Genomic DNA, 72,089 nt, shown 5'->3' with positions numbered 1-72,089 from the left:
TAAGCTGATAAACAAAATAGACCCAGAGACATAGAAAGGAGTACAGTTTAGACAGACAAACCTCAGAGGAGGGGAGCTGGGGGCAGGGGAGATGAGAAAACCAAAGAACTTAATGCATATATGCAACAATCCTTGGGGGGGGGGGTAGATTGTGAGGAGGGTGTCTTGGCGGGGGAAAGAAACATGTGTAACCAAAACAATTAAAAAAAAAAAAAAAAAAAAAGTCCTGGCCGGTTTGGCTCAGTGGTTAGAGCGTCGGCCTGCGGTCCGGAGAGACCCGGGTTCGGTTCCCGCTAAGGGCATGTACCTCGGTTGCAGTTTGTCCCCGGCTCTGGTCAGTTGTGAGGGTGGCAGCCACTCGATGTGTCCCTTCATGTAGATGTTTCTCTCTCTCTCTGTTCCTCTCTCCCCCTCCTACTCTACCTGAACAAAAAATGGAAAAATGTCCTCGGGTGAGGTTTAAAAAAAAAAAAAAAAGAGCCCTGTCCAGCTTGGCTTAGTGGTTAGAGCGTTGGCCCAAGGACCAAAGAGTTGCGGGTTCAATTCAGGTCAAGGGCATATATCTTGGTTGCGGTTCAGTCTCTGGCCCTGGTCAGGGTCATGCGGGAGGCAACAAATCAATGTGCCTTTCTCACATCAATATGTCTCTCACCAATGCCCCCAATCTACCTGAAGATAAATGGAAAAATATATATATCCTCAGGTAAGGATTAAAAAAAAAAAAGTTAAAGAAAATACAGAAAGGCAATTGAACCAAATCAGAAAAACAATAAATTTTAAAAATAAACAATTTTTAAAAATAATTTTAAAAGTCTAAAACAGAAATTCTGAAGCTGAAGAATTCAAGGAATGAAATACAAAAATGCAATAGAGAGCATCAGTAGCACATTCGAACAAGTAGATAAAAGAGTCTATGAGTTAGAAGACAAGAACTTTGATATTATTCAGTCAGAGGAGAATAAAAAAAGATAATAATAAAAAAAAAAGGAGTAAAGAAAGCCTATATGATCTATGGGATACCACACATAGAAACAATTTGCAAATTATTTAAGTTCCAGGAGAAGGGGGTAGAAAACTTATTTTAATAAAGAATTGCTAAGAATTTTCAAAATCTTGGGAGAGATTTTGGTATCCTAGTTCATGAAGCTGAGAGGAACCCCAACTCAAAAAGATTGTCTCTCAGATGCATTATAACTGTCAAATATCAAAGTCAAAGTCAGAATCTTAAAAGCAGAAAGAGAAAAGATTATAACTCCAGTGGAATCCCAATAAAGCCATCAGCAGATTTCTCAGCAGAAACTTACATGCCAAGAGAAAATAAAGTTATGTAGTCAAAGTGCTAAAAGGAAAAAAGTGCCAACCAAGATTCCTCCACCTGGCAAAATTGTCCTTCAAAAATGAAAGAGAAATAGACTTTTCCAGACAAACAAAAGGTGATGGAGTTCATCACCAATAGACCCGTCTTACAAGAAATGCTGAATGAGTTTTTTTTTTTTTTATCCTCACCCGAGGATATTTTTCCATTTTTTTACAGATAGAATGGGAGGGAGAGAGAGGAAGGGAGAGAGAGTGAGAAACATCGACATGAAGGGACACATCGAGTGGCTGCCACCCGCACGACCGACCAGGGCCGGGGACAAACTGCAACCGAAGTACGTGCCCTTAGCGGGAACCGAACCCGGGTCTCTCCGGACCGCAGGCCGACGCTCTAACCGCTGAGCCAAACTGGCCAGGGCTGAATGAGTTCTTCAAGAGGAAACAATATTATGTCAAGTAGTAATATGAAAATATATAATATACTGGTGAAGGTAAATAAATAGTTAAATTCAGAATACCCAATACTCTAATATGTATGGTGTGTGTTAATCACTTAAATCCAGTATAAAGGATAAAGGGCAAGATTATTAAAAATAATTGCAGCTATTATTTGTTAACAAATACACAATATAAAAAGAGGTAAACAGGCCCTGTCAGGTTTGGTTCAGTGGTTACAGTGTCAGTCTGACGACCATTGAGTCGTGGGTTTAATTCTCATCAAGGGCACGTACCTTGGTTGTGGTTTGCCCCTGGCCTGGTTGGGGTCATGCGGGAGGCCCAGTTGATGTATCCCTCTCACGTTGATGTCTCTCTCTCTCTCTCTCTCCTTTCCTCCCACTCTATTTGAAGATAAATGAAAGAATATTCTCGAGTGAGGATTAAAAAAAAAAAAGAGATGAACTATAATATAAAAACCATGAAAGGCATGCCCTTGCCGGTTTGGCTCAGCGGTTAGAGTGTTGGCCCGTGGACCAAAGAGTCCCAGGTTCAGTTCCCACTAAGGGCACGTTGTACCTTGGTTGCAGTTTGTCCCTGGCCTCGGTTGGGGTCGTGTGGGTGGCAACCACTCAGTGTGTCTCTCTTACATTGATTGTTTCTCTCTCTCTTCCCTACTCTCTCCCTCCTGCTCTATCTGATGATAAATGTAAAAATGCTCTCTGGTGAGGATTAAAAAAAAACATAAAACATGAAAGGCAGGGGAATAAAAAGGTACAGTTCTTGTATGCAATCAAAGTTAAGTTATTAACATAAAATAGAGTTTTATATCTATTAGGTGTTTCATATAAGCCTCATGGTAACCACAAGCAAAAATTTATAATACATTCACAAAAGATAAAATAAGGGAATCAAAGCATATCATTATGCAAAATCATCAATTCACCAAGGAAGGCAGCAAGAAAGATAGGAACAAGAGAACTACAAACCAGCCAGAAATACTTAATAAGATGACATTAATAAGTCCCTACCTATCAATAATTACTCTAAATATAAATGGATTGCATTATCCAATTAAAAGACATTGAGTGGCTACATGGATTTAAAATAAAAAAAGACCTTACTATATGCTACCTTCAAGAGACTCACTTCAGCTTTAAGGATATATATAGGTTCAAAGTGAACGGGTCAAAAAAGATATTCCATGCAAGTGGAAACCAAAAGTGAGCAGGGGAAGTTAGCTACACTTATATCAGATAGAATAGACTTTAAGTCAAAAACTGTAACAAGAGACAAAGAAGGTCTCTTGTTATATATATCATTTTATAATGATAAATGGGTCAATACATCAAAAATATATAACAATCTTAAATATATACGCACCCAACATTGGAGCATCCAAATATATTAAGCAAATACTAACAGATCTGAAGGGAGAAATAGACAGTACAATGATTGCGGGAAGAGGACTTAAAGTACCACTTTCAACATCATACAGAGATCTTACAGACAGAAAATCCATAAGGAAATATTGAGTTTGAACTATACTTTATGACTAACAGACTTAACAGACATATACAAAACACCACACAGCACAAGAATATACTGTCTTCTTAAAAGCACTCAGAACATTGTCCAGGATATACTCTCCCCCTCATATATCATATGATGGATCACTAAACAAGTCTTAGCAGTTTTCAGAAGACTGAAATCTTACCAAGTATCTTTTCAAACCACAATAGTCTGAAACTAGAAATCAGTAACAGGAAGAAAGCTAGAAAATTCACAAATATTTATAAATAAAAATCACACTCCTGAAAAGTCAGAGGTCAAAAGACAACAAAAGTGAAATTTTAAAATATCTTGAAGTTAACAAAAATGCAAACAGTTCTAAGAGGGGATTTTATAGCGAAAAACATGTATATTAAGACAACAGAAAGACTTCAAATAAACAACCTAAATTTACACCTCAAGGAACTACAAAAAGAGGAACAATCTAAGCCAAAGTTAGTAGAAGGAAGGAAATAACAAAGAATAGACCAGAAAGAAAATACAGATCAGAAAAAAAAAAAAAAAAAATATATATATATATATATATATATATATATATATATATTTTTTTTTATCCTCACCCAAGGACATTTTTCCATTTTTTGTTCAGGTAGAGTGGGAGGGAGAGAGAAGAACAGAGAGAGAGAGAAACATCGACGTGAAAGGAACACATCGAGTGGCTGCCACCCGCACAACCGACCAGGGCCGGGGACAAACTGCAACCAAGGTACGCGCCCTTAGCGGGAACCGAACCCGGGTATCTCAGGACCGCAGGCCGACGCTCTAACCGCTGAGCCAAACCGGCCAGGGCAGAAAAAAAAAAAAATTTTTAATCAACAAAACTAAGATCTGATTTTTTAAGATATTTAAAACTGACAAACTTTTAGCTAGATTAAGAAAAAAAAAACCTCAAAATCAGATATGGAAAAGGAGATGTAATTGAAACTATAGAAATACAAAGGATAACAAGAGACTTCTATGAACAATTATTCACCAACAAATTAGATAACCTAGAAGAAATGAAAAATTCTAGAAACACGGAGCCTGAAGAAATAGAAAATTAGAACTAACCAATAATAAGATTGAATCAGTAATCAAAATTCCCCCACCAAAGAAAAGCTCAGGACCAAATGGGTTCCTTGGTGAGTTCTACCAAACATTTAAAGAAGAATTAATAGCAATCCTTCTCAAACTTCCAAAAAAATCGAAGAACAGGGAACATTTTATGAGACCAATATTACCCTGATATCAAAGTTAAATAAGGAAACTGGAAAAAAAAACTAGAGGACAATATTCCTGATGAATATAAATGCAAAAATCCTGAATAAAGTATTAGCAAACTGAATTCAACAGCACATTAAAAGGAACATACACCATGATCATGTGGGATTCATTCCTGGGCTGCAGGACTGGTTCAAATACTCAAATCAGTAATTATGATAAGCCACATGAATAGAATGAAAGTGATCATCTCAACTAAATAAAAAAAAAAAAATTTGAAAAAATACAACATTCTTTCAGGATAAAACCTATCAGCAAATTACATATAGAAGGAACATACCTTAACATAATAAAGGTCATATATGAAAAGCTCTCAGCTAACATCTTACTCAACAGTGAAAAGTTTAAAGCTTTTCTTCTAAGAACAGGAACCAAGAAATTGCTCTTCAACACAGTAATCCTAGCCAGGTCAACTAGACAAGAAAAAGAAATAAAAGGAAAAAAAAAAACAAAAAACACAAAACACGAAAGGAAGACACAAAATTGTCTTTGCAGATAATATGATCTTTTTATTTATTTTTTCTTTATTAATTTTTAGAAAGAGAGGAAGGGAGAGGGAGAGAGAAACATAGATGAGAGAAAACATCAATCGGCCACCTCCTGCATGCCCCCCACAGGAGACTGGGCCCACAACCTGGGCATGTGCCCTTTGACTGGGAATCGAACTGGCAACCTCTTGGTGCATGGGTCAACAACTCTCAACCACTGAGCCACAACCGACTGGGCTGCAGATGATATGATCTTATATACAGAAAACCCTAAGGACTCTACCAAAATACCAGGAGACTAATTAACAAATTCAGTAAAGTTGCAGAATACAAAATCAACACAGAGAAATCAGTTGCATTTCTACACATTAACAAAATATCTGAAAAAGAAATAAAACAATTCCACCACGATAGCATCAAAAATAATACTAAAATACTTAGGAATAAATTTAGCCAAGGTAGTGGAATGTCTGTAAGCTAAAAACTATAAGACTTTGAAGAAATAAATGAAGAATACAGAAATAAATGTAAAGATATCTTGTGTTCATGGATCAGAACTAATTTTGTTAAAATGTTCATACTACTCATAGCCACCTGTACACTCTAAGCAATCCCAATTAAAATTCAAAGTCATTTTTCACAGAAATAGAAAAAAATAAAATTCCTAGGGAACCACAAAAGACCTTGAAGAATCAAAGCAATCCTGAAAAAGAACAAAGCTGGAGGTATCACACTAATTGATTTGAAATTATACTATAAAGCGATAGTATTCAAAAGAGTGTGGTACTGGCATAACAATAGACACATAGATGAACAGAACAGAATCAAGAGCCCATAAATGAACCTTTGCATATATGATCAACTAAAATTTTACAAGGAAGTCAAGAGTACCCAGCGGGGACAGTTTCTTCAATAAATGGTACTAGGAAAACTGAATAATCATATACAGAGGAATAAAATTGGACCCCTATCTTATACCACTCACAATAATCAATTCAAAATGGACTAGACTAAAACCCACTCTGGCTGGTATGGTTCAGATAGTTGGAGCATTTTCCTGTACACTGAAAGGTTGAAGGTTCGATTCCTGGTCAGGGCACATACCCAGGTTGCAGGTTTGATCTCTGGTTGGGGCATGTTCGGGTGGCAGGTGATCAGTGTTCCTTTCTCACATGGATGTTTTGCTCTTTTTCTCTCTCCCTTCTCTCCAAAATCAATAAAAGCATAGCCTTAAGTGATTTTTTTAAAAAAAGATCTGAATGCAAGACTTGAAACTGTAAAATTCCTAGAGAAACAGAGAAAAACCTTGACATTACTGGTCAAAGAGTATAAACTTCCAGTTATAAGATGAGTAAGTTCTGGGGATCTAATTATAACACAATGAACATAGCGAACAATAATGTATTATATATTTTACGTTGCTAAGAGAGTAGATCTTAAATGTTTTCACCACAAAAATGAAATGGCAATTATGTGAGGTAATGGCAGTGTTAACTAACACTACAGTGGTAATCATTTCACAATATATGTGTATCAAATTAACACATTGTATACCTTTAATGACACAATGTTATATGTCGCTTGCACCTCAATAGAGTGTTATGGCAGCACCAATGAGGACTACTTATTTCTTCAACAGATAAGAAGAAACATGAAATTAGATATTTAAAAGATTGGAGAAGAGGGAATTTTAGGCAGACTGAACAGTTTGACCAAAGTCTGAGAATGCAAAACACTGCTCCCTATACTGGAAGTGGAAGAGGCTGGGAGCCAATGGGAACTGCAGGAAGTTTGGTGAGGGGCAGGAAGTGGAAGATGAGTCTGGAAATACAGTCCAGGTCAGATCACTAGAGCTGTAAATAATTAATACTTGGTTCTGCTGGTTGATGATTTCAACTGAGAACCCACAAGACCCTGATATATAAATCAAAGTAAGCTTCACTGTCTGAAGTAGAAGTGTAGATCCAAGGCATTTAGCATCTCTCTTCTTTCATTCCTAGACCCCTCTGCAAAACTGCTGAGGCTATAGAGAGCCATTAAAAAAAAAAAATTAAAGATGATAACCCACAAGTCAGATTTGAGTTAGATGGAATACTTGGACATTTCCATGGATGATGAATTTGGAGGCAGCCTGATGATAGAGAAAAAGATAAAAAGTTATAGTAGAAGTGCATTCAAACAGTGAAGAAGTAAGGATTTTGGTTTTCAGATAGGTGGCCCTACTGAGAATCAGAGCTGGAATAAATTTCAAGACTATAATGGAAAAGGTATGAGATTGCTTCAGAAGCCATGAGACTCTGAGGTAAGCTCTGAGTACTTAGTTATTTTTCTCTCAGAGTACAGGCTAGAGGCTGAGCGTTTTGACTTACCACAGGCAGTAGGCCATTGCCGGGGGACAGAAAAACTAATAGAGCTTTCTGTGGTTACACAGTACTGGGGTGGCAAAAGTGGAGGCCTTCAACATATAACTAGTTTTCTCCTCAAGATATGTGCCAGTCTTAAGCTATGCTGGTCAGGAAACTAAAGAACTCAACTTTGGGAACACAGTGTAATTTCCCAATGTCTCATAGTGTTGGGAAGACAAAGGCCTGTCAGAGGAAAAGGACCCAAAGAACACACTAGGTGTTAAAAGACTAAAGTGGGGAACTGACATTGATGATCTACAGTTCTTCTTTTCCTTTAGGCAATTATTGATTTGGATGTGGCGAAAGGCTGAGAACTCAAGGATTGATCTCTGATAGATGGTGACTGTGCATAACACAAAAACCAGTAGTATTATTGGTGGTTGCACAGATCCAAAGTGACAAAAGGCAGTTCTGAAAAGCTTCAAATATAAGGTTAGTTCCCCTGAAGATGTCTGCCAAATTTCGTAGCTCCAAGAAGCGAGAGACTAAAACTGTAAATCAAAAATATTGAAAAGCAAAGTCTCTCTGTACTGAGGAAACAAAAACAGTCCTAGAGGGCTGTGTGCTATGAACATGAATAAACCAGACATAGATAGACTGATAAAACTGTAAACCAGCCTCAACTAAGCAGTCCTTGAATGTCTTAAGGTGATGACCTTTGCATGCTATTTATTTGGCCGAGGAGCAGGTGAGCCCTCTCTGGTGGAAGATAAGATCACCTAGAGACTGTACAGTTGTTTTTCTTTTAATTTTTTTTCTTTATTGATTTTTAGAGAGAGAAAGGGAGAGGGAGAGGGAGAGAGAGATAAAAACATCGATAAGAAAGAACATCGATTGGCTGCCTCCTCCATGCCCCGCACTGGTGATCAGGCCCACAACCTGGGCATGTGCCCTGACCAGGAATCGAACTGATGACGACCTCTCAGTGCATGGGGTCGACGCTCAACCACTGAGTCACACCGGCCGGGCGAGATTGTACAGTTTTTATACACAATGTCTGGCTTTCAATAAGAGCATACCCACATATTATTTAGTTAACTGATTCAGAAAAGACTTTAAAATAACCTTGATTAAGGACATTAATAAAAAAAAGAAAAAACATGGAGAAATTAAACAATTTAGGAACTAATAGAAAAATGAAATATGTAAAAAATAGAAATGAAAAATACATCTGAAATTAATAACTACAATATCAGAAATTGAGTGGATGGGTTTAACAGCACATTGGACATGCAGAATATAAGATTACTGAACTGGAAAAAAGATCAATACAAAATTTCCAAATTGAAGCACAAAGGAACAAAAGAAAAACACAAAAACTACATTAGAAAACATATGGGATACAGTCAAAATGTCTAATATATTTTATACTGAAGTCCTAAAGGGAAGAAATAAAATGAAATAGAAGCAATATTTGATGAAACGGGATGATTTTCCAACACTAATGAAAATGTATCAACCTACAAGATTTAAGATGCTCTGTGAACCTCAAGCAACATAAAGATAAAGAAACCTTGTAACGGCATAGTAAAACTGCTAATAAATAAAAAAGAAAAGGACAATTTAAAAAGCAGCCCTGGCCGGTTTGGCTCAGCGGTTAGAGCGGCAGCCTGCGGTCCTGAGAGACCCGGGTTCGGTTCCCGCTAGGGGCATGTACCTCGGTTGCAGTTTGTCCCCGGCCCTGGTTGGTTGTGCGGGTGGCAGCCACTCGATGTATTCCTTTCACATCGATGTTTCTCTCTCTCTCTCTGTTCCTCTCTCTCCCTCCCACTCTACCTGAACAAAAAATGGAAAAATGTCCTCGGGTGAGGATAAAAAAAATAATAAAATAAAATAAAATAAAAAAAGCAGTGAGAGAGCCCTGGATGGTTGCTCAGTGGTTAGAGCATCAGCCCACAGACCAATGAGTTGCAGGTTCGATTCCGATCAAGGGCATGTACCTCAGTGCAGTTCGTCCCTGGCCCTGGTCAGGGTTATGAGGGAGGTGACCAATCAGTGTGTCCCTCTCATGTCAATGTTTCTCTCTACCACTCTCTCCCTCCCTCCCTCCCTCCCACTCTATCTGAAGATAAATGCAAAAATATCCTCGGGTGAGGATTAAGGAAAAAAAAAAAAAAAGAAAAAGAAAGAAAAAGCAGTCAGAGAAAATAGACATTATTTTTAAAGCAGCAACAATAAAAATTAACAGCTAATTTCTTAACAGAATTATGGAATCCAAAGACAATGGAATGATTTTAAATTTCTGAAAGAAAATAGTAAGTAGAATTCTATTCCCAGTGAAAATATCCTATAAAATAACAGCAAACTAAAAACATTTCGGGGTGGGGGGGGGGGAGTACATATTTGTCACCAACAGATTTTCACTAAAAGAAATACTAAAAGGAGTTCTCTAGTCAAAAGGCAAATGAGCTCAGATGGAAACATGAAAATGCAAGAAGCAATGAAGAGCAGTTAAAAAACTAAATATACAGGTAAATATACTGGCAATGTCATACTAAATAAGAATATTAATAAATGTCTTGTGGAATTTAACATATAGAATTAAAATACATGGCAATAATAACACAAAATGCAGGAAAGGGATAACAGAGTTCAAGTAGTATAAGGCTCTTACATTACTGGGAAAATGGTGAAAGTAACAAGTTATATTAAATTGTAATAAGACAAAGATGGACCTTTTAATTCAAGGTAATCACACACATAAATGAATAAAATAATATCAACCTAATAAGTTATCAGAAGGAAAAATAAAGCTATTATAAAAATTTATTAATTCAAAAGAAGGCAAGAAAGAAAAAATAAACCATGATTTAGAAAGAAACCAGGAATATAGTAGGTAGAAACCAATTCCAATTATGTCAGGAATTGCATTAAATGCAAAGGACTAAATCCAATTATGAGACTAAAATTGTCATATTGGATAAACAAGAAATCAGATAAAACTCAACTATATAACAAATACAGGGGACACATATTTTTAAAAAGACACAAAAGTCCAGAGTTAAAAAACAGGAAATACATGTACACAGTAAATATTAGCCAAAAGTATTATTAGAGATAAAGAGAAACATTTCTTAATGGGAAAGAGATAACTGTGCCAGTAAGACATCATAATTTTATGTGAGTATACTGTGTGTATGTATCAAATCATTTGATCTCAAAATCTTTAAAGCAAAAATAAACTAATAAATAGACCACTTCACAATCATAAAGGAAAAATTTAAACATATCCTTTAATGGCTGTAAGAACAAACAAGTATTGTGAACACAATAAACTAGATCTAACCGGCACACATATACACACTACATTTAATAATAACAGATTTATATTCTGTTCAAACACAAGTGAAGCATTTATCAAAAATTACCATATGCTTAGTCATAAAGCAAGCTTCAACAAATTTCAGACAATTGAAATAAGTCAAATTATCTTTTCTGCCCATAGAGAAATTAAGCTAAAAATCAATAGCAAAAAATATAACTAAAAAATTCAATTGCCTGGAATTAAACAATATATTTTTATAACTCAAGGGTAAATAGAAAAATCAAAGCAGGATTTAGAAAATATACTTAACTGAATGACAATAAAGATATATTTCAAAATGTGTAGGATAGAGCTAAAGTGGTACTTAGAGGGAAATATATAGTCTTAAATGTGTTATATTTGAAAAGAAGGCTAAAAGTATCTGTTTAATCCCAAGATGCTAAAAAATAAATTAAATCAAAACTAAAGGAAATAAAAGAAAATTTCATATAGAAGTCTAATTTGGAAAACAAATGTACAATAGAAAAATCTAAAGATCAAATGTTGATTCTTTGAAAGATTAATAACATTTATATTTCCCTAACAATAAACAAAGAAAAAATATATAACATATGACTATATAAGATATAGTCTTATATATGACTATATAAGATATGACTGTATATCATTAACAACTCATTACCAACTAGATTGACAATATAAAAATGTAAATTCCTTGAAAAACACATCAAAATTGAGAGTAACAAATAAAAAATGTGTCTAGCTTTATATATATTAAAGAGAGAGAATTTGTTATTAAAATCTTCCAAAGAAAACTCTAGGCATGGATGGCTTCAGAATAGTTTTCAAAAAATTAGGAAGCAAACAAATCTTCCACAAATTCTTCAAGATGATAAAGAGGGAATATTGCCCAGTCTTTTAAGAGGCCAGCATACTTTGAGGCATGAAATGTGACAAAAATCATTCAAGAAAGGAAATTATCGACCAACTTATCTCATGAACAAAGATGCAAAAATCCTCAACAAAATATTAGCAAATAGAATCCAGAGATTTTTAAAGAAGATAATACATATCAAAGTGGGCTTTAGCCCAAAAAATATAAGGATAATTTAACATGTGAACATCAGTTAATGTAATGTATACTACACTTAATAGTAAAAAAGGATGAAAATCACAATAATCTTGATATCTGTAGAAAAAGCATTTGATAACATTCAACATGCAACTCAAAAGCAATAGAAATGCTCAATAAACTAAAAATAGAAGGGAACTTAGTACTATGAAGCAAACACCATACTTAATATTGAAATAATGAAAGTTTTCCCTCAGAAATCAAGAAAGGATGCCTGCTATCACTATTTTTATTCAACATGATACAGGAGGTCATAGCTAATGCAATAATAAAAGGAAATAGGCATAGAGATGAAAAATGAAGATACTGTCACCATTTTGCAGGCAACATAATTATAACTGCAGAACACTTTAAAATTCTACTAACTTTTAAAAACTGAATTTAGCAAGATTCCAGGACACAAGGCAAATATTATAAATTGTTTTTCAGTACAGTAAGAACACACAACTAGAAAATGAGGTGAAAATAACTTTTATAATAGGTTTAAAAATTAGATACCTAGGAATAAATCCAATGCAAAATGTGCAAGACCTCTCAACACAGCAAACTACAAAACAATCAGAAACTAAAGACAACTTAAATACATTGACTGGGATGTATAATCATTCATGGAATAGAAGACTCAGTTAAGAAGTGATGGTGACCCCAAATTCTTTTTCATGAAAAAGTGGATCTATGTCCCCTTCCCTAGAATTTAGAGGACTGTGACTGCTCCAACCAATAAATGATACAGAAGTGACAATATGTTACCTCAAAGGCTAGATCATAAAAGGTCATGCAGCTCCCTCCTTATTCTCTTGGAATACTTGCTCACCAGATGCTCCCTCTTGGAGCTGCCATGTTGTGAGAAACTCGGGCCACATAGAAAGGCTTTCACTAAGTGCTCTATTAGATAATACTGTCTAGCCTTCAGATGATTTCAGCTGCCAGCCATTTAAGTCACCCCCAGCAGCGGCCATCCATACTGTGCCCTATCCCAATTTCTGACCCAAAAGAATCCGTGCACATAAGAAAATGGTTGTTCTTTTACGCCACTTAGTTTGGGGTGGTTTGTCATTCAGCAACAGATAACCAGAACAAAAGATGTCAATTGTACCAAAATTGCTCTATAGATTTAATACAGTCCCAATAGACATGAATAGTCAAAACAATACCATAAAAGAACCAAGTTGGAAGATCCACACTTTCCGATTTCAGAACTTACCACAAAGCTACAGTAATCAGTATCGTTTGGTACTGGCATAAGGTGTAGAGATCAAAAGAACATTGAGAGTGCAGAAATAAACCTCCATGGTTAGTTGGTTTTGAAAGGAGTACTAAGACCATTCAAGGGGAAAGATTAGTCTTTTCAACAAGTGGTGCAGACCTGATCTTTAGAAGGGTTTACTGGCCAGGTTGGCCCTCAGCCGGTATCTAGGAACTTGGCTTTTGCAACTTTCCCTGTGTGATATTGTTGTGCCTGCTGTGCTGACTAGACTCTTTAAATAATGTGTTTTTCTGAAAGACTAGAATTTTAAAGGGCAAAGGGTATCTGCATGATTTAGCTCCCAATAAAAACCCTGGACTTTACATTTCAAACAGAATTTCCTGGACTGAAACACTGTGCCCATGTTACTCCATTTCAGAGTCACTCTGTGTGGCCTGTTCAGAGAACACAGGCAGCCTGCACAGAGTCCTCCAGATTCTGCCGCATCTCCATTCCCATTGCTGATCCATCCAGCTGTGCATCTTTGCTGTGTCACTATAATAATTCTTAACTGTGAGTAAAACCATATGCTTATTAGTCTTGTGAATTCTTCTATGGACATACTGAATGCATGGATGGTCGTGAGACTGCCAAAACAAGTGTATCAGAAGTGATAACACAACTGGTGTTATCTGTTCCTATATATATATATATATATATATATATATATATATATATATATATATATAATATATATATATATCAAGATACCAGTAAAATATTTGATATACAACTCACAGTGATCTCTTACACTAGAGATCTTAACACAATCAAGTAAATTATATGGGGAGAGCATAGCTCAGATCTTGTGGCAGTAGAATAAAAACAACTTCTTTCTGAGGTAAGAAAGGTACATCCCTCCCTCTAGAACAGTAGAAGCTAAGAGAGTGTTAAAATAAACTTTTAAAGAAGTGTATCTAAATGTACCTTATTGCACAAAAATACCCCCAAATGTTAGTATGTTAGTACTTTGGGGTGAATATTTCCTCTTCCTATTAGTCCAGTTCATGTATAATTTTATTTTATTTTTTAATCCTCAACCAAGGACATTTTTCCATTTTTTGTTCAGATAGAGCGGGAGGGAGAGAGAGGAAGAGAGAGAGAGAGAAAGATTGATGTGAAGGGACACATTGAGTGGCTGCCACCCGCACGACCAACCAGGGCCGGGGACAAACTGCAACCGAGGTACGTGCCCTTAGCGGGAACCGAACCCGGGTCTCTCTGTACCGCAGGCCGACACGCCAACCGCTGAGCCAAACTGGCCAGGGCAAGTTCATGTATAATTTAAAACCGCATTCTTGGTATAACAGGACCATGGGAGCAGAAATTTCAATGTCCCATAAAACCCAAAACCGGTTAGGTTGTCACCAAGACTAATGCATTACAACTTATTTCTACAACCAAAAACGTCAGCTGTCCACAAATGTTCAGGTACCACCACTACCAAAAACAAAAACAAAAACAAACAAACAAACAAACAAACAAAAAACTCCTGGTGAAAGTGCATGGATCACAGTTTGAGAAGAGTTTGTAGCTATCGCTCAGTACCAAGAAAAAGTAGAAATGACTATGCATAGGATTTTATTACAAGTGAAATTAGATGAATCTCTACCTGCTGCCTTAAATTTGTAACATACAACTGTCAAAACAGTAAAAGAGAAGCACCATAACAAATGAGAACTTTCACAAATAACCTGCTTTACATTTTAGGGCTTTTAAATTGCAATTAAACTTCTGCTTAAAGAAAAAAATGTTGAAAGTTCTAGTTTACAGTTAATAGAATGATAGAAGTAAACGCTAAAAAATTCAGATTTGTTACTGTTTTAATAATAATCACCTAAAAGCTATAAATAAACTTTTTTTTAAAAAGCAGTACTTTGTTATTTATTAACAGACCAAGGTCCACAATTTGAGTACAATGAAGCTCTGTTTATATGGCCATGACTAAAGCATTAATCACATTTTCCATGGCTGATCCTAATAAGAATGAGACAGGACTGATGATTCTACTACAGAATTCAAATTTTTAAATCATTCACTGGACTGGATTTTGAGTCCATTTCAAGTTGACTACTAATAAATAAACATGACATAAATAGCTTCATGACCAGGAATTTCTTTGAATCTGAGAGAAAAATGAATTTGCCCAATGTTTCTATTTTAAAATGGTGTCAGATAGGTACTATATTTATTTGGGTGACCACTTTGTAAGTTATATAAATGTCTAATCACTGGGTTGTATACCTGAAACTAATATAATATTGCATGTGAACTGTAATTAAAAAATAAAAAATTATTTTAAAAACATAAAAAATAAAGAACTATGAGAGGGCAGGGTCCTGTGAAATATCAATGATTGAATCATGTACAAAGATAAACAGATCATTGTAACAAATAAGAGTATGGAAAATTATATGTGGTATTGTTTCTAGCATTAAGTTTTTAAAAAGTCACTCTTTTAAATATTAACTCTTAGAGTTGCCCTTGTGTGCTGTGTTTATGTGTTTCTCTTCTCATTTAATACCTTTTGATCCTTTGAAATGGATAAGTCGGTGATTTACAAAGAAAATTTTTAATTTTTCCTAACAAAGTTCATGGAAGGTTGGGCAGGTCGGGAAGGGGGGGTAACTGAAAGCAAAAATCAGTACTATATGGCTTGCATAGGCATGTGTAAACCTGTATTTCAGGAATCCTACACATTTGACAGCTGGGGGATGAGAATGAGGTTGCCCTTACAACTTGTATTGCTAATTATACATGGCAATTACAATTTGAATATAGTTTTCAGCTACATCTCAAAGGATCCAGGACTTTAAGGAAGATCCTAAATTACAATTAAACTTCTGCTTTAAAGAAAAAAATGTTAAAAGTTCTAGTTTACAGTTAATAAAATGATAAATCTCCAAAAGTCTGCCCATTTCCTTCACTCCAAGGAGGTCCTTAAATTAACGGTTAATTAGAGGAAGGCCCTTGGCTTGGGCTTTACAGTTATAAAAGTTATGATGTACTCTTTGTTAGAATTAAGCAAAAACAACATACCAAATGGTGATTTCAATGATCATTAAGCCACTGATGAACTCTGAAGATTTTAGTTATGAACTTGTGCTCACTCCTCAGGAGTCTGGCTGTATAACTCAGATGTAAGCAAAGGCAAACAAGAGTTAGGCAAGTTTCAAAAACTTTAATAAAGAAAAAATGACACTTCCAAAAATAAATGCCACACAAATCAAAGTTTATAAAAAAGTGAAAGATATTCATGAAACAAAACCCTTCACTATCAAAATATACTGAATACTAAAATCTAATGATATTGAGTGTTCAAATTCTGGGAGAATGTAGTTCATAATAATATAGTTAGTAAAGTAGTGTTCTTCATGATATGGCTGTTTCAAGACATCACTTAATATAATTACTTTTTAAATCTATATTTTCTTAAACATCCATTTCACAATTCATTTAATTATTTTACATTCATTTATAAAAGCGAATATTCTAACAACGGGTTATTCTGTGCTTTAATAATAATGAACCATGGTAAAATACTTCAGTGATTTAAATGCTTTGCTAATGACTACACCCACCACAGATTCTTACACACTTATACAGCTACTCCAATAATCAGAAGAGCTACAACTCTTCTTAAAAATGACACTCACTCAAGTTTGGTAAGCATGCTATTAATTAGAGATGTATTTTCCCAATTTAAAACATTAGAACTTTGGAGCTTTCTTTAAAATTGGCAAAGATAACCTGCTTATTTAACTACTTTCAACTGGCATCATTTTAGAATTTTCTATATCGTAAAAAAATTAATGTTCTTTTTCAAACTGTGATGGCACTAAAATTCTATTTTAGAAATTCTAAATTTTAAAATATGAAGAAATACAATATCAGTTACATCTAGAGAGTAGCATTTTAATGAATTAACTTAATTATTCTTCAGGTCTATAAAGATTTTTCTTCATTGTGTGCGACACTACTTAATACACACACATCTTAGTACTTCAGTATATAATCCATTTTAGATATGATCCAAGACAAACCCTAACTTATTCTAAATTCTCTTCTATAACAAGGGACCAATCTATATTATCCTTTGGACTGACAATTTAGCAAACACATACAAACCTAAACCAATAAAATTTATATAATTAATGGTGGTTAATTAGCCAAATCAACAGACCTCAGTCTCATAATTTGGAATTAATTTTCATGCAAAATTTTACATAGAGTTTTGATCCTTACTTATAAAGTATTATTTTATCTTTTTAAGTAATCAAGACAAATAGTAGAAAAAGCATTTTATTTATATGGAAAAAGCTACATTAAGATCTGTAAAAGGTGTCATTATAATATTGCCTATACAGAAAAAAATTCAAATGTGAATAGCAACAAATAAAAGTTACACATCTTCCTACTTAGCAGTGCAATTAATTCACATTGCAATAAAGTTAAGTCAAGTATAACAAAATCAAAACAAGTGTTTCTCCATAATCAGTATACTGAGAATTACAGTGTAAAGTTCATTCAGGTTTAAGAAATCTGCAATCGATCTACAGAATACCCTAAGACAAGGCAGACAGACAGTTAATTCATTTAATTATCAGCTGTTCGGTTTTTTTCAATACTGTTCACAGGAAAAAAGTAATGAGTTGACATACATGTAAATAGAATATATTTAGTCTATACAGTAAAAAAATACAAATTATAAAGTGAGCTAACAAAGAATGAAATCTGAATACAGATTTATAAAACTGACGACGTAGACAACACATACAGTATTTCTCATGTAAAAACATCTAGTTTCAGCAAAAAATAATTTGGTTGCTTTTCAGATGCATTGTAGATCTTGTAAGCTGAAGATGCAGATGTCCAAGTATCTTAAAAACCATAATAAATGTCTTTCTCAATGCATACAAAATGATAAATGCTCTCATCACAGTCTTAAGGGTATTTTTGGAAGTCTGTTTGTCTTGCTTCAGAAATACATTTAAAATGGATAAAAATCAAAGGATTTCATGGTACAATGAGACAGTAAACAGTGCTCAATTTACTGCTAATATTGAAAAAAACCTAGATTTTACAGTACTCTGGTATATATGAAAATTTTTTTGATTTTACATTGCATATTTCTGAGTCCATTCTCTTGCATGTCTGTTGTATCTGTAGGCATACAAAAGGGATATAGTAAAAACATACAAATTGAATCTTTTAGAAGATCTTTATAAAACAGTACTCTATTTCCTATGCTTCATTGCAATAATCGTACATATACCAACTACTGGGTCAATATGACTTAGCCTTATGCATAAATAAAACAGAAAACATGGATTTCTCTACAACCTAAAAACATACCTAAATTATAAACGACAAAATGAAAAAAAATGTTTTCTAATAAAAATCTATAAAGGCAATGAGCATTATTTGTAAAAGGCAAATGAATCGACGATACCTGGAAGATGAAGCAGCTTGAAAACTAGATCAGTTTAGGGGGTTAGGGATAACTTCTCTTCATGGAGAAGATAAGGAATGTAATATCCAATACTTCCTGATTATCAAAATCTTTCATTTTAAATTTACTCTCTAGAATTATAGATAGTTCTTTCCTACCAAAAACACAACATACTGTGCAAATGCAGAACTTGTACTATTAAAAAATAATTAATCAGTATGTGAAAAGGAACAAGATTTAAAAAACAAAACAAAACAGTAATAAGAGTTTTTAAAAAAAGGTTTACTCCACAAGAAAGAAAAATAAACTTAATGTAAGTATGATAAGCATAACTAAATGTACTTATAAATATAGTGGTAATACTTATATTTTGGTAGACTACAAAGAAACATACCCAAACAGAAATAAACATAAGTAAACACTTACTTTTCTTTGTCTGATTTATAGATTTGTGCAATATCTGGTACTAAGGGGTCATCTGGATTAGGATCGCAAAGTAGAGAACATATGGACAATAAAACTAGATCAAAAAGAGAACATCATATTAGATAATGATCTTTCTTCTTTATACAATTACATAAAAAATTTCAATTAATATAGACAATGAACTTATAAAGAAAACACAATATTAAATTACATTTTAGACTATAGCTGGTAGCAAGTATTTTTAATTTTTTAAATTTTAAAACCACCATACAATGTATATAATACAAAATTATTGTAACTTTTAAATTCTACTTGAATTTCTATTTATTTTACAAATGTGAACCTTTAAGTAGGTATTACAACCTTGAAACTCAAGTGTTCTTGGGACTTCCGGTCAAGATGGCTGCGTAGGTAAACATGGTATCACGTCCTCCCACAACCACATCAAAGTTACAACTAAACTACAGAACAACCATCATTCAAAACCGCCTGAAATCGAGCTGAATGGAAGTCGTACAACTACAGAATTAAAGCAGCAGCCACATCCAGACTGGTAGGAGGGGTGGAGGCACGAGGGGCTGGTCCCACACCCACGTGTGGCGGATAAAAATCAGGAGGATACCTCGGCTGGGAAGGTCCTTCCTGAGGACTGAGGGATCCCTGTCCCATACCAGGTGCCCCGCTCAGGGTTCCAGTGCCAGGAAGAGAGTCCCTATAACTTCTGGCTGGAAAAACCAGCAGGAACCTCAGGGAAGCTGAGGCGGCTGGAACCCCAGGCAGCTCCTCTTTTTTTTTTTTTTTTTTTTAATATTTATTTTATTTTATTTTATTATTATTTTTTTTTATCCTCACCCGAGGACATTTTTGCAATTTTTGTACAGATAGAGTGGGAGGGAGAGAGAGAGAGAGAGAGAAACATCGACGTGAAAGGGACACATCGAGTGGCTGCCACCCACACGACCGACCAGGGCCGGGGACAAACTGCAACCGAAGTACGTGCCCTTAGCGGGAACCGAACCCGGGTCTCTCCAGACCGCAGGCCAACGCTCTAACCGCTGAGCCAAACCGGCCAGGGCCCAGGCAGCTCCTCTTAAAGGGCCCGCGCACGGACTTATCAGACTCACTCCCTCTAAGCTTGGAGGGGAGGCAGCTCGAGGGGCACCAGAGACGTACAGGGAAGAACTGAGCTGTTTGGCACTGGAGCAAGGGCTGGAGAGGGGGCTTTCTCCAGGACAAACGTGCTGTCAGAGGCCTTTGTTCCCTTGGTGAGCCCTTCCCGGGGGTGGCAGACAGCCACCATACCTGGGACTCCAGCAACCTGGCTCACATTGGTAGCCCCGCCCAGGTGACTCCCTGAGGCCCCGTCCCACCCAACTTTCAAGCCCACCCAAGCTGTTGCCACTTGCTTAACCATAGGATTGGCCTGTCTTGGATCCTGCTTCAGGCTTTTCCTAAATTCTTTCAAACGAGCAGAATGAGGTATGGTCTCAGCTAGCCCCATACCTCTCGTTAAGTAATACACTGAAACAAACACAGGGAGGCAGCCAAAATGAGGAGACAAAGAAACAGGTCCCAAATGAAAGAACAGAACAAAACACCCAAAAAAGAACTAAGCGAAATGGAGATAAGCAACCTAACAGATGCTGAGTTCAAAATACTATTTATAAGGATGCTCAATGAACTTAGTGAGGGCCTCAAGAGCATAAAAAAGGACCAGTCAGAAATGATGGATGCACAGTCAGAATTGAAGGAGGCATTAACTGAAATAAAGTATAATTTACACAGATTCAATAGTAGCATACGTAAATCCAAGAAGCAAACCATCGATTTAGAATATAAGGAAGCAAAAAACGCCCAATCAGAACAGCAAAAAAAAAAAAGAATCCAAAAAAATGAGGCTAGTGTAAGGAGCCTCTGGGACAACTTCAAGTGTGCCAACATTCGCATCTTGGGGGTGCCAGAAGAAGAAGAGAGAGAACAAGAAATCAAAAACCTGTTTGAAACAATAATGGCAGAAAACTTTCCTAACTTGATGAAGGAAACAGACACACAAGTCCAGGAAGCACAGAGAGTCCCAAACAAGATGAACCCCAAGAGGCCCGCACTAAGACACATGATCATCAAAATGTAAAAGGTTCAAGACAAAGAGAGAATCTTTTTTTTTTTTTTTCTCCATATACTTCTGCAAAGAGAGAATCTTAAAAGCAGCAAGAGAAAGGCAGCTAGTTACCTACAAGGGAGTTCCCATAAGGCTGTCAGTTGATTTCTCAAAAGAAACTGCAGGCCAGAAGGGAATGGCAATAAATATTCAGAGAGATGAAAAGCATGAACCTACAACCAAGATTACTCTCTCCTGCAAAGCTGTCATTTAGAATCGATGGCCATATAAAGACTTTCTCAGACAAGAAAAAGTTAAAGGAGTTCACCACCAAACCATTATTATATGAAATGATGAAGGGTCTTTTTGAAGAAAAAGATAAAATATATGAACAAACAAAATGGCAATGAATACATATCTATCAACAATGGAATCTACAAACAAAATGAACAGGTAGAACAGAAACATTTTCACAGATACAGAGAACATTTTGTTGGTTGCCAGATGGGAGGGGGTTTGGGGGAATGAGTGAAAAAGGTGAAGAGATTAAGAAGTACAAATTGGTTGCTAGATTGACAAACCTCAAAGGGAAAGGGGTTGGGGGGGTGGGAAGAAACAAACCAAAGAACTTATATGCATAACCAATGGACACAGACAATAGTGTGGGAAAAGGCGGGAGGGTGGTGGGAGTGGGGAGGAGGGGGTCAATGGGGGGAAAATATGGAACATCTGTAATACATTTTACATTCAACAATAAAAATTTAAAAAAATAAAAGAAAAGAAAAAAAAATTAAAAAAAAGAAACTCAAGTGTTCTCTACAAAAATATTTTTGGTAACACACACTCCCTCAAATGGTACATACTCAAAAAATTTTTATAATAGCATCCTAACGTGAGATGTCTCTTAGAGATAGTTTTTTACTTTAATGAGAAAACTGTCCATTTTTTATTCTATTTTAATGCAAAAAACAGAATTATTATCTAACATGATATTCTGTTTTGAATCAATTCTAAGTAAAGCAATCTGATGACAGTTAGCCGTCCAAACCATTTGGACACTGTGCTCATGTACTTTTTTACTTTGGCTTAGTGCTATAGACTGTCTACAAAGAAGGAAGATTTGTAAGATTTTCTTAATGACTCTTTTTTTTTTTTTAATCCTCTGAGGTTATTTTTCCATTGATTTTCCTATAGAGTGGGAGGGTCGGAGTGGGAGGAGAGAAACATTGATGTGAGAGAAACACATCCATTGGCTGCCTTCTGCAAGACCCCAACCAGGGCCAGAAATAGAACTACAACTGAGGTAAGTGCCCTTGACCAGAATCGAACCCGTAATATTTTGGTCTGTGGGCCAATGCTCTAACCACTGAGCAAAACCAACCAGGGCAATGACTCTTTTATTCCATGTACATTATAAGTATCACATGCATGTAAAAATAATGTGAATAGTTATGATATAACTTGTATATTTTAAAATGTAGATGAAAATTTTAAAAGTAGTTGTTTCTTGCCACATTACATCAAATACTAATGCAGATAGCTACACACACACAAAAAATCTAAGTATCTGAAAAAAGAGGGAACAAGGACTCTGGTTCCTCATTTGTCTGCTTCAGTTGCATGCCACTACTTCTGAGGGGGGTCTGTGGAATCTTTGAAACAACCTTCCATCTTCAGCCTCCTCCTCTTCTACTATGTTCCTTTATCTTTTCCTATTCTTCAAAATCCACGGGTGAATTTATAAAGTAAAGTTGATTCTTAAATGACACAAAGAGGGGGTACTAAGGGCACTAATATTAAAACTAATATTTGCCCAGACAGTGATGCTCAGTGGTTGAGCATTGACCCATGCACCAAGAGGTCACCAGTTTGATTCCCAGTCAGGACACATGCCCAGTTGTGGGCCAAATCCTGGGGGGGGGGGCATGCAGGAGGTGGCCAATTGATGTTTTCTCTCATCCATGTTTCTTTCTCTCTCTCTCTCTACCTCCCTCCCTCTCCCTTCCTCTCTCTCTTTAAAATCAATAAAGAAAAAAATGTAAAAAACAAAAAACTAATATTTAATTCATCTTCCTTATCTTTCATTGTACATTAAACTGCAATTATCTGTGCTCATGTCTCCAGGAAGTTTCCAGACTAGACTCATGAGAAAAATCAAAATAAGACATTTAAAATAAAATACCTGTATTTTATAAGCTACCTTACAAAATAAGCAAAAGGCAAGTTCCTTATCTCCCTAGTCCTACTATCCAGAGCCATGAGTCCCGATTTCATTATTATGCACAAAAATCAAATGTTTTCAGATAAGGTAAAAGAAATGTTGACATTCATTTGGGTGCTTACTATGTGCTAGATGCAGTGACACTATGTGGTAATACTCTTACAAACCCCATTTTATATAGGAGGAAACTGAGGCTATTTGAAACTGTTCTTAAAGGACAGATATCAGAAGGTAACAATGCTGGTTATTCTTTATAAACAGCTACCAATGTCAGAAGATAATGCTCAACATGTGCAGTCTGCCACTTCTTTTACATGTGTAAGTATTTAGCTGCTTATGCCAAATGAATTATATTTTGTGATACCATTCCAGGGAGTAATGAATAACCATTTGACACAGAATCTTTCCTACATCTAGTGCATAACAGTTACACTATGTGAAATATTTTTAAAAAGACACTAGAATCTACATGAACATTTAATGCAAACATTTTAGGTCAGAAAAACTGCTATTCACAAATAACCAACTGACCTAAAGGGCTATTAATTATCTAATACTTGAAATAATTATGGCTGTAGACTTTGTTTCCTATACACCTCATTACTTTTATTTTATCTTATTTTTTTAATATGTTTTTATTGATTTTTTTTTAGACAGAGAGGAAGGGAGAGAGAGATGGAAACATTGATGAGAGAGAGAAACATTGATCGGTTGCCTCCTGGGCACGTGACCTGACAGGGAATCAAACTGAGACCTCTCAGTCCATGGGACAATGCTCAATTCACTAAGTGACACCGGCTGGGCAAAAAAAGTCATGCCCTGGCTGGTATGGCTCAGTGGTTGGAGCATCGACTCATGCATCAAAGGGTTCGATTCCAGGTCAAGGACATATACCTGGGTTGCAGGTCTGGTCCCTGGCCCTGGTCAGGATGTGTGCAGGAGGTAACCAGTAGATGTGTCTCTCTGAGATTGATGTTTGTTTTTTCTCTCTCTCTTCCTCTCCCTCCCTTCCACTCTCTCTAAAAATCAATGGAAAAATATCCTCAGGTGAGGATTTAAATAATAAAATGTCATATATTAAGGTAGCATTAATTTAAAAAAAATTTTTTTTTATGGATCCTTCTCTGAATCCTTTAAAAGGAACAATTTCCTTAGATTTTATAAAAAGGAAAAACTACCAAGTTACTTTAGGATCAGATGCTTCTAACTCAAAACAATATTTTCCAACCGCCAGGTTCTCTTCTGTTAGAGAAACAAGACATGAATTAAGAGGGCTGGCAGAGCAAATGGAATTGCCTACAGAAACAAAAAGGGCCTCAGATGTACACATCTGATCATGTAGCAAAGAACAATGTTACAGATTATTGGAAGAGTCCATATGGAGTATGTACCGGTCATTGTGACAACACTATCGATAACTCAAAATTTAGAGCAGTGATTTTCAACCAGTGTGCTGCAAGAATTTTGAAAACATGCAATACTTGACTATTTAGCCAGGGGCACTGAGCTCTTTTCCCTTAGACTGTCAAATAAAAAAAATGACAACAGCCAACACAACAACAGCTATCTGGTGTGAATGAATCAAAATTATACCTGGTTTATTTTGTCAGATTGGCAAGAAATATAATGTTTTTTGGTGTGCCACAGATTTTTAGTTTATTTGTGCCATGAAATGAAAAAGGTTGAAAATCGCTGGTTTAGAGTAATATGTTGTTGTCTTGCATTATTCTAAAGTGTGAAATTCAATTTAAATCATTTATTTATCAGTCTAATCTAATATTTCTTCTTACATGAAGTAAAACAGATGTAAAGTTTCAATCATTATGTCAATAATTCCATTTAATAAACTGGACAACTGGCTCAAAAATCATATATTTAGTTCTGCTCTCTCTCTTTTTAAAGATAAAATCAAACCTAAAGGGTAAAATGGCAAGAGACTTTATCCCCGAATTTCTAGCTCTTAACATTTTAAATTTCTCTCATTTCATCACTTAGATTTGCCCACCAAAACCACCCCCACCAAGCTAACTGCTAAAACCTCAAGAGAATACATATAAGAGCTATGAGAGCAAAGCAAAATCAAAGCAGGAGAAGACACAGTAGTTTGGTTGTCTAAAACTTTGGTCCTTGGATACTTCTGCTGTATTTTTCTTGTCTCAGTATTATCAACTGTCATATATCCGATAAATGAAATTACCTTTTGATACAGTCAGAGCTGGTGACCACTGTGACCTCAGGATATCAAGACAAATACTTCCATTACTGTTTATGTTTGGATGGTAAATTTTTGTTGTGAAAGCGATCTAAATATAAAACAAAATAAAAATATGACAATCTAAGAACAATGAACATAAAAGAACCAATGTGCTCTAGGGCAAAATGTCTTCAGTTTTAAGTGACCACAGTAGAAAAATGTATTCAACCCACATGGAATGAAGATCTACTTTGTGCGCACAAAGTTTTTGCTACTGGGAATGTGAAAGCAGATAAAGTCAGTTTTCCCACTCCCCCTCGAACCCCCACCTCCAGCAAGAAACAGAAATATTTTGGGGAGTGCAATAAATAAGTGTATAATAGCTGATATGACTGGCTGAGCGGCACTGAAGTAATTAACCATGGCTCTGATGATCCCTCAAAGTAATAATCCTTTTCTTAATTTGATGGTCAGTGATACCTGCAAGAGGCGCTAGGATCTAAAAATAGAGTGCTGCCTCTGTTCTAGGGGAAAGTTGAGGGGCCTCAGTTTGTAACTTGTCCTAAGAAATCCACCAAGAATCCTAATCTTCCACAAGAGTTTTTGTTATATCATTTCATACATATGTAATGTTATTCAGGTGTTTTTAAAAATCTAAAATAATTAGTTCCTGTATGCTCTCCCTCTCCGGAGCACACCTGTACCTTCCCCTCCCCCCAGGCAAGTTAAGTTCCCCCTTCTCTCTCCTAAGCTCCAAGGACTCTTCTTTTGCTTCTTACTTGCTTCCTGAGCCGTTGCAGCCCAGCTGCCTCACTTCTACTACCTCTTTAACTTCCTAAATAAACCTTCTCTTATAATTTGAAAAAAAATTGTTTTAATTATTTCCTGAATGACAGAATGTGTTAATGATTTTCTCCCCATTACTTGTTTCCCGGTGTAATCTAAATTAAACTAAGAACATGTTTTTACCCTTCCTACCACACTAAATGAAGGGATTGTCACTTTTACTTTTGTATTGCCCAATGTAACAGAACATGGTAGGCGTTCAATAAATGCTTGCTGAAAGCTTAAAACTGAGAGAAAAGAATCAACTTTGGGAAGATAATCCCTTAAATGGAAAAGTCTGATTCTTGACCATAAAACACAAACTACAGAGATCTAATGAAAAGGAAAAGAAAGTAAGGAGCCTAATTACAGCATAACAAATACTGCCTTTTGTTTTACAAACAAAATACAATTATTTGAGTAGAAAGCATATTTTAGAGTCAGTAGTTTTACAGAACAGTTGAACAAGCTAACCTGTCCCAGACATAATGCTAACCTGTCTCAGACATAATAAAAGTATCCCGGACATAGGAGTCACATTAATCATAAAAATAAAAATACCTTTGGTGGTTTAAAAGGATAGTCTGTCGGAAAATGTACAGTGAGAAAGAAGACTCCACCTTGATATGCGCTATCAGGCTGAAATGACAAAGGATCTGCATCAGTGTTTGATTACCACATTTATTTGATAACCTAAAATGGTCCTCCACCCCCAACCCCCAATATGTCAGTTTGAAAAATGTGCCATCATTTTGTCGTAAGTTCAAATCATTTACCTTAAAAACAGGTTTTTCTTTGCAGGTATAAAGGAGGATTTTCCAAACATCATGTCGACATCATAGAGTTTAAAACAAAACAACAACAAAAATAGGACACACACAGTGGTGTGACTTGCCCAAACATATCTGTTTACAGGCACAGATTTGTAAACATCAGTCCACACAGAAAACTGCTATGAGAGAAGAAATATTTCCTGCAGCAGTAATCAGTATTAATAAAGGGCTGGGGCTAGCATTTATCTTCTAATTTATGTAACTGCAGTTCTGATGGTCCTCTATGGGGCAAGAATGGAGATGAACTGAAGAGGACAAGTTACGAAAAGGAAAGGCGAAGGGCTAGTATTACACAAGTCAGACCTCGAATCTTCAAGCAGTGATAGTTTATAAAATAATGTGAAAATGTAAAAGAAAAGCTCCCAACAAAACTAATACATTCAATATTCATGGAATTATAAAATTAGGAATCAACAAGAGAAATTTAACATGTGTCTTTATGGCAATTAGAAAATATGTTACAAGCAAGGAGAAAAAGATAATTTTTTAAAAGGTAGCAATAATACCTAATATTATATTTTAATTCTTTTATATTTCATTAAATGTATCATGTTATATTAACATTTGGGTTATGACAGCAAGACTATCATTACTTCTTTCTTAAGTTTCTGCATGTATATTAGAGGACTGCACTGTATAATTATTCTTACTATATGTAATGTTTAATTCTAGTTCGTCAAAAATTATAAGGAATGTAGAAAACATAAGTAAATTACAACTGACAGTCATGGTCTGTTTTGATATACAAATGATACTATACAGTGACATGTTTACGCTACTAAAATAAAGGGATTATGAGTAACATAATTATAACCATTTACTACATGTAATTCACCTAAGAAATATTTTTGAAGGGCTATAATTCAAGTGGTAAGGACGGGACTTTAAATGATAGTATTTTGAAAGTTCTTAGTTAGCAATGAAAAACAAACAAATAACCAGATTCTTCTTAAACATTGTTATTTAAATAAATATGTTGCATTTCACCCTTTAAAAGGCTAACTTAACAATTTAGTAATTGAGACACTTGTCCAGAATTCCTTCTCTCAGTAATTGTTTTGTTGTTGTTTTTTAAGTGAAACACAAGGCGATATGATTAAAAACTCTATCGCTTCCTCGATAAAGCTCTTCTGGGGGAGCGAGGAGAGAATGATGTTCACGGAAACATGTTTCTGTTTCCCAGAAAGCAGATTTGAGCTGTCAGTGCCCATTCTCGTGCAATCAAATTTCTGCTCACAGAAAGGAGAACCTCTTTCTAGTCTTAACTGCCTCTCGGGTGTCGAAAGAAATAATCTTAAAGATATTAAGTGTTAAGAGAAGCCACTCGTAAAATAGCAGGTAATTGTGACTTCAGGATAATCCAACAAAACTAAAAACAGCAAACTCAGGTGGCCAAGGCAGACTGTTCTCTCTCACAAACAGGAAGTGATAAAACTTATTGCCAACTGGTAACTTGTTACTTGTAGGAATTCCATTATTGGGTTAATTAGACCTATTTCTGACCTACTAAAACTGTCGATATGAGAATAATTATGCTTCGTTCTGAACAACTGGCTTTTTGTGTCTAAGAAAAAGAAAAAAAGATAAACAGCCTAGCTGCAAATTGTGGGTGATCCATTACTATGTGTAATGATCAAAGATTTGGCAAACGAAAACACATCACAGTGATTCTAGCAAGTATTTGCCATCAGTGCTGTAGAAAATTATCATAAACCTTTTAAATCACATTTTGCTTCCTGAGTGATTCAGATACAAGAAAATTCAACCTTAGCCACAAACATCTGATCAAAGGTGAAATGGCAAGAATGAAGTATGGCTGAGGGGGTTAATTTCATATATATGAATCATACTTACAGGCCCCATAATAGTTGCTTGCCAGTGGAACACTGAAACAAACAAAGGAGTTTTGGAGTCATTAACAAATGGTCAAACCTATGTCATTAATGGTAGCAAAATGCTAGCAATAAAGCAAAGCTTACAGTCGTCTCCCACAGGGCCAGCTGAACAGTGAGCAGGTGGGTCACGTTGTAAATCACTTAATTCCTGAAACAATACAAAATACGTTACGTTAATTCTTTTTTTCCAGTGAAACAGCACAATAAAACCATTTTAGGCAGTTCAACTCAAAATATGAAAACAAAAATGTGGCCTGAGGCCGGCGGGGGTGCCATCATCACTCAGCCTTCTACTCAGTTTTTCCTCTCTGGCACCCTGGGCTCTCGGGTAGGGGGTCTGTGCAGCAGCCTGGAGCTCAGATTCTTAAAAGCCACAGGGAAATGGAAAATTCACCGTCACCATTGCCAGAAAGAGCGATTTATGGCTTCATTCTTTTCTTAAACTCCCAATTTGGTTTCATACCATATACCGTGTGGGCTTTTATTCCTGAATCTTGGCTAAACTCCTTAGGCTTAACCTATTGGCCTCCAAAGTATTGGGCAGTTGCACTGCCCGTCTACCTCTTCATTACTACAGCAATAGGGTACGTACTCTTATTTGGAGTAAAAATGATGAGTACCTGGCTATTCAACTCCATTCGAACAATCACAGATAACTATGCAAAAAATCAACCGAAGAAGAAATGCCAAGAAGAAGCCATGCCAGCATTAAAAGATATTCCCACTAGTGCCCTCACTGGCTTGGCTTAGCAGCTGGAGCATTGGCCTGTGGACCTAAGGGTCGAGGGTTCGATTCCCAATCAAGGCCATGTACTTTGGTTATGGGCTCCATACCTGGTCTAGTCACGGTCATGCAAGAGGCAATCAATCAAGATGTGTCTCTCTTACACTGATGTTTCTCTCTCTCTCTCCTTCCCTCCCTCCCTCCCTTCCACTTTATCTAATCAATAAAAAAATATCCTGGGGTGAGGATTAACAACAACAAAAAAAGTGATATTCTCATTAGGTGAAATAAACCAAATGTTCTATCTTACAACCAGAGAACTTTACATCACAAAATGTAGACTAACATCAAACGTTTATTATAATTTTTTGACATAATAGTTTTGACCATAATTATCTTTCTCATTAATATCCAGTATCAAAATATTTTGAAAAATGTAAATTGAACTTCTCTTAGATTAAGCTCCGTTAATATTGTAAATGTTCTCAAATATTAGTTATTAATGGAGAGAATATAAATAAAAGACTGCATTAGCATAAAAAAGATAACAAAATGTACTCTGTCACTTATTTGAAGAAGAGTGGGGAATATGGTATTAAATTCCTTCATGAGACATCTCCAAACCTTGAAAAAATTAAATGTATTAAAATAGGTTTTCTTTAACATCTCTAAGACAAAAATATTTAATGAGTATCTACTATAGGCAAGGTAGTTTATATAAGTACTAGGTATATAATATCTAAGAAACAGGTCTTACTTCAGCAGGTACATAATCTAGTTTGGGAGAAGAAAAGGTCACAGAGAGACGGCTATTTAAGGAACAATCCAAAGGTTCAATGAAGAAAGAAGAACAGCCCTGGCCAGTTTGGCTCAGCGGTTAGAGCGTCGGCCTGCGGTCTGGAGAGACCCGGGTTCGGTTCCCGCTAAGGGCGCGTACTTCGGTTGCAGTTTGTCCCCGGCCCTGGTTGGTCGTGCGGGTGGCAGCCACTCGATGTGTCCCTTCACGTCCATGTTTCTCTCCCTTCCTCTCTCTCCCTCCCACTCTATCTGTACAAAAAATGGAAAAATATCCTCGGGTGAGGATAAAAAAATAAAATAAAAAAAATAAATAAAAAGAAAGAAGAACAGTCAGGCTGTATTTGGAAGCCTAGCAGGTTGATGAACATGCTCTTTTCTGCTATCAAGGAAGCAAAGGAAGGATCGTGGCAATGACACAGCTTTAGAGTTGACCAGTCCTGGGTTGGCATTCCAGTTTCACCATAACTAGCTCTACGACCCTGGAGAAATTACTTTGTTCCTTCACCTTCAATTGGGAAGAAATTACCTTGTTCCCTCACCTCCAAGTATAAGAGGCATAAATCCAATATAAAGAACTATATATTAGGACTGAAGAATCTTATTTAGTTTGAAAGGTCAGGGAATGTCTCTGAGGAAGAGGGACCTAAGCTGAAATCTGAGTGGGAACTTTGGGAGAAATGAGTGGCACTGTGAGGTGGAGTGGCATAAAGTGAGGTTGAAAAAGTAGGCAGAGGCAGGCACACAACTGAGAACAATACACCCATGTTAAGGATCTAAGGTTTTATACCAGTGCATCAAGAGGGGTTTGAAGAAGTGGCATGATCTGATTTAAAAGATGGCTCTACTGGTCTAAGTACTGAATGGATTAGAGATGGGAAACAGGAGATGCTACAAGACAGTACAGACAAGAAAAAGAGGGGCTTGGCCTGGAGAAGTGACAAGATAAAAGTGGACAGATTTGAGATATTGTGAAGGGTCCACTTATCACAGGATGTGATAGTGAACTAATTACATGTGTGGAGTAAGGAGAGAGGTCACACATATGTCTGATGAAGATTAGTGGCAGCTGGCATTTACTTGACATTTTATTGTCCTAACAATCCTCAGAGGTGAGTGTGCTTATGCTTCTCATGTTACAAATGAAGAGTATAGGTGACTCACTTCACTGTGTGCTCACACTACTAGTATGTTTAGGGTGAACTGGGATTCAAATCCTGCCAGTTGAAATTTCTGGATTTTTAGCTTCACAAAAGTACAAACGTAAATGCCATTTACTGAGATGACAGAACACTAGAAGGTTAAGTTGATTTGGGAAGTAGACATACAGAATCCGTGATCAATGTGATTGATAGCAAGGGAAATTTTAGTTCAACATACAGGACTGGAGCTTAAAAGAGGATTGGACTAGAAATCGGAAAATCATTGTATATCCCTGGTACTGACAACCATGGGGATGACGTAAACATTTTCATAGGAACATGTATAAACAAATACTGCATTCCATCAAATCTGAGACATCATCCTTATTTTATTGTCATCCAATAATTAAGGAGGACTACTGACACTTAATTTTAAGATACCATCAATATAAGATGCATCCAGATTTTAGAAATGTTAAAATAAAAATGATGTACACCTTAGAATTATTGCTATGCAATAATTTTAGCAATAAGTTCAGTGTCCTAATAGAGACAAACAAGAAGAGGACGTGGTAGGAAAAGGCTTTCCTGACAAAGTGATATGACTACATAAGTGAGCCAAGTACAAAACTCGGGTCTCCTCCTTCCAAGTCTTCCAGTCTACTTTAGTACTTTCATTTTTGGTTTTGTTGTTTTTTCCAAAGCTGGTGCAATGCTTCTCTTCCTGACAAGAATTAACTAACCAAGTTAGCAGCTCCTTTGTCCAGGTATAGTTAAGCAATAAAGAGAAAGATTTCAGTCTTTGACTTGGCAATAATGGTTAAAAAGTAAGGCTTTTTAAGTGTCTTCACATACTTGCCATATGACCTAAAGCAAAACACTTGTTTTTCTCTCCTAATCTCAGTTTTCTTTCATGTAAGTATTACTACTTTCATACCTAGTTTCTATGACAAACAAGCAAAATGACACATGTAAAATGGATAGCAATCTCTGGCACACAGGAAGCATTCAAATAAATGTTAAGATAATATAAAATTGATTAACAACCATCCAATTCTCTAGTAGCAGACTATAACAATTTAACTAGTTTAATGATTGGGGGAAGAACAATTCCCAAGTCACAGCCCCATTTTAGAAGGACTGTGCTTTATTTAAATTTTCTAATTTGGGCTTTTAGAATATTGCTTCTGACAATATTCGTCATGTAGAGTTTTCTAAGTATTGGTATATATGGATAAATGAGATTTCTTTGCCCTTATTTTAACTAGAAAACTAGTTAATTAGAAAATACAGTCTCTGCCCTGGCCAGTTTGGCTCAGCGGTTAGAGTGTCAGCCTGCAGTCCAGAGAGACTTGGGTTCGGTACCTGCTAAGGGCATGTACCTCATTTGCAGTTTGTCCCCGGCCCTGGTTGGGTCGTGTGGGAGGCAGCCACTCGATGTGTCCCTTTCATGTCAATGTTTCTCTCTCTCTCTCTCTCTCCCCCTCCCTCCCTCCCTCCCTCCCACTCAATCTGAACAAAAAATGGAAAAATGTTCTCGGGTGAGGATAAAAAAAAAAAAGAAAATACAGTCTCTAATTGTGGTTTAAAAAACTGTTAATGACTCACATGTATATATATATATTTTTTTACATAATGTACATGTGAATAAATCATACATATACATAAATATATACAAATTTATTTTGTTTACTAACAACAAAAAACAACATCCAAAACCATATTTTACTTGGAATAGCCTTGAATCGTGCTCAGATTTCAAATGCGAGACAGTTCTGCAAATCACATTAAAGTATTACAGAAAAATACTTGTTCTTATATTTTTGTGCCCTGGTTCTACCTCCTTGTAGAGAGAAGTTAGAGCTAAGGACAAGAGAGAGAAAATCTAACAATGGGACTCCTGCAAAGGCCAGGTTTTTAAGTTGTCTATTGAAAGCCCCCTTATTATAGGAAAGAGGCAACCGATGGTACATCAAACATCAGACATTCTTAATAGTCCCACTGATCATTACTAATAATGGTGCTTAATGCTTTGGTGAGGAACTTACACATCCTAGACTTTTTGGAGGGTCTAAATTTCTAATGTTCTGTTCCTTTGTCAAACCCTGTCTGGAAATATGCCCTGTTATATACTGTTTGGAAATGTGTAACTAAAGCTACAATGCAGAGGTAACAGATGACCAAAAGAAACAAAAGGCACAGTATATACCCACCTTTAAAAATACAGATCTTGAATTTGAAAAAAGAAATCAACTGAGATGTGCTAAAAAGGTGAAAATATAAAACAAAAACTACAACCAAACAAACCAAACTCCACCTTTTTTTCTCTTAGTCCAATTAGCAGCCAGTGTACTTTTAGATAAGACACAAGAAATCAAGGACCACTTACACTCATCAAACTCTCCCTTTTAATTAATTTAGTCCAGGTTTTCAGAAATCACCTCATCTGATTTCTATTTTCTCTACTACAATTAGCATTCTTATTTATCTGCTTCTAGCATCACAGGCACATATGGGGTATCAAAAATAATTCAGTGATTCTTATGTTACTCCAGAAGGAAATTTTAGGATTAGTAATCTCTTCCTCTGCTCCTCTCTCCACTCTCTGTGAGAATTAACAATGAATTACACAAACTACTCGAGCCCATAGGATCCTCATAAGAGCCAAGGCTTAACTCCACATTCCTCACAGCTCACGAAGCCCCTTCTGCAGAACAGTTTATGACAGTGATGCTCACTTCTTGCACACTTCCTGCTATTCCACCACTGCCCTGAAGTCCAGGATGCACCCTATAGTTGGCCTCCGACAACTAACTAACCCCTCGGGGCTCTTGTCTGGGCCTTCATGGCCATGCTTTTATTCCGTGCTGATTAAAAGTAAAAGGTCTCAACATCAAAATATTTAAAACCATTCATTTTTAATGAAGTATTGTATTGGTGTGTATTTGTTATTAAAGTAAAACAGGGTTTTGTAGGGGGAAAAAACTGAACGAGCAATGTATAAATAGGCAAACACCCACCAGACCCTACGCGAGCCAAATTATTGCCAACCTATTAGAGTACTTCCATCCACAGCTTTGGTAGGAAATAAGCATGCCACTCACTGTTGGAGGGAGTGTAAGTTGACATACAATCTTTTGGAGGGCAGTTCAGTAATAACTACGATAGTGAAAAATGCATATGGTCTCTGACCCAGTAATTTCACCTCATAGTAATAATTGTCCAAATAGCGAAAGATACAGATATACAAATGTTCAGTGAGGCATTTTGTATACTTATGGAAAACTGAGAATAACCTAAAGGTCTATCAATAAGTGAAGGTTTCATGGTATAACCACATCATGAAACACTGTGCACCATTAAAAAGGATGAGATAGGTTTCTATATATTGACATTAAAGAATGTTGTATGTTCCGGCTGGTGTGCTCAGTAGATTGAGCGTCGTCCCATGGACTGAGAGGTCCTGGTTCAATTCCTGGTCAGGACACATGCCCGGGTTGCTGGCTCGGTCCCCAGTGGAGGGCGTGCAGGAGGCAGCCAATCGATGTTTCTCTCTCACATCAATGTTTTTGTCTCTCTCTCCCTTCCCCTCTCTATAAAATCAATACAATTATTATTTTTTTAAAGAATGCTGTATGACTCTGGCTAGTATGGCTCGGTGGTTGGAGTGTCGGCCTGTGGACCAAAGGGTCATAGGTTTGATTCCCCGTCAAGGGCACATGCCTGGGTTTCAGATTTGATCCCTGGAGCTGGTTGGGGTCATGCAGGAAGCGGCCAGTGGATGTGTTTCTCTAACATTAATGTTTTTCTTTCTTGCCCCCCTCCCTCCCTTCCACTCTGTCTAAAAACCAATGAAAAAATATCCTCAGATAAGGATTAAAAAAAAAAAGAATGTTGTGTGAATAAAGTTTGAGTGAAAAATACAAGTTGCAGTACAGTATGCCCATTAGATTCCATAATATATAAACATATTACATATGCATAGAAAATAAATAAAAGAATACACACCAAATTAACAGCAGTTATCTCTGGGACTGGGTTGTCACCTTTTATTTATGTCTTCTATATTGTTTCAATTTTTTACAATACTTCTGTAACATTTTTTAAAATAATGATTTTATTTAGGTCCTTATGCATTTTAAAAGAGATGAAATGATACTGCTTTTTTTCATCATGTATACTAGCAGAATCTTCTCTTCCATTAAAATATTTTTATAAGGCAAGGAAAGGCTGAGGAACTGTCACAGATTAGAGGATGTATATACTAAAGAGACACAACAACTAAATCTAATATGTGATCCCAAACTGGATCCTCAAACAGGAAAAGCAAAAGAGTAAAAACTGGTGAAATCTAAATTAGATCTATAATTTATAGTAATGTACAGTTACTGTCCTCATTTTGATAACTGTACTATGGTTATATAAGTTGTAAATATCAAGGGAAATTAAGTGAAGAATATATGTGAACTTTTTGTTATTTTTGCAACAATTTTTTTTTTTACCCTCACCCAAGGACATTTTTCCTTCTTTTGTTCAGATAGAGTAAAAGGGAGAGAGAGGAAAAGAGAGAGAGAGAAACATCGACGTGAAAGGGACACATCGAGTGGCTGCCACCTGCATGGCTCAACCAGGGCCAGGGACAAACTGCAACCAAGGTACATGCCCTTAGCAGGAACTGAACCTGGGTCTCTGGGGACTGCAGGCTGATGCTCTAACCAAACCCAGGTCTCTCGGGACTGCAGGCCGATGCTCTAACCAGCCAGGGCTATTTTTGCAACATTTTTATAAAATTAAAATTATTTCAATCCTGGCCTGTTTGGCTCAGCGGTTAGAGCGACGGCCTACAGACCAGACAGTCCCAGGTTCAGTTCCCGCTAAGGGCACACACCTTAGTTGCAGTTTGTCCCCAGCCCTGCTGGGGTCGTGTGGGTGGCAACTAGTCAATGTTTCTCTCTCTCCTCACCCCCATCTGAAGATAAATGCAAAAATGTCCTCAGATAAAGATTTAAAAAATTATTTCAAAATAAAAATAATATAAAATGTTTTTATATGTTCTAAAACAATTCACTATTTTATTTTCCCAACTTGCTTTCCCTGTTTTCCTTATATCTATTTATGGAATATTAATCTCCCTGTCATCAGGCTCAAGATCTCAGCATTTAAAAATTTTTTATTTATTAATTTTAGAGAGAGAGGAAAGAGAGAGAGAGAAAGAGAAACATCAATTTGTTGTTCCACTTCTTTACACATTCATTGGTTGATTCTCATATGTGCCCTGACCAGAGATCAAATCCACAACCTTGGCATACTGGGACATTGCTCTGACCAGCTGAGCTACCCCTCCATGTCAGCATTGTTTTGACTCTTCTCTTTCTCTGGTCCTTCATATGTAGTCAGATGAAGAGAACTACAATATATTCTACTTCAATATGCATTGCATTGCTCACCATAGTTATCTCAAAGATCAATTACATTTCAACTATAATTGCTTCCCAATACTCTGCATTACTTGCATAATAATCTTTTAAATGTACTTCATTTATTTCATTATTCTACTTAAAAAAATGTCAGTGGCTCCTCACTGCTTATTAAGAGATCAAATTCAACCAATGGAGGTCTTTTATTTCTTTTTTTTTTTTTAATCCTCACCTGAGGACATTTTTTTTCATTTTTTTGTTCAGATAGAGCGGGAGGGAAAGAAAGGAAGAGAAAGAGAGAGAGACAGAGAGAGACAGAGAGAGAGACAGAGAGACATCAAAGTGAAAGGACACATTGAGTGGCTGCCACCCGCCGACCCAACCAGGGCTGGGGACAAACTGCAACCGAGGTACGTGCCCTTAGCAGGAACTGAACCCGGGTCTCTCTGGACCACAGGCCCACGATTTAACCGCTGAGCCAAACCAGCCAGAGCCAATGAAGGTCTTTTCATTATCTTGTCCCAATGTTACACTTTCAATTGGGTTCCCCTTCACAAATGTGTCCAGTAATTCTCCAAAGAATCCCCTTGGGTTTTCTAAAACACTTTCAAGAAGTCTATGAAGTCAAAATTAATTTCATAATAAAATTAAGATGTTATTTGCCTCTTTTACTCTCAATATCTCATGAGTATACAGTGGCATTTTCCAGTTTAATGGTGGGATACAGTAACATTGAATGCATAAGCAGATGTGAGAATTCAACTGTCACCTATAGAGAGATCTCACTATGTATAAAACAATGCAATTCTATTTTTTTGTTGTTGTTTTGGAAGATATAGTTATTTTTAATAAAAAATATTATTTAGGTTAATATGTAATGGGTTTATCATTATTTAAAAATTTTAAATATATTTTAATTTATTTTTAGTTTTCATATGTAAAAATTAATGATATAACCCATACAAACAAAAGCTCTTTAGGGCCCTCAGTACTTTTTATATAAGAGCGTCCACAGACCAAAAAGTTTGAGAACCTTTTTGTGAAGTCTAGCCTACTTGGATGTTCACTATACACAGCTAAGTTTTCTGGCCTTTACAATTTTCCTTCTCCTAAAATAATCTTCCTTCTATTTCCCTATGCCCAAATTCTACCTATCCTCTTTAACAGTGGCTGTCTTCTCAATGGCCATTTGGAAAACATGAGTTCTAGAGTCAGACCTAGATCAAATCTGGCTTTGCTACTGACCCTTATTAATTGTGTGACCTTGGGCAACCTACCTAACCTCTTTGAGTCTCAAGTGCCTCATTTGGGGATATTACTGAAGAACTATACTGAGAATTAAATAAAAACACATAAGTGAAGTACTAGCTTAATACTTGGCATGAATAATGGATGATTAATAAATACTAGTTTCGCCCTGGCCGGTTTAGCCCAGTGGTTAGAGCATCAGCACGTGGACCAATAAGTCATGGGTTTGATTCCGGTCAAGGGCATGTACCTCGGTTGTGGTTCATTCCCCGCTCTGGTCAGGGTCGTGCAGGAAGCAACCAGTTGATGTGTTTCTCTCTCTCTCCCTTCTTCCTACTCTATCTGAAGGTAAATGGAAAAATATCCTCGGGTGAGGATTAAAAAGAAAAAATACTAGTTTCCTCCTTGTCTTCCTTTTCTACCAGAATATTTCTTATAAAACCAGGATTTGTATGCATTTATCCACAATATTTAGCACAATGCCTTTTTTTATAAGGTGTCTGATACTGAGTTAAGCAATAAAATGTAAGGAATAATATAGATATCTCATATTTCTATCTTTTCAGAAATGCAAATTATTATATTTGGCAATAGAATGAGAATAGATTACACTCAATGTAAATATGCAGATTGCATATAATGTAATAAAAATATCATAACAGGTGTTAAGAGAGAATAGTACAGGTCACTTCAAAGCACTTGGGGCGGCCTTTTAAATAACATATAACACCTAAAAATGATTCTTAAAAGACAATCAATCATTAAGGTAGTAAAACTACATGCTACTGCCACAGCTATTTTCAATTTACAGAATGTCTGAGATTCTGTTGGAAATTTTTGTTTTGCTTTTTTCTGGTTTAGAAGACCTCAAAACTCTAAACAGTCCATCTTTATTGTTTATTTAGGATGCTGCTGACCTACTTTCAGGACACAGCTTTGGGTTGCTTTTCTTAGAGGAGTCAGGGGTTCATGCTGAGCTGATCCAGTCTCCAAGTCAGTCATCTTCCACCACTGGCAATCCTGGGTGACAGGCTGCCCAAAGACAGAGCCGCAGCTGGTGGCACAGGGTCCTCCTGCTGCTGCTGCTGCTGTTCCACGCTCCGTTTAACCAGCTGTCGAATCATAGCCGAAGTTCATTAAGCACTTCTAGATCCTTTCCAACAAGGATCAGGATTCTGATTTTATACTCTCATTCCAACTCTACGCTCCCATATATTTTAAAGGTTTAATTTAATTGTATCCGATTATGATGCTAATAAAAATCCTCACAAGTCACCAGTCAAGTACACTCGTTGACGATTAAATTGGGGCATGAAATTCAAGGAGAACTGATATAGGGGGAAAATAATTTCATAAGATGTGGTATAAAAGGTAGAGGAAAGAGGCCCTCTGGATTCTGAGAGGCTTAAAAGTAATTGTGTCTCCAAGAAAATACATGTAAGAGTAGCTCTAAGCCTCAAGGGTCATTTTTTGAATGTGTTCATTAAAGTTTTTAGAACACTCTAGGGAATCCAGGAAAGAATGTTTTCCCTAGGACAGAAGTGTGATGTAGTCAGAAATATCATATAAAGTAACTTCACTGACACAAAATGCCTTCTAAATAAAAAATAAACACAAATATGAAATGTTAAAACCAAAGTGATAAGATCTGGTAAATTCTGAAAAGCTACATGGGTTGCCTCAGAATTTATTTCCTACTCTATCCCATTAAACTTGTGGCATATTGCAACATTGCACTTATATAAACAACCCTTGGCCCTGGCCAGTTTGGCTCAGTGGTTAGAGCATTGGCCTGCGGTCCTGAGAGACCCAGATTCAGTTCCCGCTAAGGGCATGTACCTCAGTTGCAGTTTGTCCGCAGCCTTGGTTGGGCCATGTGGGTGGCAGCCACTCGACATGTCCCTTTCACGTCGATGTTTCTCTCTCTTCCTCTCTCTCCCTCCCACTCTATCTGAACAAAAAAAATGGAAAAATGTCCTCGGGTGAGAATAAAAAATAAATGAATAAAAACAACCCTTGTTTGTTAAAAGGTATATTGCTGGAGCACAGTAAAAGCAGTAATTTTTTTTTTTGGTATTTGCCAGTTATTACAAACAGCATGCAGGGCAGCTGCATTCTGTCTCATAGGCTGTGTGCATCGGCTCCAAGGGGTGCCATTCACACAAACTTCACTGTGAGAGGGGCCCTCTGGGGCACCACAAAGCTTCAGCACAGAAAGTGGCACAAAAAAGGAGGTGGACAACATATCCTTTAAACCCAACCTAGGATGTTATCACTGTTTTGGATGGAGAAGCAAAAGTGCTAGTATTTAATATCTGAGTGGGGCATAAACACTTATTTTAACTTTATTCCATCAACGTATTGCGAATGGAAAAAAAAACAATGGCAAATTTGAAATTCAAAAATTAAAAATTGAAGACAATGACACTCTAATGAAGAGAGATAGAAAATGTTTTTCAGTACATGATGCTAGGGCAACTGGGTATCCATAAGGAAACATAAATGAACCTTGACCTTCCCCACCTCCAATCATATACAAAAATCAATTCTAAATAGAGCATAGGTTTAAATATAAAAGGTAAAATAATAACACTTTTAAAAGAAAACATAAGATGTCGTCATGACCTTTGGGGAGGCAGAGATTTCTAAACAGGACACAAAGAACACTAATCATGAGAGAGAAAATAAAAGGAAAATGTGGACTTGATTAAAATTCAAAACATCTGTTCATCAAAAGACACATTTAAAGTGTGAAAAGGCAAGCCACCAAATAAGATGTATCTGACAAGACTCATATCCAAAATGTGTAAAAAAAATTCCTACAGATCAATTTTGTAAAGGCAGACTTGAATAGGCACTTTACAAAAGAGGCTATCCAGCCAGCTGGTGTGGCTCAGTGGATTGAGTGTCGTCCAGGCTTGATTCCTGGTCAGGGCACATGCCCGGGTTTTGGGCTTGATCCCCAGTAGGGGGTGCGCAGGAGGTAGCCAATGCTTCTCTTTCACATGGATGTTTCTAGCACTCTCTCCCTTTCTCTATCTCTAAAAAATCAATAAGAAACATATTAAAAAATAAAACTTAAAAATAGAGGCTACCCAAATGGCCAATATACAGGGTTTGGCAAAAGCAGGTTTACAATTATTCATATAGAAAATAATACAAGAAATAATAAATAATAATACAAGAATAGCCTGGCCAGTGTTGCTCAGTGGTTGAGCATCGACCCATGCACCAGGAGGTCACCAGTTCAATTCCTGGTCAGGGCACATGCCCAAGTTGTGGGCTTGATCCCCAGTAAGGGCATGCAGGAGGCGGCCAATCAACGTTCTCTTTCATCGATGTTTCTATCTCTTCCTCTCCCTTCCTCTCTCTCTCTCTCTAACATAAATAAAGGGGAAAAAAGGTTTTTTTAAAATACAAGAATAAGCTCTGTTTTGTGTATTACAACTGTAAACATACTTTTGCATCACCCAGTATACATATTGGAAGTGGCTCAGCTCCATTAGCCATTAAGGAAATGCAAATTAAAACCAAAATGCTATGCCACCACATATCCAACAGAATCTTTAAAATGAAAAAGACATTACACAGCAAAGAAAACTATTAACCAAATGAAAAGACAACCCACTAAATAGAAGAACATATTTGCCAATGATACATCTGATAAGGGTTTACTATCCAAAATTTATAAAATTTATACAACCCAACATAAAAAAAAAACAGCCCTGGCTGGTCTTGCTCAGTGGTTAGAACATCGGCCTGCAGTCCAGAGAGACCCAGGTTCGGTTCCCACTAAGGGCGCATGCCTCGGCTGCAGTTTGTCCCCAGCTGTGGCTGGGTCATGCGGGAGACAGCCACTCGATGTGTCCCTTTCGTGTCGATGTTTCTCTCTCTCTCTCTTTTCCTCTCTCTCCCTCCCACTGTATCTGAACAAAAAATGGAAAAATGTCATGGGTGGGGATAAAAAAACAAACAAACAAACAAACAAACCAATTAAAAATTTAGGAAAGGATCTGAATAGACACTTCTCCAAAGAGGACGTATAGATGGCCAACAGTCATATATAAATATGCTCAATGTCACTAATCATCAGAGAAATGTAAATTAAAACCACAGTGAGATATCACCTTATACATTCTGATGTCAGAATGGCTATCATCAATAAATCAAACAAGTGTTGGTGAGGATGTGCAGAAAAGGGAACCCTCAATGCACTGTTGGTGGGAATACAGGTTGATGCACTCACTGTGAAAAGCAGTATGGAGTTACTTCAAAAAAATTAAAATGGAACTGCCTTCCCAGTGATTCCACTTCTGGAAATATATCTGAAGAAACTCAAAACACTAATTTGAAAGAATATGTGCATCCCTATGTTCATGGCAGTGTTATTTACAATAGCCAAGATCTGGAAGCAGCCCAAGTGTCCATCAGTACATGAGTGGATAAAAAAGCTGTGGTACATTTACACGATGGAATATTACTGGGCCATAAAAAAGAAGGAAATCTTACCCTTTGTGACTATATGGATGGACCTGGAAAGTATTATGCTAAGTGAAATAAGCCAGTCAAAGAAAGACAAGTACCATATGATTTCACTTTTATGTGGAATCTAATAAACAAAGTAAACTAACAAACAAAATAGAAACAGAAAACAGACTGACAGCTGCCAGAGGGTAGGGGGGTTGGGGGCCTGGGTAAAAGGTGAAGGGATTAAGCAAAAACAAAACAAAACAAAACAAAACACACACACACAGATACAAGACAATAGTTTGGTGATTACAAGAGTAAAAGGGGGGTGGGGGGAGGCAGAAGAGGATAAAGGGATAAATGGTGATGGAAGGAGACTGGACTCTAGATGAACACACAATACAATATACAGATGATATATACCAAATTGCACACCTAAAAGCTATGTAATTGTCTGGCTGGTGTAGCTCAGTGGATTGAGCATCAGCCCATGGACTGAGAGGTCCCAGTTTGATTCCCGGTCAGGGCACATGTCTGGGTTGCTGGCTCAGTCCCTGGTGGGGGCCATTCAGGAGGCAGCCGTTCAATGTATCTCTCACATCAGTGTTTATATCTCTCTCTCCCTTCCTCTCGCTAAGAAATCAATACAAACATATTCAAAAAATAAAATAAAACCTATGCAATTTTATTAACTAATGTCACCCCAACAAATTCAGTTAAAAAAAGAAAAAGAGAGGAGGAAGTACAAATGTTGGCAACGATGTGAAGCAACTGGAACTCTCACAGGCTGCTGCTGAGAAGAGGACAGGTTTGACAGCTAACATTAAAAGTGGACGTAGGGCCCTGGCCGGTTTGGTTCATCGTGAGCGTCGGCCCATGGACCAAGGAGTCTTGGGATTCGATTCTGGTCAAGGGCACATACCTCGGTTACAGTTCAATCCCCAACCCTGGTGTGGGGTTGTGCTGGAGGCAGCCGTTGAATGTGTTTCTCTCATATCGATTTTTCTCTCTCTCCCCGCCTTCCCTCTCTTCCTCCCTCCCACTCTAATCTGAAAATCAATGGAAAAATATCCTCAGGTGAGGACTAAAAATAAAAGTGGACATAGGAATACTCAATGACCCAGAATTGTACTGCCAGGTACCTAACTAAGTGAAATTTATAAAAATCATAGAATGTAAAAGATGACTATCAAATAATGAGACTGGTTATAAATCCATACATGAAAAGAACTTGCTATAGTAAACACACTATGTATACACACATACTTTGTGTGTGTATGTGTGTATCTCTGTTTTATTTCTAGTGACTTTTTAAACCTGAAATTGAAATATATATATAGTTGATCCAATTTCTTCTCTGTAGACAGAGTAAACTTGAAACAAACCAACCTTACACCTAAACATGGATCAAGCAATAATTATCATCAAAGTGGGGAAAGTACGCCCTAAACAAAAGCAGTCTGTGTCACCCTGGCCGGTTTGGCTCAGCAGTTGGAGCATCGGCCTGCGGACTAGAGAGTCTTGGGTTCGGTTCCCGCTAGGGGCACATACCAAAAAAAAAAAAAAGCAGCCTGCGTCGATGAAGCAATTTTCTATTCTTATGTGATTAACACTCAAATGACAAAAAAAAAATGAATTGGAGCATCTAAAATTTAAATCAGATATAATTTATAGTAGTCAAAGATAGATTCTGAGATATTGTCCCTATATTAGAACTCAAACTGTAAAAGCACTGTCAGTCCACAAAAAATGTGTACTTAATGGACTATTCTAGTTCAGATTTCTATAACCAACTAAACACAAAGAAAAGTACTGAAAGGTCTGAAACTGAATTTTAAGTTGGCACAGATGGCATGTTTTTAACACCCCCCACAATATGCTGAGTGTTCTCCATAAAACCAACCTAGACACAGTCCCTGCCTCTGGGGACTTAAAATCTAAAAGTAGATGAGGCAGTCTAATTCAAAGAAAGTAAACAAATAAAAGGAAACAAAGAAGGGAATGTCAGAGAAGAGAGGCCTGCATTAATCGCGCAGCTCCCAGAAGGGTAACAGTCCAATCTGAACAGAGGAGAATGAAAGCTAACAAGTCAGAGCTGCCTTATTTAACATCAGACTTAGTATGACACCATCCAGTAAATATTCTCTAAAAAACTATGCTGACCAGACTGAAAATGCTTTTTTGTTCTCTAGCTTCAATATTCAGAGGGTCTAAATATCTGCACTAAGTAGAATATATACCCCACTGGGTGGATGCGAAGGACATTAAACAGCCCATGCATAGCAACCGATTTATAGGCCAAAATCTAAATTACTCAATGAAAAGCACATGAAGGCATTATTTCAAAAATCCTGGCTCAACAGGCAATTAATGTGACACAACCATCTTTATCCCAAAACTCCTAAAACAAGACAGTGATTCTTACTGGACTGCATTTTTGATGTTGTCTCTCAAGGGACATATGAGCTATATTTGGTTTGTCTGTAAATAAACATTTCATGGGCTTACAGTTCAGACTCTGATCTCCTTATCCAGTTGACTAGAGCTATTTCAGTAGAAAGATGTCAAACAATTGTCTCAAATGTCTCCAAATACAGACCCTCTTTAAGCCCTTGAATTAAAGAACATCTTTCATTTTAAATCATGTAGATTGTTCCTGGAAGACTTCAAAACGCTGATGACATCCAATTAATTAAGTTATGGGAACCAAACTCACTTCAACAAACTGGTCCTGGCTGCTTCACTACCTCTTTGGATCAGGTATCTCTGGAAAAGACTGTTTATGACTACAACTACTACTAATAATAACAATGATGCAGCTAAATTTCACACAAAAGAAAGAAGATGAAGAAAGCAATGACGCTGCTGACTTTGCAGCATCAAAGTAGCATCTACTGAATCTGAACTATAAAGAGCACAATTCAGAGTGAACGTCTGAGGTCACGATTAGGGACACTGTGCTCAGGTCTGCATCCACTCCCCCCCAAATGCTCTCCTTCCCATAATTTACAATGTGGCTTCCTTTTAAAGAGAAGACTCTTGATGGTTCCTTTTATATATAATATTCCATCAGAGAAATCACATAAACTTATATCTTATTCAGATCCAGGATATTTCAATAAAAACTGTGTTTGAGTCTACTTTATTAAGTATTATAGCAAAAAGGTACTTATTCCAGTAACACAAACTCTGCATCTTGGAATTGCCACCTGATTCCTTCTCTCCAGGTCCTACCCTGCTTTCCCTCCCCCTCACATTCATCAGTACCAAGTTGTTTGGATTCTCCTGAGATCCCTTGCACTGAAAGGGACTCAGGAGTAAGCCCATTACACAGAAAAACTGAGATGCAAAGAGAAAAATCGAGGTCCAAAGGGCAGAAGAGTCTGAGAAAAGCCAGAGGAGACACATTTTAGGATAAGAAGACAAAGGTTCAAACCAGGGAGACACTATTAAAGTGTCTGGGACAGACTGGGTAGTAGGAGAAAGAGTCTGAAGAGACTGCCTAGACAAATGAGCCCAGAGACCTGACCTGAAGTCAAGGACTGGGTGGGTCAGGTCAACTCAAAAAGGCTACATGGCACAAACACGTTATTTTTCTCACATACACTTCTTTCCAAATGTCCTCTGCACCATCCTAGCTCATACCTTCTTTAAATCTCACTTGAACAAATACAGTGACATTTTCACTAACCCTTTGTCCTCCCTATTCCTCTACCAACACACTGTGGTCAAAATCATCTTCTTAAAGTACCATGTCAAAAACTTGCAATGTTTTTATTGATTGATTTTGGAGAGAGAGAGAAAGGGAGAGTGGGAGGGTGGGAGGGGGAAAGAGAGAGACAGAAAAAGAAACAGAGAGACATTGATTTGCTGTTCCACTTAGTTATGCATTCATTGGTTGCTTCTTGTATGTGCCCTGACCGGAGATCGAACCTGCAACCTTGGCATACTGGGACAGTGCTCTAATCAACTGAGCTACCTGGCCAGGGTCAAATTTTCAATGTTTTTCATTAGCCTTAATATAAGATTTATAAATCCTTAAAATGGCTTAACGGACTTTCCAGGATTTGACTCCTCTCTAGCCTCATTATCTGCATCAATTTACCCCAAATTTCTCTGCACCGCTCATAATGACTTCCAATTCCCCCAAAAGCTATCTTGCCTCGAGTTTCAAACATCGTTTCCTTTTCTTTTTATTTAATTTTTTTGTTAATCCTCACCCGAGGATATTTTTCCATTGATTTTTACATAGAATGGAAGGGAGGGAGGGAGGGAGAGAGAGAAAGAGACAAACATTGATGTCAGAGAGACACACTTATTGGTTGCCTCCCACACAACACTGATGGGGCAGGGGGCTGAACCTGCCAACACAGGTACATGCCCTTGACCAGGAATCGAACTGGGACCTCTTTGGTCCAAGGGCTGATGCTCTAACTGCTGAGCCAAACTGGCCAGGGCCATCATTTCCTTTTAGATAGAAGACTCTAAATCGTCTATACCACACACACACACACACACACACACACACACACACTTTATACTTCACTTTTCATGACAAATATATAATTACAAACGGTAAACAATCTTGTGTTCTATCAGGCCAAGAATACGTATCTACACTGTGATTAAGAATGTTACTTCCTCATTCAAAAACCTTCGATGGCTTTCCCAAACTTCTGCATTAAGTTCACATGTCTCAGCATGGGTCCTCAAATCTTCCATGGCATGAACTGTTATGGTCTACTATTTCCCGAATGCTTCCCAAAAGCAGGATTATCTGTCCCTTCCCCTATAAACCACATACTCTCTAGTGCCTTCATTTCTGTAGCTTCCTCTATGAACCTGGTTGTCCTGTCTTTAAATTTGCTACCCTTTCTTCCAAACTCACATCCAATTCTACCTTCTCCATAGAATTTTCCCAAAATAAATTTGGCTTCTCCCACCTCTGGCTTCCTTCCTGTTCAAATATTTTGTATTTTCCTTATGTCACTTTCCTAAAGCTACATAGTTGTTATGGAACTCTTCTTACCCTTAATTGTTTTAAATTTCTTAGGTGATGCTGGTTATACCTTACTTTTCTATATATTTCCTTATTTCATTTTGTATATGCCTTATATGCAGAAGGTGTTCCATAAATGCATTGACTTGTATGGTAGTTATCTACATATATGTATAAAACAATCTTTCAAGTACAAAAGACACTGTGAAACAGATGGAAGCTAGATGGAACAGGAAAAGCATGTTACCAGTACAAAAACAGAAATATACCTTATTTGCATCACAAATACTTGCTCTTTAATTAAAGAGTAATACATCTTTACAGACTCATTAATCTTATATTGTACATTAAGATGTCAACATTTATTTCAATTCTGACATCTCAAAGTAAATAGAATTTTACTCAGGTTTCACATAGCGGCAGAAAACAGTGCCACTGCTCAATATTTATCTTTGTGACCATTTCTGCTGTTTGCTGAACAACAACAACAAAAAAACAGCAAATAACGTTATTTAGGTGTGCCTAAAATTTTAACCATACAAATTACCTAGTTCAACCCATTATATTTCTAGATCAAGAAAATAAAGACAATGAGTTCCTTGGCCAAGGTCACAAAGCTAAAGCTAGGACAAAGGCTCAGGACCATCTGATTTCCACTCCAGCACTGTTCCCACCCCAAAACAATACTCACCTCAAGACTATAATAACTAGAGCACATTATTCTCAATCAACGTTAGAGCCAACAATGCACCAGTACTGAATTAAGGTCATTTGCACATTTTCAGCCATGCTCAAGAGAAACAAAAGTGTGACGAGTGAAGGAATGAAAAAAAATTCTTTTTATCTTTCCCAGGAGCCTTATAACCTTTTAGAAGGTTAGAAATGAACACTACTTCCTAAGTTTGGGTTCAAAGACCTCTGAGAGGCAAGAAAAACATGATAGGAAATTACATATAACTTTTCAAAATACATAATAGAATTCTGACACATAATGGAATGTGCAGCATAGAACATTTTGAATGAAACATTATCAAAAGTTACTAAGTACTTCACAGTAACCAAGGAAGATGGTGCTTCAGAGAAAAGAAAGAAAGAAAACAAAAAAAAATGAAAGAAAAAAAGCTAGCAGGCTATTTCTTAAAACCTATTTAAAACACAAACATAGCTGCCAATATTTACCAGATGTTTGTTATTAAGTATTGCTTCTTACAGCTCTATCCATAATAACTGGCATATAATAGGCACTTAATAAGTATATGCATAATAAATTAATTAACCTATCTTAGTATCACCCAGTACTATTCTTGAATATAGTGGTTGTATATCAGTGACTATAAACTACTGTTACATGTGACAGACAGGAATCAGCATTGACAGTTTGTAGCAAATAAAAATGTTTCTAAGGCTAGAACATTTTACATTATGTGTATGTATCTATATAGTATTTAAGTGTATGTGTGTTTGTGTGTGTATATATGTTCATTTGCTCTCTCTCTATATATGTATATCTATATGGAATGTGTTTTTGACAATATTAATTTTAACTAAGACTCAAGCGATTAACAATGATTTTCAAACTTTCCTTATAGCAATTTATAATAAGAAAAACATCACAATCTACTACACATACCACATATACACACACAAGGACATACGTATATAACTAAAATAAAAGTTGCTTGAAACAACATCATACTTATTATACCCAAAACACTAATATTTTCCATTCCATTTTTAATAATGCTTTTTGCAATCCACTAAATTGATTTCATCACCCTGTTCTGGAAGCTCATAAAACTGCAAAAGGACACTGGGCAGGTATAAACCTTAGTTTGGTATTCATTCCTCAAGAAGAAGACAACAACCAGAAACTGGCAAAATGAAGTCTAGAAATTATTTAATATTGTTCATTCGAAAGCTATGTTGAGTACCTGAAGGGCATTAGTATTAGTACAAAATACACATCAGCCCTGGTCAGTTTGGATCAGTGGTTAGAGCACTGGCCGGCAGACCAATGAGTCTCGGGTTCGATTCTGGTCAGGGGCACGTGCCTCAGTTGCAGTTCATCTCTGAGAGGCAACCAGTTCATGTGTCTCTCTTACATCAATGTTTCTCTCTCTCTCTCTCCTCCATCCCTCCCATTGTATCTGAAGATAAATAAAAAATATATATCCTCGGGTGAGGATTAAAAAAATAATAATACACATCATATTCTGGGCCATGAAACAAATCTCAGAAATTTTAAAGGAGTCAAATAAAAACACATCTTCTCTGATAACAGTGGAATTAAATTAGAAATCAATAACAGAAAGCTGCCCTGGCCAGTTTGGCTCAGCGGTTAGAGCGTCGGCCTGCGGTCCGGAGAGACCCGGGTTCGGTTCCCGCTAAGGACACGTACTTCGGTTGCAGTTTGTCCCCGGCCCTGGTTGGTCGTGCGGGTGGCAGCCACTCGATGTGTCCCTTTCACATCGATGTTTCTCTCTCTCTCCCTTCCTCTCTCTCCCTCCCACTCTATCTGTACAAAAAATGGAAAAATATCCTCAGGAGAGGATAAAAAAAATAAAAATAAAAAAAAATAACAGAAAGCTATCCGTAAAATCCCATATATTTGGAAACTAAATAATATACATCTAAGTAACTCACGGGTTGAACAAAAAGTCAAAAGGGAAATTGAAAATATTTTTAACTAAATGAAAATGAAAATACAACACATTAAAATTTGAGGGAAGCAAAAACACAGGCCAGAGTTTCACTGGTTTAGAGAACAATCCCAAGCCATTAGGTCTGCTTGGTTCCTTCTAGAACAATCCAAACTGCTCACATAAAGAGGGTGGTCACTTGGCAGGAAAACCATCGAGTACGTTTACTATTAAAGAAGTTTAAGATGAAAGAACCAATCCCCGACCTCACCCCAGTTGGAAAGGCTTTCCTAAATCTGAAAGGAGACTAGGACTCTAAGAAGCAATCTGGTATCACTAAAGGAGAAGAGCCACACAAACAGGATAATCTGAATAGAGAGCAGTGGGGGAAACATCCGGAAAGAGGCAAGACAGGAAGCTACCGAGCATGGTGGTGATCTGATGGGCAGCACTGGACTGTAGGCCTCAGGATGGTAGCTTCCTCCCCATAAGGACAACTACTAGAACAGAGTGCCTCTTACTACTGCCTAATGTGTGTAACTGAAGCTTCCTAGATTCATCCCAGAACCAAATTAAATGCAGAAAAACCTCAGCGTCTCAGAGGCCATCGAGACTAAGGCCAGAAAGAGAACCTGTTTTGCCCTCAGGCAGATGTTCTGAGGTGGCCTGAGGACCTCTCAAATCCCTGAATCTTGCAAATCTGGGTTCAATTATATATCCTAGTATCTTTTATTCCAGCATTACAGGGTAAAGAGGAGAAAGGATAGTATCTCCATACCTGTTTTTAATTAAATAAAAGATCAGTTCATCCGCTGTTTAAAAGGGGGGGTTGAGGGGATAAGAGGAGCTAATACATTGTAGACAACCATTAACTCAGTTTGATGGAAAGTATTAGGCTTATCATTTTGATTAGTAGCATTCGTTTTGTTAAATATGTTTTCTCTGTCTTTTTCAGGGAACTAACGTGAGTAAGGATGCTACTCCTGCTTCTGGAGGCAATCCCACATCCTGCTAGGTTTGGTTTTTCTAATATGTGCTTGGCTTCTTAAAATAAGCATAAAACAGCCTTATTTAGATCTATGCTATTTATTTCCACAGAGAAGGAACCTCAGAACTTAACTATTAATAGGTGATGTCGTCTGTTTACACCTTTTTTGTGATAAAGAAAAACACATGGTAAGGGGTGGGGGGGGCAAAAAGAAGACTGAGCTTAATTATAAAAATTTTAAAGCAGAAAAATTCACACAGTGGCTTTTTAGAAAAAGAACACTTTCTTCCTTGTATCTCAAGGCAAACCATTTATCTACCAAGCATAAATACTATGTTACTCCTTTAAAATGTTGGTTGTTTTTTGTTTGTTTGTTTGTTTGTTTTTTTAAGGTATATCCTTTACTGAAAGAACCTGGAGTCTTAGATTTAATCTTGTTATCTGAAAATCTAACATATATGTGCAATCTGAACAGTTGATTACTATTCAAAGCCACCATAGGAACTAAAGAGCTGCATCAATTCATAAACAGTTTTCTCAAATGAAAACTCCACAATGAAATGACATTTTTGACAGAATAACTCTTCTAAATCCTTTTGGAGGAGACAAGTTTTGTGATGGAACAAAGTGAATTTAGTCATATTATTTATTCACCATGTTAAAAGATCCAGGGTACATTACTTCAGAGCAGAGATTTACAATGTACATCAACACACTGAGTGATGTGTCAGTGAAAATGACTAAATATGCCAAAGTCTTAATTATAATAACACTTTACATTTGAGTAGAACAGTCTGCAAAGCACTTACATCCATAAACACATTTGACTCTGTATGTCCTTCAACTTAAGTACAATAGATATAGGATCTGGATAAAGAGAAGCTATTCTACTGAAATGGTTAAGAGCAGGGAATCTGGAGCCAGCTGTCTGGTTTAGAATCCTAGCACTGCCACTTACTAGATAAATTCAATTCTGAGTACATTACTCAACAACTCTGTGCCTCAGTTTCATCATCTATAAAATGGGAATAATAATCACTTCCACCTCTTAGGCACACTAAGTATTAAATCAATTAATATATGTCAAGCACTTAAAACAGTGTCTAGCACACAGTAACTATTATATATTATACACTCTAATTGTACTTATCAGCAGCATCATTGTATAGATAGGGAAACAAGCTAGTAAGTCACAGAGCCAGGAATAGAAACCAGATCTTCTTCTCCCATTTGAAGCTCCATCCACAGAGAGCTGGGTTTGTTGTTGTTGTTGTTTTAAAGTATCCTAAGGTTTTCTAGACTGATATAAACAGTTTAATGTTGAATTAAATCAAAAAAGTTCAGCAGCTCAAAACATTTATAAAGTTGTATTATAACCTATGTTTACATATAAAGTTAAATTAATTATTAAAAAAACAAATATTCTATTTTGGGGACAGAACTATACATTAAGGAATAGTTATGTCTAGTTATATTTGTAGAACAAAACTTTTGTTTTGCATTTCAAAAGACAGACCAAAAAGGCAACAAGTCTATCATATAATACCATGTTAATTACTTCAACTTCTTTATCAAATAAAAATAATCTACACAGAAATACAGTTAACCCTTGAATAATGCAGGGGTTAGGGACCCCAAACCTTGTGTATTTGAAAGTCAAATGCACATACAAGTTTTGACTTCCCCCAAAACATATGTTGTACTCAGTATTCTCAGGGGATTGATTCCAGAACCCACTGCAATACTAAAATCCATTGATGTCAAGTCCCCTGTATAAAATAGCATACAGTCTGCCCTGCATATCCACGAACTCTCAACTGTGGATCTAAAACAGTACAAGTGTTTATTGAAAAAAAAATCCGGCATATAAGTGGACCCAGACAGTTCAAACACATGTTATTCAAGGGTCAACTATATGTTAGAATGATGATAATGTCTGTACTGTATTTCCTTTTTTTTTCCTTTGGTTTTCAAAAACATTTCAAAATGATTTCCAAAAAAGTTTATCAAGATTTGAAAATAGTATTGATAGAAAAAAAACACTTAGAAATTAATTCTAGAAAATAATAGATGTCTGTCTTTTTTCAGACATGTTTTAGGTATCTTTCCTCAGACTTTGTTTAAACTTTTTCCCTTTAGTAATTTAGGTGACTGTGATAACATCTTCCACTGAACCTAAAAATAGGGCATGGGTGTGTAAATTTATGAGCTGACATGCCAAACTGGCACTAGATGTCTAAATTAGAATATTAAATCACTTAGCATACTCTCGTATAAAAATATATTTTAAGCATTGATACCCACATGCTTTGTATACGCTGTATACACAATTTTAATTTCAAGCATATTTAATATTTTCATACAAAGGAAAGAAATATGAAGTCATAAACATTTTAACATTCTCAAATATGTCAAATCACTTCTTAAGAGATTAACTTGGACAAAGTATTCCTCCACTCCAGGCCTTTGAATAATGTGGGTAGACTAGAACTCACAGGTTCTCGACGTTCTTTCCATCTCAACCCATCTGAGGGATTCAACATCTCTCCATTCACTGCAATGGGGACAGTCTGAAAATGGCCCACAAGTGATCCTGATACACTACCCTAGAAGCTGTGACCTTGCCCTCCACTCCACACCACTCCACTACTGCAGAGTTCTCATATGTTATGTACAGCTCTGAAGTCTGCCACTTTATGTACAGAAAAATCACAACCCCATGACTTGGAATGTATCTGACAGTGCCACTTTGAAACGCTTTAGAACAAGAGCTAAATGTTAATATGTATCTTCTTTTGTGGTACCATGCAAGATTCAAGTAAGAATCTGTACTGTATAGTGACAACATCAAGGAAGGCTTCATAACTACATATGGCAAATAGCACACTTTACCTGGAATTAGCTTCTAAGCAAGGATGTGGGTAAAGGAGGAGGAAAAGTAGATCGAATAAACAGTACCCCTTAAAGTTTGAGGAAATGGTTTGAACATGTGATTAAAGGAAAGGTGATTTGTGCAAATCAAATTTTCTGATAACAGAAAAGCAAAGCCAAAGATTGGCATGTAGATATGTGATATGATCCCCAAATACCAATTTTTGCAGGTCTGACATCAAAACTAAGTGATTTTTTAAATCAGTCAACTCTATTATAAACTAATAATGACTAATAACTATAAAAATATGGTTTGGGCATATGCTATATTATAAATATAAGTCAAATACATTGGCTTAGCATGGTGACTGATAATTGCTCAGTATGATATTTACAAATAGTGTCCTTTTTCTTTGAAGATCTACTTACTGTGGACAAATTCTACACTATTAAAAAGCTATTGTTTGTGCAAAATCTTATGTAAAATTCTCAAAACTAGGAAAGAAGGAAATGGAATTTTACAACTTTCTTGGAAAATGTGTGTTGTTTAAGTGTCAGTCAATATTACATCATCATTAATAAGTATACAAGGCATGGCAAAGATTCTGCCTGGGGCTTCAAAATTATGATTAATTATATAGAAAAAAATGTGTAATTGCATCATCTTCAAACCAGAAAATATATTAACCAATAAATGCTGATTATTAGCGATGTTTATAGTAAGAGGACCTCTAAATGGCACCAAAAATTAGAGTGATCCGCAGATTTGAACAACAACAAATGGGCTAGGTCTGAAAGTTGCTGTCCTCTGTACCAAAAGATGCCACCCATGGTTGAGGAGAGTACAATGTATACATCTCTATTCACTGCTCTATTGAATCATGCCTGAAAAACTTGATAAAAATTTTCAGCAGGCATCAATTTCTTCTGAAATCACTTACAAAACATGCTGTCCACTCTTGGCTTAACTTGCTGAATGCACTCCCAATTTAAAAAACAAATTCTCACTGTTCTCCAACTGTAAAACCTAAAACTTGTATTAGTGAACAGACCAATAACTCAACGCAACAAAAAATAAAACTGAACAAAAAGAAAATGCCCCAACCCCAATTCTGTAATATGTTCACATTTGAAACAGTAGCAATAAATAGTATGCAAGAGAAGACAATTTCATCACAGAGTTGGAACGGATAAATATTTCTTAAATGAATATATACATTTCTTCCTCATTCTATACTCATGTGTCAAAGCATCAAACAATTTAATTTGTGCCAGTTTCTGTTGTGTCTCGAACTTTATATATAAGTTTATCATAAGGGGGAAAAAACCTGTTTGGCTTGCCTCACCATGAATCACAGCCAGGAGGTCATCTTGTTGTGTATCAGCAACTATGTTTTCACTACAGCTATGTGACCTAAAGTGGCAGCAGGAGAGGCACCAAAATAGAAGGAGCAGAAGGCTTCTCCTGGCTTCTCGGCCTCATATGGGCTTTTCCAGCCCATTCGGGTATCTGAGCAAGAGCCAACCGCAAAGGAGAGAAAAAACAAACCCAACAGCTCCGAGGAAAAAGGCTGCAGGCCCACCACACCTTCCTTGCCCTCCCCGGGAGCCAGGGGAAGCAAGAACATAAAGAGAACGGGCTAAGAAAGAGCGAGGAGAAAACAGTATGACAGGGGCCAGAACTAGCCCTGTATAGGGCAACAATCCAGCGGCGACCGTGAAGCAAAGGTTTCGGGAAGATGCGGAGACGGAGGAGAATCTATCTCCCCACAGGAGCTGAGAGCGCAGGTCCGGCGCGAGCACAGCGGGTCCCCTGCCTCCAAGCACCTCCACCACCAGGACCTGCCCCTGCTCCCACCTCACCTGTCCAGTGCCCGCTGGCCCGGCCCGCGTCTCCCGCCCCGGGTACCGCCCCTGCCCACTCTCCCATCCTGTGCCCTCCCGGTGCGTCGCTTGAGACCACCGCCCGGGTCGGTGTGGGTAGGGGCCGAAGCCCGCCCCGCCGCCCCAGGCCTGTCCCCAGCACTCACTTTCTGAATCCGCTTCAGCGCCATGGGTCAGGGAGGACGGCGGGGACACCGGCCGGCGGGGGGCGGCTGCGGGGCTCGGGGGCGTGCGGTCGTCGCGGGCGCGGCTCGCTGGCTCCTAGGCTGGCTCAGATGGTGGGTCCCCGACTCGCCGCTCGCTGGCTCGCTCCGAGTGCCTGTGCCTGTTCCGTGTGCGCCCGAGCGCGAGTGTGCGCGAGTGTGCGGGCGGGGACGCCGGCGAGACTCTTTTGTTTCCGCTTTTGCTTCTGGGAAGGAGCCTGCGCCCTCCCCGCCCGCGCCCCGCCCCGCCTGGCACACTGGGAAGTGTAGTTCCAGCCTCTCCTCGGCGGTCAGCCTGCGGCGGGTCCGGTGACTCACTGCTGACCTCGACCCGGAGCCCGGGCTTACAACCGCCCGGGACTGGAGTTGGTCTCTGCAGTCTGATCGGGATCCAGTGGCTGTGCCTGGCGTACCCAATCTGTAAAACGGGGATAATAAATTAGCTCGTAAAGCGCTTACAGGAATTTCTAATCCGCTACAGCTGATCTTGTTATTTTTACAGATTTCATTCCCTTCTTAAATATAGAAATTTCTCACCCTCCACACAGGCACAGACTCATACCTACTTAGTTCCTATTGGAAAAGGCGCCTCCTCTATCCAGTGCTAATCTCGCAGGTCTGCTCCCTCTTGGAACTCGGAATTCTGAGCTTCACCTTCTCCATTGGCTCCTTCCCTTCTGTTGCTATACTCACACTCCTCAATCCCTCAATTCTTGTGATTTTGTGTGCTCATTAAAACGTGGCTTCTGCTCTCAGCACAAGCAGAGTCGATTTTCACCCATGTCACACGTGAGCTTCTCTGATCACCAAATCCAAATCGCTCCTTATTTTCCGTGGTGTTTTTTAACCATTTGATTGTGGGCCACCTTATGCTTTTTATAACACCGCCTCTGGCTTCGATAGCACCACAATAGTTGGATCTTCTATTTCCCCGACTTTCCCTTTTCTGTCAATAGCTCCTTTTCTCAAGAGTTGGAGGGCCTCAGAATTCCCAGCCCTGGTCTCTTCATCAATGACTTCCTAGAAGATAGACTGTGAGCCAACCTATGAGCTGGGAGGCCATTCTTCGCGATCGGAGAAACATGGGCTTTGTAGACTGACCGCTGTCCTGGAATGGAATCCCAGCTCTGACCCGCCACCGACTGTGTGACTGTGGCTAAGCCACTTAAACTCTCTAAGACTCAGTTTCCTCTTCTATCAATAGAGATAATAATCTCTAGATGGATTATTGTAAGAATTAACTGACATTAATATAGATAGATAATGTGCCAAACATCTAATGTGCCAAAGTACCTAATATGTTGAAAGTGCTCTATAGAAATTATTTACTTATTTGTTTTTCTCTGTTGAATGATGACTTTAAATTCTCTCTTTCCAAGCAAAATTCTCTCCTCAGTTTCAGGCTTGTATTTCCAAAAGCCTACTGGACATGTTCACCTTTCTTCCAGGAATCAGAGTTTGTTACTACAAGATGAGGGTGGAGGGAAGCTTTCCAGGAAACTCAAAACAATAGCTACCAGAGCATTCAAAAGGCTTACAAAGAGCAAGGGACAAAAACTTCACTCATGTAACTTAAAAGAAAATGTACAGGGGAATAGGATAGTGAAAGAATGCTAGAAATAATAAATGGGAACTTAATTTGGAAGTCTTTCATACCCTCCACTAAATAATAATAATGAAGAAGGGGGAGGAGGAGGAGGAAGAGGAGGAGATGGAAAAGAGGAACACAATGAGGATGGGTCTGGAGCCTGGCTACTCTTACTTTCCTTTTCACAGGGTCTCACTTCTCTCTGCACATTGGCCCAACCTCCTTTTTCCAGCTCCCTCTTAGCTTCTCTTATACATGGCCTGAGCTTGCACCACCCTTGGTTCACTTTTTGACACTTCCAGCAACTGCTCCTGCTGCTAAATGGCCAAGACTTTTCATCTCTGTGAAAGGAAGAATCTCACTGGTGCAACTCATCATCATTTTACTTCAAGCTATAAATGGTCAGCTAGGGAACAAAGTATAGATTGATGCAATCCTTGGTCCATACATGGTCCAATCAGCTTTGGAAAATTTGAAGTACTTTTTGGCAAAGAGGCATCTGAAACACACCAGCAAGGTCTTCCCACCCTACAGAGAGGTGTATTTGGCACCACTTTTGTACTCCTTCTTTTTTATAGGGAAAGCATGAGAATGACATTGTGAATAGCAGAGAAACATTTTGGACTGGGGCAGCAGCTGTTTCAGGGAGTTGCTTTCCCAAGCTGATAGCATTTGGATATCATGTCAGAAGTGAGGCCATGTTCAGCGAATAACATTATGAGGAAGCACTAGTTGCAGATAGCTCATTGCCAGGAAGCCCATAAAAAAACCTTCAGGGTCATTCAGTGTACAGTCCTGATCATCAAGCAACAGATTTAAAAAAAATACACACTCGAGCAGAGGCTATGATCACGGTATTTTTATTCAAAAGGCATTGCAAGCCCAGGACACTGCATTAATTTCTCCCTATTCCAGGATATCCTACATAGTGCTAAAAGGCACACTAATCCTACCACTCTACTATTTAAAAACATCTATTGGTTTGTGTCATGGAAGCCCAATGCCTCAGTTTAAGGCTAAACATACATCATAATTTATTTCTGAACTTTTTCATCTTTAGCTCATACACCATAGTTAATGTCATGTACCTTTGCACAATGCATTCTCTCCACACAGAATGACATCCCACCATTCACCAAACTCCTACACCTCTTCCAATGATATGTGTTTCATGAGACCTTCCTCTACCTATTCACTGAAGTAAATTTATTAATATTTATATTATTCTTTTAGTTCCAGAAGCAAGATATTCATAATTTAGGGGTATCGCTTATCTTATTCATGACTGGTTATCTCATTAGAACATGAATTCTAAGAACATATGGAAAATATCTTTTTTTTTAAAGCTCACTTGAGGACATGCTTTGAGAGAGAGGAAGGGAGAGAGGGTGGGAAGGAGAGAGAGAGAAAGAGAGAGAGAGAAACATCAATCAGTTGCTTTCTGTACGTGTCCCAATCAGGGATTGAACCCCAAAAAAACCAGAATCAAACCGGCAACACTTTGGTGCACAGGATGACACTTAACCAACTGAGCCACTCCAGCCAAAAAAAAAAAAAAAATTTTTTTTTTTAGTGCGTTAAAATTTGCAGGTGTTGAGGGGTGTGGAGGAAGGATTGAGCAAAAAAAGAAAGAGAGAGAGAGAACTCATGGACATGGACAACAGTGTAGTAATTGCAGGGGTAGGGGTGAAGGGAATGGGTGGAGGTGGAAGAGGGCATAGAGGGGATAAATGGTGATGGAAAAATTAAAATTAAATGTTTTAAAATGTGCATACAGTAAGATGCACATGTCTAAGTATACAATTCAATGAGTTTTGACAGATGAATATATTTGTGTAACAAGGCCACAATCAAGATGTAAAAACTTCTACCATCACATGAAGTTCCCTTGTGACCCTTTCCAGTCACTTTCCACCCCAACAGAGTACCACTGACCTGATTTCTGTCACTGTAGATCAGTTTTACCTGTTGTGGAATGTCATGTAAACAGAAAAATACAATACACACTCTTTTGTGTTTGACTTTTTTAGCCTAACATAATGTTTTTGAGATTCTTCCATTTTGTTATGTGTATCATAACAAATCTTTAAATTTTGAAAATGCTGAGTAGTATTCTGTGATATGAATAAACTATAATTTTTTCTCAGGTTGATGAACATTTGTATTGTTTCCAGTTTGAGTACTAACAAATAAAGCTGTTAGTACTATTTGTGTACATCTCTTTTTGTAGACATACATTGACATTTTTCTAGGATAAAACCTTAGAATTAGAATTACTGAGTCATAGAATATTGTATGTGTAATATCATACAGAAACCATCAAAGAGTTTTCAGAGTAGTTGTGTCATTTTAAAGTCCCAACAGTACTGTATGACTATTGTTTGTTTTACATTCTTGTCAACATTTGATGTCCATCATTTGATTTTAGTCATCCTCTTGGGTTTTAAGGTATCTCATTGTGGTTTTAATTTGCATTTCCCTGATGACTAATGTTGAGAACATTTTCATGGGCCTATGGGTCATTCCTATACCTTCTTTTCCTCATGCCTTTCCTATACCTTTCAAGTGGAGCAAAGTTACAATGGTTTTAAACCTTTCTTCTTTTGTAAAAGAGAACTTCAAAGCCATTAACTTCTCTTACATACTGCATTTCACAAGTTTTGATAGGTTGCATTTTTTATTTTCATTAGTTTTAAATATTTTTATTTTCACTTGTAAACTCACTTTGATCCCTCCATGTGTCATTTAGAAGTATTATGTTTAATTTCAAAATATTTAGGGTTTTTCTAGATATCATATTTTTATTAATTTCTAAGTTAATTATTTGGGGTCAGAGAACATACTCTGTAAGATTCAATCTCTTGAAGTTGATTAAATCTTATTTTATACCCCAGCAAATGGTGTATCTTGGAGAACATTCAATATGCACTTGAAAAAAATGTGCTTTTAGCAAGCTGCTGGTATAGATTTTAAGAACTGTCAATTAGATCAAATCTTTATCCTTAGTAATTTTTGTCCAGTTGTACTATCCATTACCTAAAAGAGAAGAGTAGTACATAAATCTTCAGCTAACTAGATTTGTCCATTTCTCCCCTCAGTTCTTTCAACTTTTGCTTTATATATTTTGAAGCTCTAGTGTTAGATGCATATACATCTATGATTATTATATTAGTGAATATAATTATATATTCAAATATAAATTCAAATCATATCTGTTTGATTATCTGACCATTTTATCATTTTAACAAAATTCTTTTTCATGTTGTAAAGAGAATTGAAATCTAATTGTATAATAATAGACGTACACCATCTTTGTGATAATTACTATTTACTTGGTATATTTTTTTCTATACATTTACTTTTAATGTATTTGTGTCTTTCTATTCAAAGTGAATTTTATTTAGACACATATAGTTGTACCCTCTTTTCAATCAGTCTGACAATTTCTGCATTTTAACTGGAATGTTTAACCATTAATAATTGATATATTGGGTTTAAGTCTACCATTATGCTATTTGCTTTTAATTTATACCATCTTCTGTTTCTCTGTTCTTTCTTTCCAGCTTTCTTTTTTATTGGTTGAATATTTGTTAGTATCCTGTTATAATTTTTAAATAGTTTTTTTTTTTTGCACTTAGTGCTTTAATTGTATTATCTCATTTAATCCTCTAACAACCCTATGAAATAGGCATATATTTCACTCTCTTAGATATAAGGAAAATGAAATACATAGAAGTTAAGTGATTTGCCCAAAATCTAATGGCTCTTAAATGGTGGAGCTAGTATTGGAATCTGGGCTTACTGGCTAGGCTACAGATTTGTGATTTAAAAACAACAACAACAACAACAGACAACAGACAACTCATGCTTAAATAAAAGTTGAAAGTATAGTAGAAAATATTTTTTCCTGAACAATATTAGAGTAAAAGGTAATCAAGAGAGTGACTATTCCATTATGTTCATAGGTCCCACCAATGCTCAAGGTGGAGAATTAAACAGGACAGAAATAGAAAGTTAATACAGAGACTAACTCATTCTCCCAGACTTTCACTTCCTATCCACTTCCTTGTCAGACTATGGAGTTATACTATAGGGATTTAATTATTTTAGCTAGATGTTTTGATCCCTATTAAACTATAAACATTTAGCCAAACAATACTAATTATCTACATAAGATTAGTAAGAATTATTTATGAATTCTTTCTCCGATAAGAGGGTAAAATGTGTTTGTAGAGTGAACCATGCTGGTATTATGGTTGGTAAAAAAAAGGGAGGAGCAGGATGGGAATGGGGGCCATTGCCAGAAATGGCAGGTTAGGTAAAACTACACTCTCACAGCAATTAGCTATTAGCTATAAACTTGTGACTTAAATTTTATCCATTGATGCATCAAGAAATACCTGTTTATTCTTAGCTCAGCTTCTGCCTCACAGAAAGGGGCATCTTAAAGTCATACCTTGATTTTAAATCTATTCAATATTCAAAGAATTTAGGTTATTCAATCAATTGATAAACTCGAATTAACCCAAGCCTTTGCATTTTTTTTTTTTTTTTTATCCTCACCCGAGGACATTTTTCGATATTTTGTTCAGATAGAGGGAGAGGGAGAGAGAGAGAGAGAAACATCAACGTGAAAGCGACACATCGAGTGGCTGCCACCCGCACAACCAACCAGGGCCGGGGACAAACTGCAACCGAGGTTCACGCCCCTAGCGGGAACCGAACCCGGATCTCTCAGGTCCGCAGGCCGACGCTCTAACCGCTGAGCCAAGGCGCATTTTTTAATTTGAAAAGTTGTCCCAGGTAGGGAAACAACCTGAGCCTTGCAAAGGGTAGACAGGGTCATGCAAGCCAAGGTGCTTGAAAACTAGGAAACTAAGAAAAGTTCAGATTTCTGTATCCCAACCAAGGCTGGGAATCTGAATCTTAAAACTGTGATTCCCTCCTTCCTTCCCTTCCTATTTGCAATTTTACACCATGTACATACATAAGCAACATATAATAGTTCAAAGATTTTTTTGTCTCTTGTTTTTTCTCCCAGGCCATGGTTTCAAAATGCGGTTTGTAGTCAAATACGTAATCAACTTTAAAATAATTTAAAAATACGTCCTGGCCAGTTTGTGTCATGGGTTCAATTCCAGTCAAGGACACGTACTTCAGTTGCAGCTCATCCCTGGCCCTGGTCAGGGTCGTGCAGGAAGCAACCAGTCAATGTGTCTCTCTCACATTGATGTCTCTCTCTCTCTCTCTCTCTCTCTCTCTCTCTCTCTCTCTTCCTTCTTCCCTCCTACTCTGTCTGAAAAGAAATGGAAAAATATTCCTGGGTGAGAATTAAAAAGTAAATAAATAAATAAAAACAATAATACCTAAAAATAATAATAATACCACCAGACACAGAAGAAATATGATGAAGGAAATAGATAATCTTTACTTTCAAACAGTGCATCAAAATTCTATGGTATGGCCTGGCCGGTGTGGCTTAGTGGTTGAGTGTCGACCCATGCACCAAGAGGTCTCCAGTTCGATTCCTGGTCAGGGCACATGCCCAGGTTGTGGGCCCAATCCCCATTGGGTGGCATGTAGGAGGTGGCCAATTAATGTTCCCTTTTATCAATATTTCTATCTCTCTCTCCCTCTCCATTCCTCTCTCTCTAAAAAGCAATAAAGAAAAAAAATGTTTTTTAAATCCTATGTTATGGGGGGGGGAGGGTGCAAGTCTTACTAGAAATGAAGATTTCTGACCATCAGCCACACTATCAATAAATAACCTTTGCCCCCAGAATTACCCTCTATTTGGGGCATTACATTGTGCTACGTGACAAAGATTAAGCAAAAGATAGATTATATTTGTTCCTACCTTCCATAAACTTAAAATCTAAAATGGGAGGAAGATATAAAAAATACATATGAGATAAATAAGTAGCAGTGCAAGATAATATTCATTCATTCAACAACAAAATTACCTGGGAGCCAAATAAATGTTGCAGGATAAATTAAATATTCAAAAGGGGCATTACTGTGGACTGTTGAGTAAAGGAAACTCCTGTAGAAATAATAGAACTTGAATGGAGGGAAACATTTAGATTAGAACAGGAATAGGTGAAGGACTTTCTAACATAAGGAAATTAGCATGAAATGTTCCACATGAGGCCAGGTTTCCTATTGGGAACTAGCAAGGAATACAACTAGTTACATTCAATGATTAGGATCAGATAGTGAAAGACATTGACTGCTAGGTCTAGAAGTATGAAGTTGAGCCTAAATGCAATAAGAGGAAGTTTTGATTATGAAAGTGGTAGGTGACAATGATATGTTAACAGTTTAGTCTAATAGAGGGACATAGGATGGACTAGATGAAGAGAAGATGGAGAAAGGGAAACAAGATTAGTTGCTATGGCAGTATTTAGGGCCAAGATTATAAGGGTTTATATGAGGATAAGAGGACTAGAAACACAAAGAAAAATCTTTTGAAAAAAGAAGCCGTGGAATTCGGCTATGATTAGATAAAGAAACTGAAAAAAGAAGAGTAAGTTTGAACTGCAAATTTATGAGAAAGAGTGACTGGGGAAAAGGTGCTAATATTGCTGCTCTTTTGGAGAGGAGATAGTAAATTGAATTTAGGACATATACAGTTTGAGGTTATCAAACATAATGGGTATCAAAAAGAAAATGCCCTGATAGTAGAGACATGAGACTGAAAATACAGATTTGAGAGCAAGCATGTGAGAAGATGAACTTGAAACTGCAAAATACAAATTGCTGCCCTGGTCAATGTGGCTCAGTTGGTTGAGCATCGTCCTGTGCACTGAAGGGTTGAGGGTTTGATTCCCGGTCAAAATAAATAAATATATATAAATTGCTCCCTAAAGGAGTAGGAAGGAAACAGAGAAAGTAAGACACTAGAAACTGAATTCTGGAAAATAGCTATCGTATAGGAGTAAGGAAAAGAAGGGTTAGTGGTGGAAAAGAAGGTAGAAAAAGTTCTGTGTGGTGAAAACCAAGGGAAGCAAACAAGTCAGCTGACGCTCAGGAAGGCTCAGGAAATCAAGCTCTGGTTCCTTGGAAGGAGAGCGTAAAGAATTAACAAGAGGATGGAAGTGTGTATAAAAGTCTGTATTAGCCCTGGCCAGTTTGGCTCAGCGGTTAGAGCGTTGGCCTGCGGTCCGGAGAGACCCGGGTTCGGTTCCCGCTAAGGGCACGTACTTCGGTTGCAGTTTGTCCCCAGCCCTGGTTGGTCGTGCGGGTGGCAGCCACTTGATGTGTCCCTTCACGTCGATGTTTCTCTCTCTCTCTCCCTCCCACTCTATCTGTACAAAAAATGGAAAAATATCCTCGGGTGAGGATAAAAAATAAAAAAATAAAAATAAAAGTCTGTATTAAAAGGATCTATATAGACCTTTACTTTACACAATATACAAAAATTAACTCAAAATGAATGAGAGACCTAAACATAAGACCTGACACTATACAACCCCTGGAAGAAAACAGAGTAAAAGTCTGGTAACACTGGATTTGGCAACAATTGCTTGGCTATGACACCAAAAGTGCAGGCAACAGAGAAAAAGTAGACAACTGGAACTATATCAAACTTACAAACTTTTGTGCAGGAAAGAAAACAATCAACAGTGTGAAAACACAACCTATAGAATGGGAGAACATATTCGCATGTATATGATAAGAGATTAATATCCAGAATATACAAAGAATTCCGCAACTCAACAACAAAAACCAAGTAACCAAATTGAAAAATGGGCAAAGGATTTAATAGACATTTCTCTAAAGAAGATATACTGATGATCAACAAACATGAAAAGATGCTCAACATCACTAATCATCAGGGAAATGCAAATCAAAACCAAATGAGACATCTCCTCACATCCATGAGGATGGTCGCTATGAACAAACAAATCAAGAACAGAAAATCACAAGTGTTGGTGGGGGCGTGCAGAAAAGGGAACCCTTGTGCACTGTTGGAGGGAATGTAAATTGGCACAACCACTATAGAAAACAGAATGGAGATTCCTCATAAAACTAAAAAAAGAGCCTGGTGGTGTGGCCCAATGGATAGAGCATCCTCCCATGGCCTGAGAGGTCCTAAGTTCAATTCCCAGTCAGGGCACATGCCAGGTTGTGGCCATGGTCCCCAGTAGGGGGCGTGCAGGAGCCTATCAATGTTTCTATCTCTCCTTTCCTCTCTCTCTAAAAAACCAATAAAAACATATATATTTTTTTTTTTTAAAAAAAGAACTACCATATTATCAAGCAAACTCACTTCTGGTTATATATCCAAAGGAAATGAAAATAGAATATTGAATATATATATATTGAATAGATATATAGATATGCCATGATATGTTCATTGCAGCATTATTCACAATAGCCAAGATATGAAAACAACCTAGGTGTCCATCATTGAAGAAATGGATAAAGAAGATGTGATATATACATACAGTGGGATATTATTCAGCCACAAGGAAGAAGAAAATCCTGCCATTTGTGACAATATGGAGGGAACTTGAGGCATTTTGCTAAATCAGATAAGCCCGACAGAGAAAAGCAAATACCATGTGATCGCCTTTACATGTGGAATCTAAAAAAATAAAGTCAAACTAATAGAAACAAAGAATAGAAAAGTGATTGCTAGGGCCAGGGGTGGGGGAAATACCGAGAGGTTGGTAACAGGGTACAAGCTTTCTGGTATAAGTTGAATAAGATCTGAAGATCTAATGTATAGTACAGTGACTATAGTTGATAACTCTGTGTTGTGTAACTGAAATATGCTAAGAGAGTAGAACTTATATATTATCACATGAATAAATAAAAGTGAGATGATGAATCAATTAGATGGGGGAATCCTGTCACAATGTATACATATATCAAATCACCACGAAGTACACTTTAAATATTGTAAAAATTTATTTGTCAATTATACTTCAATAAAGCTGGGGAAAAAGGCATACATCAAATGGAGTTAACCAGTGCTTACCACACACACTATGGGAAGTTTGCTGGTGAGAGAGACAGGGGCATGAAATTGGAACTAAAAGAAGCCTGGTAGTGTTTTCCAAATAAGATCTCTTCATGATTGAAGACAGACATGAAAAAATTAGTAGGTCTATTATTTAAATTTTTTTTTCCTTTTTTGATTTTACAGAGAGGAAGTGAGAAGGAGAGAGAGAGAAACATCAATGAGAGAGAACAATGATTGGCTGCCTCCTGCATGCCCCTCACTGGGGATCAGGCCCACAACCTTGGCATGTGTCCCGACTGGGAATCAAACTGGCAACCTCCTGGTGCATGGGTCGATGCTCAACCACTGAACCACACCGGCCAGACAGTAGGTCTATTATTTATTGCTTCAAAAATAATACTTTAACACTTAGCTGCTTAGGTCAGCAATCAACATTCATTATATCACGTCGTTTCTGTGGGTCAGGAATTTGGGAGCCTCTCAGCTGGGTAGTTCTAGCTTGAGGTCTCTCATAAAATTGTTGTCAAAATGTCAGCCAGGATTGCAGTCATCTGAAGGCTCTACTAGAGGAGGAGGATGGTTTATCATGATGGCTCACTCACATGGAACATAGCATGGTCTCTGTTTTTGGCCAAAGAAAGGGTTTGATGAAAAGATTAAGGCATTCCTGGTTGAGTGTGACTGGTAGGAGCAGGGCATATGCCAGGAGTCCACTGTCTACAGTCCATGAAGTTGGCCGTGGCCCTGCTGGAAACTACCACTAGCTCTGCTCTCTCTGGAATGGATGTTACCTGCTTTCTCAGGTACTGCTGGAAACAGCCTGCTGATTGCCAATTTTGCTTCTCCTCCACCTGTATTCCACACGAAGACATGTTTGTCTGTGCAAATATAAGAAGAGCTCATTTTTATTTTCTCTGTGCTTCTATGAGGCTGTGTCGTCAACCGTTCTTGTCTGCAGAGGGCCTCCCTACCCAAGAACTCTTTTGAACTGTGAGTGCCTTTTGGGGGGCTTATGAGAACTCTTATCTGTCCTGGGACAATTCTGAGCATGTAGGCCACTATGGCCTTCAGATACAACAGGCCCCTTTCCCCCCATGACTAATTGTCCCATAACTATAAAACCAGAATCACCAGGAGGTGGAGCTCAGTCAAGAAAGTTGGGATGGCACAGAACAGGTGTTTGGCACACATGTAGCTCAAGCATTCTTCATTGTGAAGTATTTCCAGAATAGCTGTCTGGATTGTTGGCTTGCAGATTCTGTCCCTACCCCCGCCTCCACTAACTGTCCAGCTACAGGCCATAAGATTTCAGGGAGACCATTCCCGTGCTGAGGCGTATGGTTGATGTATAAACTTCCTTGTCCCCAAGTAAATATCCATAGAGTTAGAACCCAGTGTTGAATGAACTTCTGCTTGAAACTAGGCTAGAATCATGATTTGAGACGGGCACAAAGCAGAGAGCCTCAGTGACTGTGAGGGCAACCATAAATTGTCAGGAGCGACAGATGGGTGCTTCCTTCAAGGGTGTTTCTATTATGTGTAGCTTTCTATGACCATTTCCTTTGATGCCGTTTCTGTTTATATAGTAGTCTATTTGTTTTCATTGTTAATAAAAACCAATGTTGAATACTGAATAGCAAGTAGAAGAATGTTTAAACATTTGTTCGTTTGTTTGATAAGGTATGAGAAGAAAAAGCCTTCTGTGGTTCTACTCATAATCTATTTTAATAAAGTAGTGAGCAGCCCTGGTGTATGAGTCAGGGTTCTCCAGAGAAACAGGACCAATAGGATATATACGGATATATAAGAGGAGATTTATCATGTGATTATGGAGGCAGAGATATACCATGTTATGTCATCTGCAAACTGGAGAGGAGAACCAGGGAAGCTGGTGGTGTAATTCAGTCCACGTTTGAAGGCCTAAGAACCATGGGAGCCTATGGTATAACTTCCAATCCGAGGTCAAAGGTGTGAGAAAGGAGAGGGAAATAGGGGAGCATTGGTGTAAGTCCTTAGGTCTGAAGGCCCCCAAACCAGAAGATCTGATGTCCAAGGACAAGAGAAAATGAATGTCTGAGCTCAAGAAGAGAGAGAATTAGTCCTGGTCAGGTAGCTCAGTTGGTTAGAGTATCGTCTCCATACACCAAGGTTGAGAGTTCAGTCCCCAGTCAGGGCACATACGAGAACCAAATAATGAATGCGTAAATAAGTAGAATAACATATAAATGTTTCTCTCTCTCTCTCTCTCTCTTTCTCTCTCTCAAATCAACAAATAAAAAAATTTAAAAGCCCTGGCCAGTTTGGCTCAGCAGTTAGAGCGTCAGCCCGTGGACCGGAGAGTCCCAGATTCAGTTCCTGCTAAGGGCATGTATCTTAGTTGCAGTTTGTCCCTGGCCCCGGTTGGGGTCGTATGGGTGGCAACCAGTCAATGTGTATCTCTCACATTGATGTTTCTCTCTCTTTCTTCCTCCCTCGTTCCCTCCCGCTCTATCTCCAGATAAATGCAAAAAAAAAAAAAAAACACAAAAAAAATTAAAAGAAGAAGAGAGAGAATTTTCCCTTCCTTCACCTTTGTTCTATTTGGGCCCTCAGTGGATTGGATGACACCCACCTACATTGATGAGGGTGGATCTTCTTTATTCAGTCTAGTGATTACCCTCACAGACCCCTCAGAAATAATGTTTTACCAGTTATCTGGGCATCTGTTAACCCAGTCTAGCTGACATAAAATTAACCACATCTGGGTAGCTAGAACTCTTCTTAAACAGAGCAACTGAATCACCTCACTCTGCAGCATAGAGCCCAGCAGATGAGCGCCTGAGTGTGGTATTTCACTGAAGTTCCAGAAGTTAGGACTGGGATTATGGGAGCTGGGATGAGGTGGTGGGGAGGGCAGACAAGAGATGAGGCTCTAGACCTGGCTCCTCTCACCCTCAAAAGTAACTGGAATAGATCACTATTTACCTGTTTGTCTGAACTATCTGAGTGGACTTGGTTGTTTTCTCACATAAAAATTGGTTTAATAGTTCCTACATTGAATAATGAAATACGATCATGCTTGCAATGCACTTAGCACAGTGAAGGTAACGTGGGGCTTTTCAGAAGCATCTTAGCTGCTATTGTGTTTGGATTCTGCTTTAGAATTTGTTATAAAGAATGGTTCCTAGTACTTGAAAAACAGGCTTGGAAATCACTGATTTGGTCCATATTCCTCATTTTAAAAAAATGTTTTGAAAAATTATATAACTACCACATGCATTTATTTGTAGAATGTTTTTAAAAGAAGCAACAATAACAATTTCAAGTGCCCTGAATCATGGCTGGATGTGCTTTCCTGCAAAGCCTAATAGGCTCTAATCAACTATATAATCAATTATGAATGACAAGGATTCCAAACGCCAATCTGCCAGGAGGACCTTTATATATATCTTGTGAAAAGGCAGGTGGTTACTTCTGACTGCCAAAGGGAAAATAAGATAAAGTGTGTATTCCTAATTCTTTTTTTTTTTTTAATCCTCACCCGAGGACATTTTTCCATTCTTTGTTCAGATAGAGTGGGAGGGAGAGAGAGGAAGAAAGAGAGAGAAGCACTGACTTGAAAGGGACACATCGAGTGGCTGCCACCCACACGAGGGACAAACTGCAACCGAGGCACATGCCCTCAGCAGGAACTGAACCTGGGTGTCTCTGAACCGCAGGCCAACGCTCTAAGTGCTGAGCCAAACCGGCCAGGGCTGTATTCCTAATTCTTATCTGTACTTCTTTCTTCTTTTCAAAACGTTTCCTCTCCAATATCCTTCTCATATATATTTTTTAATTCTCACCCAAGGATATGTTTAATGATGTTTAGAGAGAGATGAAGGGAGAGATGAGAGAGAGAGAGAGAGAGAGAGAGAGAGAGAGAGAGACAGAGAGAGACAGAGAGAGACAGAGAGAGAGAGAGAGAGAGAGAGAGAGAGAGACATCGATTGGTTACCTACTGTACGCACCCCAACCAGGGATCAAAACTGCAACTTAGGTACGTACCCTGACTGGGAATTGAACACATCACCTTTTGGTGTGTATGATGATGCTCCAGCCCACTGAGCCACCTGGCCAGGGCCTTCTCTATTTTCTTTTCTCTTTCCTTTCCTTTTCTGCCCCCCCCCCTCCGGCACCCAAGACTGCAAGGGGAACTTTGCTTAATTCTAAGGACGATAAATTCAGCATTCCTTAGCCTTTAAAAACCCATGCTTTCAATTTTTTTGTTGTTGTTCTTTACACTGTACTAGGCTAGAATGGATCACCTCAGTAGCTTCTGAGGGTAATGCAGTTCTATCACCACAATTACTTTAGCATACCTGTATGCCTTCAATCTTAAAAAAGAAGGAAATTAAGACACATGCTACAAGCTGGATGAATCTTGAGGACATTTTGCCAAATGAAATAAGCCACAGAAAGACAAATCCTATATGTTTCCACTTATTTGAGGTATCGAGAGCAGTCAAATTAATAGAAACAGAAAGTAGAATGGTGGTTTCTAGGGGCTTGGGGAGGAGAGAATGTGGAGTTGTTGAATGCAGATTCCATTTTGCAAGATGAAAATGTCTGGAGATTGATTGCACAATGTGAATGTACTTAACACTACCAAACTATATACACTTAGAAATAGTTAAGATGGTAAATTTTACATGTTTTTTTTTTTTTTTTACACCACAATTTAAAAAATATATGTCTTATTAAAGACAAATGCCAGAGAAGATGTGGACAAATGGGAAGTCTTATACATCGTTGATGAGAATATAAAAACGTTATAGCCACTTCAGAAAAATACTTTGGCAGTTTCTTAACAAAAACACAAACTTTACCATTTGACCCAGCAATTTCATACCTATAAATCTATCCCGGAGAAATAAACATACGTTCATAAAAAGAAATGTACAGCCCTGGCCAGTTTGGTTCAGCGGTTAGAGCGTCGGCCTGCGGTCCTGAGAGACCCGGGTTCGGTTCCCGCTGAGGGCATGTGCCTTGGTTGCAGTTTGTCTCCGGCCCTGGTTGGGTCGTGTGGGTGGCAACCACTCGATGTTTGTCTCTCTCTCTCTCTCTCTCC

General features: G+C 37.5%; 2 protein-coding genes and 1 pseudogene across 2 annotated transcripts; 1 reads left to right on the top strand and 2 right to left on the bottom strand.

Annotated features, from left to right (window-relative positions):
• Positions 1 to 17,357: 17,357 nt before the first annotated feature.
• On the bottom strand, positions 17,358 to 56,599 carry UBE2D1 (ubiquitin conjugating enzyme E2 D1). Its single transcript, XM_036265759.1, has 7 exons — positions 56,385 to 56,599; positions 29,149 to 29,212; positions 29,024 to 29,055; positions 26,898 to 26,975; positions 25,515 to 25,620; positions 18,999 to 19,092; positions 17,358 to 18,283 (listed from the first exon to the last, which is right to left on the bottom strand). Exons 1-7 carry the CDS (start codon positions 56,406 to 56,408, stop codon positions 18,238 to 18,240), a joined length of 444 nt encoding a protein of 147 aa, XP_036121652.1. The 5' UTR covers positions 56,409 to 56,599; the 3' UTR covers positions 17,358 to 18,237.
• LOC118632644 (phosphatidylinositol N-acetylglucosaminyltransferase subunit P-like) lies at positions 29,446 to 30,165 on the top strand. The gene is made up of 2 exons (XM_036265872.1): positions 29,446 to 29,791; positions 30,071 to 30,165. Exons 1-2 carry the CDS (start codon positions 29,446 to 29,448, stop codon positions 30,163 to 30,165), a joined length of 441 nt encoding a protein of 146 aa, XP_036121765.1.
• Positions 56,600 to 71,260: 14,661 nt separating the features above from the next.
• On the bottom strand, positions 71,261 to 71,350 carry LOC118632811 (annotated as a pseudogene).
• Between the last annotated feature and the right edge of the window lie 739 nt (positions 71,351 to 72,089).

This window comes from Molossus molossus, unplaced genomic scaffold (assembly GCF_014108415.1).
Source record: "Molossus molossus isolate mMolMol1 unplaced genomic scaffold, mMolMol1.p scaffold_m16_p_17, whole genome shotgun sequence".
In the NCBI taxonomy this organism is placed as follows: domain Eukaryota; kingdom Metazoa; phylum Chordata; class Mammalia; order Chiroptera; family Molossidae; genus Molossus; species Molossus molossus.
The sequence above is the reverse complement of the archived record's forward strand: the minus strand, read 5'-3'. Positions and strand labels throughout refer to the sequence as shown.

Coding starts and splice junctions, on each gene's coding strand:
- LOC118632644 (XM_036265872.1), top strand. CDS start 29,446: ATGGAAAATTCACCGTCACCATTGCCAGAAAGAGCGATTTATGGCTTC. Junction 29,792..30,070: donor ATTAAAAGATATTCCCACTA/GTGCCCTCACTG, acceptor TATTCTCATTAG/GTGAAATAAACCAAATGTTC.
- UBE2D1 (XM_036265759.1), bottom strand. CDS start 56,408: ATGGCGCTGAAGCGGATTCAGAAA. Junction 29,056..29,148: donor TGGCCCTGTGGGAGACGACT/GTAAGCTTTGCT, acceptor TGTTTGTTTCAG/TGTTCCACTGGCAAGCAACT. Junction 19,093..25,514: donor AGCTCTGACTGTATCAAAAG/GTAATTTCATTT, acceptor TTTTTGATCTAG/TTTTATTGTCCATATGTTCT.